The following is a 72,089-nucleotide window of genomic DNA, read 5'->3' as shown; positions in this document are numbered from 1 at the left end:
AGAGTGTTTATAGTTTCACATCTCCTTGGTCTCTCGAGAAATAAATAATTAAATACATGTTGTGTTCGAAAACAGAGTGTTCTCATCCTACTGCAGGTGCCGGAATGCAAACTAATTATTTTCAGATTGATGGAGATACCCGGAATGTCTTTGAAGATGGCTGAATGGCGAGAAGGGAGGATGCCTTATGTGTCTGGCCTATCTGGAACCAAGGCCATCCGAACAAAGAAGGTTCATCATGCCCCTGGCTGGAAAATCACCTCAATGGAAATTTCTGATGACGTATTATCAGTCGAATCCCATGTTTTTGTATGATGCGCAGGGACAGTAAAACCAGACTTCTGCTAGCTTTCGGAGGAGAAGGAGCATTCTAGAGCGAGCTCCAAGCTTAGCTTTTCAACCCATTTGACATGAGTACTTCTTAGGAAGTCAGCACGTGCTGACACCTTTGGGAAATGATGGAAGGGAATTAGGTAGGACCTCCATTAGAATAGTGTAGGGAAAGATATTTTATTTCTTCCTAATGAAAACGGACCTGGACTCTGCATCTATTCTTTGTTGCATTCTGATTTTGGAGTTTACTATTTTATGCCTTTTGTGCCGAATAACCTATATTCGTAGACTCGGCTCTGTATTGATCTTTTTGTATCTATATACTTTGATTCTTCGCTGTGTCTACATCCAATTGTTTTTGGCCTTATATAATAAATCTACAGAACTGAAGTTCGGAGTCTGTGGTCCTTTACGGCATGTTTATATTGAAAGTATAATCCTGAATTATTTTGCTCCCCTCAACCGCTTTTAGTAGGTAAATAAAAGACCACTGTGCCAAATCTAGTGAGGAATATAATGGGTGCAATTTGGCATAATCAGGCGTGAGCAGTGACCGCACTACACCGAGCTGCCCTGTCTCGGCACAATGCCCGACCTGGGACCGCATCCTACAAGACAACCCCTGCCACCCCCTCCGCCCGGCAGTAACCGGGTCCGGACCACCTGAAAGCACTGCCAGGATGCTACCACAAACAGTCTGGTTGCCCCCCTCACCGGAATAACTTGTTTAAGAAAAAAGAGGGGGGGTGGGCCGCAGAGAGCGCTGATTTCAACGCCTTGGGGCAAGGGCATCCAGCCCCAAAACAATGTCTAAGGCGGGGAGAGAAACTGCCCTAAAGGGCACAGACTCACCGCCGAAATCTCTGCCTCCCGGCCCGAAAACACGACGCTATGCGGAACCAGGGTCCGACCTGTACGTCGTATCCAGCAGACGGCGTGAAGTCTCGGCGCAAAAGGGCGGGAGAGGAAGATATACCTGGCTCCCTGCCCACTGGCGCGCCGTAAATCACGCTGAACGCGCCAGACCCCAAAGGGTCCAAACACTAGACTTGGCTGTGTGCCTAATGTGGCACTAAGGTGGCCGCCCTCCTATGGGGCCTCCTGTGTGGGCCGCAGGCAGCCTCACAGTCACCCCAACCGGCACATAATCTCAAATCAATTACAGTCACACCCTTCAAGTATATAGACGTGTCCATAAGTCACTGTCATCCAATCATGCTCTGCCTTCTCCATAAGTCACAATCATACTCGTCAGATCCAGTCCTCACCTTCACCCCCTACCATCAGGCAGAGCTAGCCTTACTATGCACAGACAACATCTATCAGATAGTACTGTAGAGTGGCATGGTGTGGAGACATACCAAATGATATGCCATAGAGATCTGTCAGAAGCAGGCCTGGAAGAATATTTTATTGTGTGGTAATTAAAACCATTAGAATTAACAGAAACATATACAGGGTTAAAAAGGTTCCAAATCAAGGTGAAATGCACAATTTTTTTTACAACTAGCAGGGTACCAGTACATATGATAGTCACATAAATTAGCTAAGGAGGTAAGCCTCTCAAACTTATGGCAATTGGCAAAACCGTGGACCAATCTGTATCTAATAAATACAATGTGCAACGTGCAATTAAAAAAACAGCTGGTTTTATCAGCCAATAGGAGGCCCAAAGACTCTGAAGTTCATGCCTAAACCAAAAGCTTAGTTAGGGTTAACAAACGTGTTGGAACGGGCAAAAGATATGTAAAAGGCTGGTTGACTCAGGCAAGGTGCAAAATGCAATATTGAAAAATAGCAGCAAGTTTTCATAAGACGAATCTGCTGTAAACAAAAAAAGCAAGACCTTTGTCCCTCACAAATTCACCTGAATGAAAATGACTGCATTACCGAGAAGCATATCATCAAAAGGAATCAAAAGATGCTCAAAGTTACTAGCTCAGTGAGCAGAGGAACATGAGGTACCACTATGAAATAAGAGAGGGAAGTAGGATTAAAGAGACAGATTCAGGGGAAATGACATTAAGGAACTCAAACAATTATTACAGGTGGTGGCTCAAAACCTCTACAGCAGGCACGTTTGGATGTAGAGGAAGTAAACATTTTGCTAACAATAGCAAACTTGCAATCCATTAATTATAAACAGTATCAATTAATACAAATTTTAAACTGCAGAAGATAATTGCACACTTATAAGGTAGCAAGATGTATGTACCTCTTAGAAAAGGCCCCCAAATGCACCCTACAAAGACAACCTACAGGGACGGGGGCTCGAATGATAACTATATTCAGTCCTCAAGTCATAGATCAGTGTATGTCTAGCACGACCCTTAGACTCTGGTATTTAATGAAGTCTAGCGAGCTTGAAACTTTAACTTAAACCTATTTAGCCTTTATTTAAATGATTTGCTGTCATTGTTGATGGAATCCCACACTATTGGGTCCTCATTTCGAGTGATGCTCTGGGGAGAGATTGCAATAATTATTGCACCAGTTGAAATCTATACCTTGGGATCAGAATTTAACAGTTGTGATGGTTATAGCCTGTTCCGACTTGAGCACTGCAAAATGGGGTATAACATGTGGATTTTTGTGCTTAATGCTATTTTCTGGGCAGTTTCGACACGTTAATTTCAGCAGGTCCTATTGACTTGCTGAAATTTAAATCCTGGAGTCGGACTCAATTCCTTCCGGGGTGCAGTAACCTCAGTGCTTAGTTTAAGCCGGTGTTTTCCGGAGCTCTGCACTTAATTGTCAACACCGGTGCTTGTGACAGTCTGCCACAAGATGGCGCTGTCTAGCTAATTTAGAGATGACCACAAGAACAGTTAATTATTAATTCAATATTAATTCTTATATCTTTGGGGGCCTGAAATAGTCCGAAGTATCACGCTTGTAGAAGTGTGATGGTTAGTAGTTGTGTTGTTACTATTATTGCAGCATGGCAGGGACTCCTGACGAGAGCCCTGGCACTTATTTCTTTACAAATTTAGCACTGATTAAACCCCCACAGACTTTTCATTGTGATCCCTGCCAGGCGCGCAACACCCATTGGACTCAAAGGGCTTCAGCCCCCCCCCCCTGTCGTGTGTGGCAGCCCGGGATGAGACAGCTTCCTGGGCTGCCACACACGGCCGCACCCGAGCACTTCACAGGTCTTTAAAAGACCATTTGCATGTTAATGAGGCCTTGCTGTTGTTTCACCCCTTCTAAGAGCCCCTGCAGCTCCACTCTGCCTATTGCTTGAAGATTCAGCCCCCCCCCCCGAAATTATTTCTTAGCCCCCCCCCCCCCCCCCCCCCCGAAATTTGGCTCTAGTTGCGCCTCTGATCCCTGCGCAGATGCAATTTACAAAGGCACTCGTGTAAGGACGCATTTTGAATGTTTCAGAAATTAGATTACTCTTGTATGGTTAAGATCTAGCCAACCTAATACTCAAAAGGACGGTCATCAAAAATATTTTGTGGACAGAATATCGTGTCAAAAATATTGAGGACCAAATTATCAGGAAGGCGAGTGCAAATAGGTAAGAATAGATTTACTATTCTTAACTCCACATATACGTACCTTGAAGATAAATATATCATCAAGGTACATATATGTGGAGTTATCTATAGTAAAACTTTACTTACCTATAGAAACTTCATGATATTTTTGTCCCACAATATTTTTGGTTCCCATATTCTGTGTAAACCCCCATGAGCTCAATCTAGGTTTGCTGAAAGAGAACAGCAAAACCTGGGCCCTTGGGAAAAAGTTAAATAGACTGACATTATGATAGTTGAGAAATAAAAAAAAGGTGAAGAACCACAGAAAGAACATATTTCTGATAATTTCGGAATTGCAGAGATTGCAGACAGTAGGCACACCCTTTATATCAACCCTGGAAGTGTTACATTGTCAAATAAAGCACTGCAAGAAAAAGCCTACAGTATGTTCTATGTTATCAAGAAACACACAGTGGTCCTCATGCATGAGGTTATTTTACGGTTAGTAAGGCTCAGATTTGTAAAATCAGTGCCTTTCCGACCGTAAAATGGCTTTTTTCAATTCTCGAAACACAAATAGCGATTCGGTAACAGATTAACAAATCTTACAGAATCACTAATTGTGTTTTGGAATTACATAAAGATTCGGTATTTGGATGGTGCCTGTAAATAGCATCCCTTTCAGATACCGAATCTTTAAGCCATGTAATCCGGTCTCAAAACATTAATATTTTACCACCTCTTCAAAGGAAGTGGTAAGCCATTCGCAAATTGGAGACCCCTTCCCCTCTGGCAATGTTCTCTAAAACGTTTTTATGAGCAGGCAGGGGTCTGTGAGACCACTATCTGTTCATAAAAAAGTTTTGGGTAAAATATCTTTCGTTTCTTTTTTTTTAAAATGCATCCGTTTTCCTTTATGGAAAAACGTGCTGCATTTTAAAAAAAAGATTGCTTTATTTAAAAACAATGACAGACATGGGGTTCTGCTGACCCCAGCAGGCCACAATGCCTATCATTGTGGCCAAAATTAGGGGGCTGCAATTTGTGACTTACATCATGCATATTAATGAGGTAAGTAGAATTGCGACCCACTACGAATCAGTATTTTGAGAACCAATCTATTAATACATGGGTCTGTTCTCAAAATATCAATGGATTCGTTAGTCAGTGCTCAAATTGCGACCAGATCTAACAAATCCATTTTTGTACATTCCATTTAAGGAATAACAAATTGCAAATTGTTATTTGTCACAATGTATGGTCCCTCATATGGAAACTTTGTTGTACATGAGGGCCAATATATTTTAACACAGGAGTAAAATGAGTGTTAAATTAATTGACAGCATTATCTTCTTGCAGAATGGGACAAATTCTCTGTAACCATGCACCTCCAAGTCTGTAAACAGGGACTGTTTATGCACTGAAACGGTTGTATGACGGAACAACGCAGGGAAATACTTTGCATGCCTTAACCGAGCATTTTTTAACCCACATTACTTTTACAATGCTTGTGCTTTTACAACGTATGCCATTACCATGCATTGTCTATATATATATATATATATATATATATATATATATATATATATATATATATATATATATATATTCACTGAAAAAAACATAGGTTTCAGGGGTGTTATAGTTAGCTGGACATTTCCCTCGTACTAAACCCTGGAAATTCCCCCGTTATAGTTAGTTCAGCTAACTATAACTCGCGCGCCCCCGCAATGCACTGCTGATGACATCACATATTACATCACTCATGACATGGTCAGTGACATCACTGATGACATCACTGATGACATCTCAAATGACATCACTGATGACGTCATCCAGTGAGTCTGTGTTTCTGTAGAGTTTTAATATGTTTAATATATATAGGGAAAGACCTATGGAAGAATGAGTGGGTGTATAAGTGTGTGAATGGATGATTTTCTAGGTGTGTGACTGACTCTATAAGTGAGTCATTAAATGTATCTTACTGCAGACTAGTGACTAAACTGTGTGAATGTCTGTATCTGTCTGTCTGTTGGTGTATAAGTGGCTGCATGGTTTTGTGAATAGCTATATGAGTGTCTATATGGGTTATTGATTGGTTGTCTGAGTATCTGTATGGGTGCCTGAGTGTTTGTGTGGGTAGGGTGTGTGTGACTGTGCATAGATGTGTGAGTGGGTGATTCTATGAGTGCATGGTTTTAAGAGTGCATCTGTGATGGACTATATGGTTGGGTGAGTGTATGTATGGGTGTGTTAGTGATTGAATGTATATCTCAGTGGTACATGTGTGAGTAGCTACATATGTGAAAGGCAGGGTATATGTGTGTAAGAGTATATAACTGGGTATATGTGAGAGTGTGTGATTGTGAGAGTGGCTGTATGGATGAGTGTGTGCTTGTATCAGTAATTGTATAAGAGCGTAAGAATGTGGTAGTATTTTTATGAGTAAGTGAACTTGTGTGTGTATAACTGTATAGGTGAGTAAATTGGAGTGTGATTAATTATTTGCATGATTGACTAGGTGTGTGAGTAGGTCTATGGATGATTGGCGGTGTCTGAGTGTCTATATAGGTGTATTAATGCATATGATAGTCCTGTACTGAGTGACTGTAAGTATGAGTGACTCTACAGGTGAGTGAGTGGAGGTGTGTGTAGACCTAAGAGTCAATGAGTGGGTATCTAGTTATTGGTATTGGAGTATGTATGGTTTTGAGAATGGCCGTCTGAAATTTTGAGTCGGTGTATCAAAGGTTATATTAGGGTGTGAGAAGATGCACTAATTTATTACATGGATGATGTCATCAGTGATGTCATTTGAGATGTCATTAATGATGTCATCAGTGATGTCACTGACCATGTCATGAGTGATGTAATATGTGACGTCATCAGCAGTGCATTGCGGGGGCGCGCGAGTTATAGTTAGCTGAACTAACTATAACAGGGCAATTTCTAGGGTTTTGTACGAGGGAAATGTCCAGCTAACTATAACACCCCTGAAACCTATGGTTTTTTCAGTGAATTTCTAAGGTTTTTTAAATGCCAATTCCTAACTATAACGTGCATGAAATGTATGGTTTTTTCAGGAAATTTCAAAGGTTTTTTAAATGCTAATTCCTATCTATAATTTATCTCTAAAGCTATGATGTTTAATGATTTTCATTGAATTTCTAAATTTTTCAATTTCAGTCTGTCAATTCCTTTAATTATGTTTTTTTTTAAATACTTTTTTATCACCTTTTTTTAACTTCTTTTTCAATTAATTCTTTTAAAAATTTAAAAATATTTGTTTTTATTGGGTATTTTTTTAAAAAATTGTTAATGTTTTAAACTATATTTTCAAAACTTAATTTTTTTTTAAAATGTTCAATTTTTTTGGGATACGCGTACCCAACGCGTTAGGAACCGCGCACCCTGCGTGCATTTCGCTGTTTAAAAAAAAAAAAGGGGGCCCCAGGGGGTCCTTCTGGGACCCCCTAAGCAACACTAGAGGGTCAGAGTATTTCTACCCTGCCCCCTTTACATCTTTCACACACTTATTTACCTTACTTAATCAGCCTCGCTTCTACCGAGGCACAAAATGGCTGCCTGGTTTAGAATGTAGACAGACACTTGACAGCCAATTAGCATTCAGCGCGTGATCGGGAGGGTGCGCGCTCATTTCGGGGAGGGTGCGCGTAGGGTGCGCATAGGGTGCGCGGATCCTCCGAGGCCATAGATATATCTATCTATTTTACTCTAATTGTCTCAGGAACTACTGAAAGGATTTACACCATTTATGCAAAAGGCAGGAGTCTGAACTGAGGACTACCTCTTTGCCAAATTTGGTGTAATTTCGTTCAGCAGTTCGGGCTGTAGCTGCGTCAACAGGTCCTATGGGAAATTGCATGGGGAAAACGCGTTTTGGGACCCCCCTTTTTTCTCAGCCCCCGCTTGACGAATCACCACGAAACTTTCAGGATAGGAGCGGACCGGAGCTGGCCAAAAGTTTGGAAAATTTCACGAAGATTCGTCAACCAGCGCCAGACTTATTGGGAATGGAATGTGCGGATTTCCTATGGAAAATAGGTCCTAACTATAACTACCTACTGGCGACCGCCAGTAGGTAATATATATATATATGCCAAACGTTCGGAAGCGGCAGACAGAATGTTTGAGCAATGTACTTTCAAAACAACACCAGAAGCTAGTAGTGAGAGTATGAATGGGAATACGGCACCAAACGACAAAAAGATGTTATGGGACAGACTCTGGAAGTCATTAAAAACTGAACAGAACAAGTGGTGGGAGGCAACTACATTGCAGAAATACGTAGAAGTTGGTAGAATACCAAGAGGATTACGTATTTTTATAACACCGACGTTCAATGACCCTGATCCAGAACTTGTTAATGAATGGGCGAACAACAACCATCAGTGCTCGGTCAATATTTTTAAAATGTTGGTAAAGTTTTCAAATAAAGACGTTGAAAGACTAAGTCTAATCATTGAGGATACAAAACAACAACTGAAAACCCTGTGTGGACAGGAAGAATTCCACAACGAAATGGAGAAAATAGACAGAAGTCTTGAAAAAATTGAAAATGATATAAAAATCAAAAAACAGAATAAATTCCAACGTGATTTGGTCGACTATCAGAAAGGTCAAGTGCTGACCTTCGGAAAGAAATATGATCAACTCCGCACTAAAACAGCAGTTCCAAATACTATGAACCAGCAAGTGGCTGGTAATGATTCGGAGGATCAATTGAGTACTGACAACCAAACCGGGGAAAGTATTACAAGTGGAAGTGAATCCTCAGCTTTAGCAGACAACATTCCAGTAAAAAACAGCATTTTAACAGAGTTCAGTCTGATGGCCAAAGGGAGAAATTCAGCCAACAGACAATATGGGGTCCACGGTCGAGGACGAGGAAACAGAGGCGGAAGAAAGACAAACTCAACAGCACTAACAGAATTCGAAAGCCCTGTGGGAAGCAGAACAAGGGGACAGATCAAGAAAAAATGAAGGAAGAGAAATAAGTCATCAACCTGTCAGAAAGGACATTAAGCCCCATGGAGGTAGATCTTTTAACATTAGGACTTACTTTTTGCCCTCACAATGACTTTAATTACACACAAAGTCGTATTGATTTATTTTATTTCACGCGGAAATTACGGATTAAAAAATGGTATGCTACTAAAATTACAGGTAACATAAATATGAATGGGGAATCCCCGAGTGGAATAACAATGTCTGATGTTGAAACACTGCATACTATGAATGTGTTAGCTGATGAGAGTCAAAATGATGATGATCCCTTTGCGAGTTTAATACATGATAATGTTCCTCTTAATCTAAGTGCCAAAACAGGTTTCAAGCCTAAATCGATCTTTCTTCCCCAAATTAAGAATGAGGCAATAGATGTGTTCGAGAAGGGAGTTACACAGGAACTATCCAAGTTAGCCAAAAATAAATATTATGGGTGGAAAAATATTTCTAAAAAACAGATGACCGCAATCTATAATCTAAAGAGAGACAACACCATTGTCATAAAGAAATCCGATAAAGGAGGGAATGTTGTCGTATTATCTAGACAGAAGTACATTGAAGAAGGGATAAGACAGTTAGCAGATAAGGAGAGTTACAACAGAAGTAATAGAATGGAATATGAAAATTCTGTTAAAACATTTCAAAAACGTTTGTCTGAATGGAAAGAAAAAGAGTTAATAGATCAAGGAGAATATGGTTTCCTTCTGTGTAAATTTCCTAAATTTCCTGCTTTATATCTACTCCCCAAGATCCATAAAAACATGCAGAATCCCCCTGGGAGGCCAATAGTCTCATCAAGAGGGAGCTGCATGGAGAACACATCTAGATATGTTGATTTTTTTCTGCAGCCATATGTCAAAGCATTACCCTCGTATGTAAAAGATACGGGGGACTTTCTGAGACGCTTGGATAAGTTTGAATGGAAAGAGGAATTCTCATTATTATCTTTGGATGTGATGAGTCTGTACACGTGCATCCCGCATGAACTGGGGCTCCAGGCATGCAGACATTACATCAATGAGAGATCCATCTCATACCTATTTCACACAGAAATGATCATTGAAATGATGTCTATCTGTCTTAAACAAAAAATGTTCATGTTTGACAACAAAATTTACAAACAGACCCTCGGTACTTCGATGGGGACCTGCTTTGCTCCTTGCTTTGCGGGTCTCTACCTGGGGTACTGGGAGGAACTGATAGTGAGGAAACTGGATTTCTTCACAGACAGAGTAGCACTTTGGGTTCGTTATATTGACGACATTTTCTGTGTTTGGAAGGGGAGTGAAGGTGAGGCAAGAGAGTTTGTAGAGGTACTTAACTCTAATGATTTCAATCTACAATTCACAAGTCAGTGGTCCAATAAAACTCTTGAATTCCTTGATTTAACACTTACAGCACATAACAACAAGTTGGAAAGTTCACTTTTTAGGAAAACTACGGCTGGGAACAGCGTACTGCACGCCAAGAGTTGTCATCCGCATTCCCTCATTGACAGTATTCCCCTTGGAGAACTTCTACGTGCTAAACGTAATTGTAGCACGTTTGAAAGTTATGAGAAGGAGGAAATTGTTATGACACAAAGATTCCTTGAGAGAGGCTATTCAAGATCAGTGATTAACCAGGCCAGAGCGGAAGTAAGGAAGAAAATGAGAGCCTCACTACTGGTAGAAAAAAACAATAGTGAAGAAGATCCAAAAATCAGATTTGTTACCACCTTTAGTAGACAGGCACTTGAGGTAAGAAAAAGTCTCACCAAATTCTGGCCAGTGTTACACACTGACAAAGACCTTGTGAGTGATGTAGGGATATTGCCCCAGATCACTTTCAGAAAAGCCAAATCCCTGAAGGACACACTATGTAGAGCAGTAGAACCAGTTGAAACAAGAAGTCTGGGAATTCAGGGGTTGTATCCATGCCGCAATTGTAAGGCATGTAAAAACAGCACACATAAGAAAGAATGCAAACTTTCACCGGATTGCAAACCCTTTCAGATAATGAAACATACATCTTGTAACACTGAATTTGCAGTGTATGCCTTATTCTGCCCATGTAAAAAAGCATATATTGGCAGTACCATCCATAAGGCAAAGAAAAGGGTATTGGAGCATTTGCGTGCAATGAAAAATGGTGACAAGCAATATCTCGTGGCAAGACATTTTCAAAGTCACCACGGGCAAAACAACTCTTTGCTAAATTTCTGTGTGTTAGACTCAATACGACTGAATGAAAGAGGTGGTAATAGAGTACAAGATCTTAGACGCCTTGAGTCCAAATTAATTATACAGTATAGGACCTTAGTTCCTAACAGACACAACTGTGATGAAGAAATGGAAGTCCACCTGGGTTAAGAGAGTACACTTTGTTGATTTTCTTTGAGGTACTGTCCGTGTTGCGTATATCCCTAGTAGATTTGGGAATAAGTCCCTTAACGTTGAGATTTAAGAAAGTTAATGAAATAAGTGTATTGTTTTTCATTCTGTCTTAGCCAAAGAATGTATTTTAAGTATTTATGAAGTTATTAATTTGAAAAGTGTCTGTTATTGTGGTTTAGTGTATTTTTTTTAGTGGAAATTAGCGTGTGATTATATTTACGTTTGTCTTTTCTTTTTACAAAGAACAGAGAAGTTATCATTGAAAAATGCAAATAAGCTAAAGTATCTGTGGATTGTTCCACGAAAGAAGGGAAGATTGACACTGTTGAATGGTAGGAATGTTCCAAATTAAGGAGTATGATATGAGGAGAATTGTGACCCACTTGGGTTTAATCCAATGTTGAGCGCATATTTGGTGACCGTGATTCTATCGAGTAACGATGCAGCAGTAGAATGATATCGTGTTAAAATTGTTAGAGTTGTCTTCATAGATTGAAACATTACATCTAACTTGTTGATTTAAGGAATATCGCAAATATGTTACGTTTTTGTTTCCTCACCATGAATCCAACAATGGTCATATACACTGGGACTATTATAAAATCATCCCGACAAGAAGATTAACACCATTTAAAGATGGCGGGATTCGCAAATTTTGCATTTCATTTGGGGTGGAGTAACTCCTTAATATGAAGTCTGTTTTCTATGTTGTTTTATTTACACACGATCACATGATTGTTTATTTAAACAACACTTTATTGTAACCACTACACTCGTGAACAAGGGAGCAAGTCCCTAAACGCGTTGAGTGGGCCGTTTTTTTGCAAAATAAATCTGTGCATTTAAAAGCCTGAAGAGTACGTGGTTGCTGCTACTTTCATATTACGAAGAATTCAGCTTTGGTGTGTATTGTTGAGGTTCGCTTCCTCGCCACGGACCGCCATCGAGAGAGGCAGGGAAAAGCCGATTCTCGGTGTGTTCAGCACCGATGTACAAGTTTTGATATATATATATATATATATATATACGAACAAAGTATCTGTGGGGGGAGATCCCCAACACCCCATAACTTACCATAAATGCGTGATAAAAGCATCCGTTGTAAAAACATAAAAGTTGTAAAAGCATGCGTGCTTAAAAATGCATGGTAAAGTCGCAACGTGGTAAAAACCTTGTTGTAAAGGCTGTTTCCCCACTAAAACTACCCAGGTCATTGGAGAAGGGCAGAACTGTGTGATAACATCTGCTTGATGTCCAAAGCGGTACCTTTAAATTATGGTGCACCTCGACGAAAGTGATAGAAATACCCTACACTATTAGAAAGTGGAAGATCAAATCCAAGAATCACTCGAGAATAACTTGACTACATGTTCTTTGCTCACAATCACTCTGCAGCATTACAACAGTAAACCCTAATATAGAGATGACTGACTGGAGAAGGCATGCACAGTGACGTAGTCAAAGCTTTGAAGATTCACCACAAGATGCACTGGTATACAGACATTAAACAACACAAGCTAGTCTTGAATCAAATCTTGGGGCAGCTCCAGATACGTCAGAATTGGCAGTGTATGGGTACTGTCATGGCATCTCTATTCCACCATTCTCAGGCTTAATATTATTCGGCTCACATGCGGATAACAAAATGTCAAAAATGAATACTGAAATGGACACTTTTAAAACAGTTGGCGATACAGGTCTTATGAACAGGCGTTACTTCCCTCAGAGGGTTTAAACCCCTCATTGGTTCCACCACCAACAACAGCAACCAAGACCACCATACCACCACAGGAAATCTTACAAGGGGAGAGGAGGTCTTCAGCAACCACAAACTGCATCCGCAGGAAAACCTACAGCAAAACAATGATTTCCTCCTTCTCTGTCGCCTACTCCAGTTGGAGGAAGTATAAGCAATTATGTCCAAGAGTTGCACCAAATAACCAAAGACAAATGGCCCTTGAATATTGTGGAGAATGAATATTCTTTACACTTCAGTTCCCCTCCTCCTTCAATAACACCAACCAAACCATCAAACTATTAGATAGATCTTTTGCAAAAGAAGGTCAACACATTGATACAGAAGAATGCGATGGAGGATGTTCCTCACTATCAAAAAGGATTGGGAGCTTACTTCTGGTACTATCTGGCTCAGAAGAAAGGACCTAAACAATAATTCAGAACTGTACTAGACTTCAGAAATCTCTACAGATTTATACAAAAAGAAAAGTTCAGAATGCTGGCTCTACACTAAATATATCCCCAGCTACAACAAGTAGACTGAATGTGTGCTAGAGACCTTCAAGATGCCTATTACCACATAGCGATTGTACAGAAATATTGAAGAATTTTACTAGTCATAGTAGGCTCCAAGCATCTTCAATTCACAGTTATACCATTTGGGCTAAAGGCGGCCCCCAGGACATTTTTTGAAATGTAGATATTTGTCAACTCTGATCTAAACGATTAGTTAATAAAGAGTCCATACTCAGAAACAACTCTAAAGCATTTCAAAATACATCTGGACATGTTACCACGACTAGGTCTTCAGGCCAACATAAACAAATCAATAGTATATCCGGTACTGGGTGCAATTCTGGATATCCAACTCGCAAAAGTGTATCCTTCAGAGGAGAGACTGTCATCTATCTGTCTGAAGAGAATCACTGTTACAAACTCACCATTCTTTAGCTCAACAGATATTGTCTCTACTGGGGTCAATGGTGCCTTGCATATTCATAGTTCCCCATGCCAGGCTTCATCTGAGAGCACTACAACAATGTCTGAAGGATCAGTGGAAGCAGTCCTCGAACGGCTGGGAACAGAAATTAACTCTGTCACAGTCTGCACTCTAGTCTCTTCCATGGTGTACCAAGTCGAAAAATCTAAAGGTGGGTATTCCCTTCCATCACAATCTCCCGACCCACACTCTTGACATGGATGCTTCCCTCCAGGATTGGGGTGTCTAGGGGCCATTTACAGACTCAAGGAGTATGGTCGGAGAAAGATGGATCTTACCATAATAATCTCCTAGAACTGTGAGCAGTCCACCTAGCTCTGAAGTCCTTCCTTCCTGCAATAAGCACAAACTCCCTGTTGGTTCAGATGGACAATACTACAGCGATGCATTACCTGAAAAAACACAGGGCGGAACACACTCGAGATCTCTGCCCCTCGAACAACAGACTACAAGCAAATGGCTCATAGAAAGGAACCTAACATTTACAGCAGTACACCTTTCAGATGTTCAAGATACAGAAGCAGATTCCATAAGTCGCATTATTCAAGACAACCATGACTGGGTTCTAAATGACGAAGTACTGGAGAAACTTTTTCAGGAACTGGGCTATCCCCAAATAGACTTGTTTGCGTACGCAGAAAACAAAAAATTGACATTTTGGCAGAGTTCAAGCAAATTCTTCAACTCCAGTGGAGAGATCTCTCCACTCTCTTGGTGTATCAGGGGGGTGCTGAAATTGTATTTGAAGAAAACTAGAGACATGAGATAATCGGATAGGCTTTTAATAAATTATGGACCAGTAAGAACTGGTTTGCCTTCTGCAGAACAATCCATATCAAAATGGATATTTTTTGTATAGTTTTTGCATATCAATTAGTGAAGAAACCCTTATCTGGTAGGCCAAAATCTCAATCGACTCGAGGTGAAGCGGCTTCTATAACCCTTCTTAGGAATGTCCACATTGCAGAGATTTGCAAAATAGCTAACTGGAGGCCTACTAATACTTTCACTAGGCATTATTGTCTAGATTCAGACTCCAGAGAAAATACTCAAGTAGGGCAGGCATTATTGAGGAATATTTTTGGGTAATTATTGGAAATGTCTCTATTTCTTGTCTGTTCACTAAGGGATGGCTTTGCTATTCTATTCATTGCTTATGGCTATTGATGAGGAACCCCTGGAAGAGAAGGAAAAGTAACTTACCTGTAATACTAGTTCTCTTCCAGGGATATCCTCGTTAAAGCCATAAGGAACCCTCCCTCCTCCCCAGACAAGAAATAGTACAGTCCTTAATAAGTTTTAACCCAGGTTACTCTATTGTTCCGTAACAGTGACCTAACCTAAGTGTCACCTGTGGGGCATGATGGGATACTGAGGTTACAGTGAGGTTCTTATAGACACAGCACCAGCTGCATTAGCTGAATGTGTTCCTTGCAGGTTATTGGCTAATTCTGCCCTTCATTTTTTTTTCCTTTTAAAGAACGTTTGTGAACAATAACTATGTTCACTTACACTTTATAGTGACCTATATAAAATTAAATGTTTCTTTTTTAAATGAAAATAAAAGTGGGGCTTCTTAACATGTTTATAGGTTGCAATTGTTGCTGTTTTATATTGATGTATATATACATACATGTATTTTATATATGCTCCGTGGCTGTCGTGTGTGGGCTATTCAGTGCTTATGACTTTGATGAGGATAACCCTGGAAGAAAACTAGGATTATAGACAAGTACCTTTTCCATCTCATATCTGGCAGGCTGGCAGACCATCCGCCAGACTGTGAATAACCCCCATAGTCTTCTAGCTGGTCCCACACCAGCCTCTGTCCATCATCACTGTTGCAGCACCTTTTCCCATGGATGAGGCGTCTTCCTACTGATGTCTAGCATTCCCAAGAATATCCAGGATTCCTCATGTAGTAATCATAAAGAACTTCCTGGCACTAAATAAAATGAACCTCAAAGAAAACGTACACTATGTAAATCAGGAGTACCTATTATATTTCCAAGAGTGCTGGGCCGTGCTTGTTTTCAGGATAACCACTGACAATGTGAATGAGTGTCATGTATTTCTCAGGTGGAGTGTGATGTGGCTGCGGCGGGGGACGTTGAGGATGAGTCGGGCCGAGGCGTTCTGGATGCGTTGGAGTCGTCTCAGAAGCTTGTTTGTAGTTCCTGAGTAGAGGGCGTTCCCGTAGTCGAGTCTGTTGGTGATGAGGGCCTGGGTAACGGTTTTTCTCGTGTCGAGGGGGATCCATTTGAAGATCCTGCGGAGCATACGGAGGGTGTTGAAGCAGGACGCGGAGACGGCGTTGACTTGCCTGGTCATGGAGAGAGTGGAGTCGAGGATGACCCCCAGGTTGCGTGTGTGGTCCGTGGGTTCCGGGGCTGTGCCTAGTGACGTGGGCCACCAAGAGTCGTCCCAGGCTGATGGGGTGGGTCCGAGAATGAGGACCTCCGTCTTGTCTGAGTTCAGCTTCAGTCTGCTGTCCTTCATCTAGTCGGCTACGGCCTTCATTACTCTGTGGCGGTTAGCTTTGGCGGTGTGGGGATCTTCGGTGAGGGATATGATCAGCTGGGTGTCGTCGGCGTAGGAGATGATGTTGAGGTTGTGTTGTCGTGCGACGTGGGCGAGGGGGGCCATGTAGATATTGAACAGCGTCGGGCTGAGGGAGGATCCCTGTGGGACGCCGCAGATGATCTTGTTGGTGTTGGAGCGGAAGGGTGGGAGGCGGACGCTCTGGGTTCTGCCGGAGAGGAAGGATGTGGTCCAGGCCAGGGCCTTCTCTTGGATACCGGCGTCGTGGAGGCGTGCTGATAGGGTGCGGTGGCAGACCGTGTCAAAGGCTGCTGATAGGTCCAGGAGGATGAGGGCGGCTGTTTCTCCTTTGTCCATCAGGGTCCGGATGTCGTCAGTGGCGGCGATGAGGGCGGTCTCGGTGCTGTGGTTGCTGCGAAAACCCGATTGGGAAGGGTCCAGGATGTTGTTAACTTCGAGGTAGCGGGTCAGCTGTTTGTTGACAATCTTCTCGGTCACTTTTGCCGGGAAAGGGAGCAGGGATATGGGCCGGAAGTTCTGGAGGTCCTTGGGGTCCGCATTGGGCTTCTTCAGAAGGGCGTTGATCTCGGCGTGCTTCCAGCTTTCTGGGAAGGTTGCTGTCTCGAAGGAACAGTTGATTGTTTTCCGGAGGTGGGGCGCGATGGATGCGCTGGCTTTGTTGAAGACGTGGTGAGGGCAGGGGTCCGATGGGGATCTGGAGTGGATGGAGTTCCTGGTTTTGATGGTGTCTTCGTCGCTGACGCTGGACCAGACGGTCAGGCGACTGGTGCGAGTGGTAGTCGCAGGGGTGGTGGACTCGGTGGTGGGTGTGGGGGGGTCAGAGTTGAAGCTGTCGTGGATGTCGGTGATCTTGCGGTGGAAGAAGGTGGCCAGGGAGTCGCACAGGTCTTGAGATGGCGGGATGTTGTTGGTGTTGGAGCTGGGGTTGGAGAGTTCTTTCACGATGCTGAAGAGCTCTTTGGTGTTGTGTGCGTTGTTGTCTAGGCAGTCCTTGAAGGCGGTCTTCTTGGCGGTCCTGATGAGTTGGTGGTGTCTGCGGGTGGCGCTCTTGAGGGCTGTGTGGTTGTCTGGTGTTCGGTCGTGGAGCCATTTCTTCTCCAGCTTCCGACAGGTGTGCTTGGAGATCCGGAGGTCCTCGGTGAACCAGGCGGCTTTCTTGTTGGTGTGGTTGGTTGTAGAGGTCTTGAGAGGGGCGAGGGTGTTGGCGCAGTCGTTGATCCACTGTGTGAGGTTGGTCGCGGCGGTGTCTGGGTCGGTGGGGTCGGTGGGTGGTCTCAGGGCGAGGGCGGTAGTCAGTTGGTCCTCGGTAACCTTGCCCCAGCAGCGGCGTGGTAGCTGTTGGGTGCGGTGGTGTGTGGTGGGTTTTCTGAAGGTGAAGTGGACGCATCTGTGGTCGGTCCAGTGTGGTTCGGTGGTGTGGTTGAAGGAGACGTGGGGACTTGCGGAGAAGATGGGGTCGAGCGTGTGTCCAGCGGTGTGAGTAGGTGTCGTTACGAGCTGTTTGAGTCCGAGGTTGGCGAGGTTGGCAATCAGGGCAGTGGAGTTGGCGTCGTTGTTGTTCTCGAGGTGGAAGTTCAGGTCCCCGAGGAGGATGTAGTCCGTGGAAGCGAGGGCGTGGGTGCTGATGAGGTTGGCGATGGTGTCACTGAACTGTGGGCGGGGTCCGGGAGGTCTGTAGATGAGAGTTCCTCTGAGGGTGGTGTTGGGGTCGGTGTGGATCTGGAAGTGCATGTGCTCGGCGGTGGTGAGGGTGTCATCGGTGTTCGTTGAGATTTTGATGGAGTCTTTGTGGATGATGGCGATTCCTCCTCCCAATCCGTTGGTGCGGTCTCTGCGGGAGAAATTGTAGCCCTGTGGGATGGCTATGGCGATGTCTGGTGCTGAGGTGGCGTTCAGCCAGGTCTCCGTCAGGAAGGCGACGTCGGGGGCGGTGGAGTCTAGGAGGTCCCAGAGTTCGATGGCGTGCTTGCGAGCGGAGCGGGTGTTGAGGAGGATGCAGCGGAGGTGGTTGAGTTCTCCGGCTGGTGGTGTGGAGGGTTGGATGCTGGTGAATCTGCAGTTCCGGCAGGTGAATGGCCCCTGGGTGCGTTTCGGGGTGGCCCGGTAGCAGGGGTGGTCTCATCTGGTGTTGAGTGCGTGGAGGGTGCTTGCGTCGTAGTGCAGTCTGGCGTTGCGGGGTCCAGGGGTTCTGGCACTGGGTGCGGTCCAGGCGTGGACGGGCTTGCCTTAGGCGCGCCTACGGCACGCCAGCGGCGCGGCCGCTTCGCGGCCTCCATATGAGGGCAGAGGGAGGGAGGAGCAGCTGGGAGGTGGGAGCGGGGCGGCCAATGGGAGTGAAGGGGGCGGGGCCGCAGGGGCTCAGCGGCGGGGGAAAACCCGGGGAAAAAACGGCAGGAAAAGACGGCGGGAGGGGACAACAGAGCACAGAGGTACAGAAAGCAAAACACAGGGGCACAGAATGAAAAAACAAAGTGGCACAGAAAGCCAAGCGCAGGGGTACAGAATAAAAAAGGGAGCGAGCAGTCAGGCGGCAAAAGCGGCAACGGAGGTTCAACCCACAGTGGGCTGCGTGGCGGATGGGGGGAGCGACCTGCCTGGTGACAGGGTCAAAGGTCGCTCTCTACCACCGCTTCGCGGCCTCCATATGAGGGCAGAGGGAGGGAGGAGGAGCTGGGAGGTGGGAGCGGGGCGGCCAATGGGAGTGAAGGGGCGGGGCCGCAGGGGCTCAGCGGCTGGGAAAACCCGGGGAAAAAACGGCGGGGGGAAAGACGGCGGGAGGGGGCAACAGAGCACAGGGGTACAGAAAGCAAAACACAGGGGCACAGAATGAAAAAAACAAAGTGGCACAGAAAGCCAAGCGCAGGGGTACAGAATAAAAAAGGGAGCGAGCAGTCAGGCGGCAAAAGCGGCAACTGAGGTTCAACCCACAGGGGGGCTGCGTGGCGGATGGGGGGAGCGACCTGCCTGGTGACAGGGTCAAAGGTCACTCTGGTGAAAGTCTTATTTCTCAGTGGTCAGCGAAGTAGTTATAACTTCCGTTGTGGAAACAAGAGAGAGAGAGAGATAGAGAGAGGGAGAGGGAGAGGGAGAGAGAGAGGGAGAGAGAGAGCGAGCGAGAGAGAGAGAGAGAGAGAGAGAGAGAGAGAGAGAGAGAGAGAGAGAGAGAGAGAGAGAGAGAGAGAGATGTTCGGCAAATGGAACAAGTAATAAATTCAGATATGGGATTCGGTCACTAGGAACCAGAGATTTAACACATTCCTATTCTCCATTCTCCCCTTTGATGGGTACCCTAGATTTCTCTCGTGGGATTATGAAGGGCGAATGTGCATACTGGTTGGAGGGTGTAAGCAGAATGTTACAAGATCTATTGTAGGGGGTAGTATCAAGGTGTTTAACCAATGTAAACAAGATTTTAAAGTATGCCAAACTGACTGAATGCACTACTTCCAGCTACGACACTGGCCCTATTCTCAGAGAACAAACTGGCACGGATTATGCCCGTAACAGGGTGGGAAAACCTTTTTCCTACCTATGCTGACCCTAAAGGTCTCATATTTAGTATCCATGGCATCCTCACAGAATTGGGATCGACACGGAATGGGCCTATATGAGAAAATTTAACCAAATCCTGGGATACTCCATCTCTGGCACAATGGCAAAAACTCTGGTCCCACAGCCATCCCCCTTGTAAAAGCGTGCAGGGTAGGGAATTGATGTATACTCGTGTGATATGGCAGATTAGTTCCTTTCAGGTTTAAGCAAATGTGTAGAACAGCGGATGGGCTATGCTGGAGGGGATGTGGCCAGGAAGGAGAAGTTCCACATGTCTAGTGGACATGCCCACAGCTAGCAATTTTTCAAAGTGATCCTCAGCCACACTAAGAGCGTAGTAGGATATCCATTACAGCCTAACCGCATGACTAGGCCAGCTGAAATCATAAACATGCTGAAAACATACTGGAGATTAATAACTAAAATGCTTTTGGCTGTGTAATAGCTCCTAGCACTGAAATGGAAGTCCCCGGTCCTTACAATGCAAGACTGGGCAGGTAGGCTATGGATGTTGCTGTCCATGGAAAAGCTGACTTGGGACTTATTGAGATGGAACATACATAGGCCAGTCAGTGGCATGATATTGGAGAATACCTAGTAGACAAGAGGTCCGTTAATGGCTGTCCTAGATCACTTGGACTAACTAGTAGATGGGAGAAGGTGTATGCGTGTTGTGAGCCCAGTGTTTTAACAGCGAAAAATGATGTGTTATCGTAACCGTGGTGGAAAGTACACAGGGAAAGTTGACCTGTTTGTGCAATCTCCGGGAAGGAGGTGGGACCGTAGGGTGTTTTCTCTTCCTTCTTTTCTTTTTAACAGTTGTTTTTATTGAAAATAAAGCACATCAGTCACATATATAGACACCATCAACACATTGACATGTACAAATATTTTACAAACGTTAGCAATTAAAATGTTGGCGTCACTCAGCCGCCGTTATGCCTTCTGTCTCGTCGGTGTTCTGACACTGGTCCCCCCTATAAACATTCCACTTTCCCCATTTCATATCCCACTTCCGAGGGCAACCTCTAGACTTAAAAACCTCTTTTTTTGCAATCATGCATTTATCTAGGTCTCTCGCCCAAGTTCCGGAAGTTGGAGTGCCCGCTGCCCCCGATTTGGTAACTGTGTTCCGTTTTACCAATGTGTATCCCAGGGCAACCCACTGCTGCTCGATCTCGGTGAGGTCAGTCGCCTCCCAAATGTTGAGGAGCCCAAGCTGTGGTGCAAAGTGATGTCCATGTGCAGTGCTTGTTGCATGAGCTGTGTGGCCCTCTCCCATAGGGCCTGAATATGTGGGCAGTCCCATATGATGTGATAGAAGGTTGCCTCCCCTTTGCAGTGACGGAGACATAGGGAGTCTTGTCGCCTTCTGATCTTTGCAAGGGTGAGACCTGTAATGTAAGCTCTATGTAGGACCTTCAATTGGACAAGGTGGAGTCTGTGAGGGATAGTCGCTTCCCTAGGGGACATCATCGCTGACTGCCAGCCCTCGTCCTCGAGCTGCCCAGATCCTTTTGCCATTTATGTCTGAGGGATTGAAACAGGTCCGGCAAGTTATTACAGAGCTTCGTGTATGTAAGCGACACTGCTTTTTTTGGCAGAGGTTCAGAGAGGAGACGGTCCTCGAGGGGAGACGATTCTGGTAGTTCCTTGGCCCCATGGAGGGCTGTCGTGAGAGCATGTCGGCTCTGGAGATAGAGAAAGACCTCTCCCTGTGCGAGTTGATATTCCTTTTCTAGGTCTGTGAAGTTCAGTATTTTACCCTTTTTCCATAGGTGACCTATTGTCGAGATGTATTTTATAAAGTTTTATATAGCGCGAACATGATCCCGAAGGTAATCAGAGCACTTCACAATTAAGGATGGTCAGGGTTAGGCAGGCATCATATACATATCAAAGGAAACAGTTACAAAGGGTGCAACACAGCAATACAATAGTTGAAGAAAAAAAGAAATTATATATATCACGAAGAAATCCCAATGCCACGACAGACATAACAGGCGTAACACACGGGCACAGACTCCGGAAGCTGGTGTGAAAAAGGATGATAGTTTATTCACACATCAGGAAAAGGTCCAACATGACGAGTTTCGGCTGCCGAACATGCAGCCTTGATCACATAGCGCTCTTTGAGGACATGTGCAGAATATATACAGGTGAGTGTGATTGGATGCAGTAGTCTGCTTACTATGTCCATTGCAGTGAATAGGCATTTTACTACATCTTACGCCAAAAGTCATGCATGAAATTTTATTACAAGAGAGAAAGCATGTGTCAAATGACATGGTAGGGCAAACAAACAGAGAAAACAGACTTTGCCAAGATACTGACAACATCAAATAGCGACGAGTGAATTAAAAACGAAATGCATATTTCGAAAACAGAACACCTAAACTTGTATCCTTGCTCGTTAACTTCACAGAAAGATAATACCATCTGACAGGCGCTAGTGAAAAATGATACGATGAAGGAAAAAATCTTCTATCCCATGCTGGCGTGTGGCATGCCTATTCTTGTGCTCGTGAGTCTGAGCAACAGGGGCCCTTGGATAACCCCGCCAGTAAATCAGTAAATGAAAGACTTAGCTACGAGTCTAAAAGAAGGAAATCGGGGTCAAAAAGATATGTGCGCCATAGATGTGCGATTGTCTAAGGAAAGCTGTCTGGTGTGAGAGCCCCTATGCAGTGGCGGCTCCTCCATTGGGGCGTTTGGGCGCCCCCCAGTGCTTTCTCGCAGTGCGAGAAGGCAGAAACATAAATGGTAATAACTACCATTTATGTTTCTGCTTCTCGCACTACGAGAAAGAAGAAGTGCCTGGCTGGGGGTGGGCGGTCCTGCTCGAAGGCAGGGGGGGAGTGGCCTGCCCACTGTTGTGCATACTGACTGTTAGGTCGGCCCTGGGGCTGACCAAACAGTCAGTATGCGTGACAGTGGGCAAGCCACTCCCCCCTGCCCTCGAGCAGGACCGCCCACTCTCCCATTTTCTCTATGTAGGCTGCTGCATGCAGCAGCCTACATAGAGAAAATGGTCTGGGTGGGGCGCTCTCAGAGTCGCCTCACCAGTTGTGATTGGAGGAGGAAGGGGAGGGAGGCTGCCTTACCTGATGACGCGAGGAGAGCAGCAGCCGGTGGGCCCGGAATTAGAAAAACCAGGAGTCAGGACTGGACGTCGGGACCCATCCAGAAGATGGCGCGGGACAGTAAGTTTTATTTTTTATTTTTTTCCCCATTAAACCCCTTCCGCCTCCATCCCCCCCCCCCCCCCCCGCGCAGCGCGATGACCCAATTTCAAATTACACCCTGCCCGTAATGCTGGCCGTGACTCAGTAACGGGCAGCTTGTTTTTTAAATAAGAAAAATATTGTGGTGGTGCAGTGGACTAAGTACTTCCAGCGAAGGAATCTGCGTTTGATTACGTTGTCACTAGTTCAAATTCTGACGGACACCCTCATTTTTTCTGAGGTAAATAAAATGCGTACCGTTGTGTAGCATTTCTCCCGAATTCTGCGTGGCATTAGTTTGAAAGCACACAGTGATAGGCCATGTTTCCGAGACTGACTCATTGGCAGCACCTTAGCATCAGTACCTTCACATTGGAGCAGCTGTTTACATTTGCTGCAAAACTAAAAGCGAGAAAGTGACAGTAAAAGATGAATTGCGAGATACAATTTTGCCTGACATTTTGATCTAGTGGTGACCATTATAAATCGATTTTAAATAACGTTAGCATGGGCACTATTCAGCGTCAGTGGCACTGAAGAGGTATGCTAACGACACTGGGGAAAAGTTCATTTTTTTGGTTGTTAACTTTGTGTTATTTAGGTTGACAAGGATTTATGCAGCAGTGACTTTAGCATGTTGAGCTAAGAAATTTGAAGTATTGTGATTATAAAAATTATGCTAGGTAATAGAAATACCGTCCACATTTATAGTATCCTAAATTATGTTACTGACCATAGGTGACCGCAGGGATTAACTTTCATAGAATTAAAAAGGCAATGTATGGATTTAAAGCGCACCAGTGCAATGATTAGTCGGGGAATTTGGAAAACATAGGTATTGTGCTCATATGCTAATTGGCGCATTGTACATACTCTAATATGATACCAAAGTGTACTATATGGTAGTGGTTTGTTCCACTGATTCTCATTCTCTGGTTTGGGTGTATTATAGTGCTGTGATCACATAGCTCTCTTTGACTGTGGTTACATGCTGAGTTTCCACATTTACTGCTGTTTCCTGTGCTTTCCAAACTCTGCTTTGCCCGTTTTACCCATATTGTCCTCAGGCTATTATTCTCAGGATTTCACACATTATCGTGTTGTGTCAGGTGTTATATTGGACATGTGGCAGTGTTTGTTCGTGGCTGTGGCCCTCTAGTTAATCACTGGAGTCTGTCAGTCCGCTTCAATGACTGATAACATGGAGAGGTTTGATCTTGTACACTTATTACAGTTTGGTGTGACAGTTTACGCCCTACTACTTTAAAAGTACACCAACCGCCACTGCCCCTATGTTGTGTGCTACGATGCATCGAGCTAGATGCATGATGTCCACAAACCAGCTTTGAATCGGACAAAGGTAAGCAGCTACTGCGATTAAGGCTCAAAGTGGGGACACACATGGTGAGAGGGGTCGACAAAAAGTCCTTAAGGGAGAAAGGAGGAGATGTGCGTTAGCAAGTGCACAGTGAGTAACGTGGTGGTATTGAAACCAAAGTTAAAAATCTCCTCCAATTCGAGAAAATTGTGGTTTAAAAACAAGTATGTATGCCATGTTACAGGTAACATGTGCATGCAAGTCAAAAAGAACCCTAATAACCATTAAGTGTTGATCTAGTCAGACTGACTATAGGATGTGGTGACAAAGACGTGCGTGTGTTGCATTTAATACATATGTACAGTGCAAGTAAACAACAACAAACAAAAAAATACTAACTGCTTCAATCCGGAGCGTAGGGTTGAGCATGAAAAAATGCTCAAACAATCATAAAATACATACAAGGCAGTTAGTGGAAGTTACCATGAATGTAACATAATTGGAAAACAGAGCTACAGGTAAACACATACAGCTGAGGTATTTACAGAAAGTGATAGAGGTCCTCACTGGTGTTGAGGCCTGCCGGTGCCTTAGTGTTGAATTGCAGAATGTATTTGCTTTCTGTTTGTCGTAGCAGTTTTTCCCTATTGCCACCTCTTCTGAGTGTAGGGATGCAGTCGATCACTGAGTACCTCAAGTGTTCCAGGTTGTTATGATGTGTTTCCTTAGAGTGTCTCGCCACCGGGTATGTGGGGTCACTATTCACGATGGCTCTTAGGTGTTGTAGGATGCGCATGTGTACAGCTAACTTGGTACTCCCTATGTAGCGAAGCCCACAGTCACATTCCAAAATGTAAATGGCATATTCTGTTCTGCATGTAAGGTGTTGTTTAATGATGAGAGGTGTTTTCCTGAAGGTGGAATCGAGTTGTGTGATGTTTTTTCCAAATTTACAGGCCCTACAACTATTGCATTTAAAAAATCCCTTTCTGTCAGAAAGCCAGTTTGCTGTGGTCTTGATTTCAGGACTATTTTTGACGAGGGCGTCATGCATAGATCTGGCACGTTTATATGTGATGTCTGGGTAAGGAGCAACTAGTGGGCCCAAAGTTGGGTCGGATCTGATGATGCCCCAGTTTCTGTTGATAACTGATCTGATAGCCCTCACTTCAGTGTTATGGGTGATAATCAGTCTTGTGCTGACTGTCTGTGTATTCTCGCTAGTGAGGATACTGCTGTTATCTGGTTCGGGGGTGCCTACTGTGGACGGATGCCCTGTGAGGAGAGCTTCACAGGGTTGTGCGTTAACTCTCTTCATAGCTTTGTTGATGTTAGCTAAGGAGTATCCTTGTGTTCTGAATCTATTGGCTGCCTCCTTTCGACATATCGACAAATCAGTGGATGAGCTACAAATCCTCCTTATTCTGAGCATTTTTCCATACGGGATGCTTGTTATTAAATGCCTGGGATGAAAACTGGAGGTGTGCAAGACTGAGTTGCCAGCTGTGGGCTTTCTGTGAAGTTTGGAGTGCAACGCACCGTTGGCTATGTATAGGGTAACATCTAGAAATTCGATAAATGTGTGGCTAATGTTAGCATTGAATTCAAGATTCAAGGTGTTGTTGTTAATCTGTGTGATAAACGTGTTTGCACTCTCAGTACTGCCTTTCCAGGCTAAAAACACGTCATCGATGTACCTTAGCCAAGTGATGATGTTGTCCTGCCAAGCTGTGATGTGTTCTCCCTTGAGGACCTGTTCCTCCCACCAACCTACATAGAGACATGCATAGCTGGGTGAGAAACAGGCCCCCATGGCTACTCCCCTGAGCTGCTGTTATACCGTTTTGTTGAACAAGAAGTAGTTGTGTGTGAGGCACCAATGAATGAGCTTGAGGAGCATTGCATTGTGGTTGTGGCAATGTATAGGCTTTTTGTCTAGGAAGTGTTTGCAGGCGTCCAACCCATCATTGTGGTGAATGCTAGTATACAAAGAAGTGATATCTAGTGAAATTAAAAGATAGTCATTATGCCATGGGATGTCTTTGATTTTATACAGAAAGTCACTAGTATCTTTGATGTAGGAAGGCTGGCTAGAGACAAGATCTTGGAGAAAAAAGTCCACATACTTTGATATGTTTTCACACATACTTTTTCGTGCAGATATGATCGGTCGCCCTGGAATCGGGAAGGAGTTTTTATGCACCTTGGGAAGGAAATAGAGGAAGGGCAAGACAGGTGATTCTGTGCTAAGGATAGCAGTTTCATCCTTACTCAGTAGTCCTTGCGTTCTATAATCATTTAGAAGCTTCCTTAATTCTTTGTTGGTGACGGCTACCTCTTTGTGATTTGTGATTTTGTAGCCGCCTCTGTCCAAAAGATGTCTGTTGGCCTCCTCAAGATACATCTGTTTTGGCCAGAGCATAATATTTCCCCCTTTATCTGACTTGTTGATGATTACTTCATTATCATTTTGAAGTTTAGTCATGAGTCTCTGATATTTAATGTTTTGTTTGTTGAGTCTGGACGATTTCCTAGCTGTTTCTAGGGGAAGAGCTTTCAGTTCATCAATAATTACATAATTGTATACATCAATGGCATCTTTGGGCATCACAGGCGTAAATACAGAGGGCGGCCTGAAAGGACTAGGTATTCTTGTATGGATTGTAATTCCTTCATTGTGGCAAAGTTGTTGTGTGCTTACAGGGGCGTCGGGAGTACCTAGTTCAGTCATTGTGCGGATGACTGCAAAGTCCGAGACTGAAAGGGAAACATTCATTGGTGTGTTACCAGATACAATCTCTTGATCAGTCCGATTATTTTGTTTCAGTTTAAAGAATTTCAAAAGTTTTAATTTTCTGATAAACTTAAATACATCAAGGCGAGTGCTGCTGTAGTTGAAACTGCTCTCGGGGCAGAAAGTGAGGCCCAGCGAGAGAAGTTGTTTTTCTGCCTCAGTCAGATTGATGGTGCTCAGGTTGACGATGGTTTTGGTGTTCGCGCTTACTTGCGCCTCCAGTTTCCTCATCTCCTGGTGTTTGATTTCGGTCTTTCTGCATTTCCTTCTTTTGCGCAGCCTGCGTTTCGTTCGGCGCCTTGTTTCTTTGGAAGTCTCGGCCACAGGGTTTGTCTCCGGTCGAAGACTAAAAAATTCATCTCGTCCCCCAGACCGATGTCAGACTTGCAAGCATCCTTTCTTCCACGCCATCTCCCTCCATCTTCTGAGTCAGTGCCTGACTCCGCTAGTGAGCTTAGGTCCGACATTGAGGTTGATTCTGCTCCCTCTACGTTGGTTGTTGGTTGGACTTGTGCTTGTTGAATTGGTTGTTAAGTCTCTGTTTCCTTATGGTGTCATATTTTCGAGCAAAAATGAAGATTTGGCCACATGCGTAGTCTTGCTTGTCCCGGGGAAACGTGAAAATTTTTCGCACTTTTATAGTGTCCTCATGCTTTTTGAGGCGTGTGTCAATTTCTTCTTTGCCCTTGGTGATCTCATCTTTTTGTTCCATTTGATCAAGCTCTTGGTTAATCAGTTTTATTTCTTTTTGTGTTTTTACCCGATCGATTTCTGCATATTTAATCAGAATTATTACTAGTCACATGGATGCATCTAGGTTGCTGATCGCCCATTCCTTCAGCATGTCTGGGTTGGGATTTTCTAAACTCGGCACCAGCATGATTCTTAAGCCGCTTGGGACGCACCCTGCATCTTAATACTTTTGTAGTGACTTGGCCTCCCACAATTTGGTGATTTCTGTTCGCATTAATTTTTCTAGTGTTTAAGTTTTGTTTTGTAGTTGTCGTTACTTGCGCCAACATTCATTTCTGCACATCTTGTTAGATTGGAAACTGTAGGCAGGTTCTCAAAAAGCGCTTCAGAAGCTGCTTCCGTCTCTCACAGCGCTTCGTTGGACATGATGTGGGAATATAATACTGGATGTTATACCTGCCAAGCGAATATAAGCGTAAATGCTAACACACTTTAAGCAGGCACTTGGTGCTCCTCTTCTCGTACCTGATATAAGCCTTGAACGTAGCTGGTACTCCCCAACTGATGACGGGATACTGGATGGGTCCTCCGACTCACTCTGCACCTCCGTCCCGGTTGGATCACAGCGAGCGCTTCTCTGGCTTTCTGGGGGCCGTGATTTAGCACTTTTCTCCTCCTGGAGCACTATATATAGTGGGACTCGGAACGGAAGAAAAGATTAGGTCAGGGGATATAAAACAAGTACAAAAGATGAGGGTATAAGTCCAGTATCTTCAAGCAAATGATAAGAGCCTAATTAGGTTAAGAACTTGCACATAAGGAACCGTTTTACTTCTATTTTGAAGGCAACCGTGGTGGTGAGCCTGCGAATTTCAGGAGGGAGAGAGTTCCAGATCCGTGGAGCGGAGCCGGTGAAAGCTCTTTGATGAGTTCTCTTTTTGCGAAATATCTGTGGTTTAAGAAGGAAGGTGTTAGCACTTCTTGAGGGTCTACCACCTCCAGATAGTTCTAGCTTTTGGCATAGGCACTTGGGGGTTTTGAAATGGAGAGCTTTGTGCATCAGGCAGGCGATCTTTAGCTGTATTCTTGCTTCAAAAGGCAGCCAATTTAGAGATTTTAGGACTGGGGAAATGTGCACAGATCTTTTTGTGCCCGTGGTCAGTCTGGCCGCCGCATTCAATACAGCGTTAAGGTGTGCCAAGGTATATTTCGGAGGCCAGATAGTGTAGCACTGCCCTAGTCTAGCCTCGGCAAAACCAGCGCTTGAACCACCTGCTTTAAGTGAGCTTGTGGGAGGAAAGGTTTGAGATTCCTGAGTAGTCTCATCTGGTGATTCGCACCCATACAAACCTTACTAATGTGGTTCTTAAAATGTAAGTGTTTGTCCAGGGTGATTCCGAGCGATTTGGCTGAATCAATAATGACGGGGGCAGTTGAAGGCAGTGAGATGGTTCAACCAGAGGTCTACCTTAGGGGCATGATTCAGAGGAGAAATGAGCAAGAATTCAGTTTTAGAAGTGTTGAGTAGGAGGTGGTTCTCCGTTAGCCAGTTTTGAGTGTTCATGAGGGTAGTGTTGAGTGATGTGAGATTGTCAGGGGAGGAGATTTTCAGGTAAAGTTGCGTGTCGTCTGCGTACATGTGGAAGAGAATGTTCATTGAGTTTAGTGCATTTGCAAGTGGTTCCAGGAATAGGTTGAATAGTATGGGGGATAAGGCGGACCCTTGTGGGACACCCATGGATACAGGCGTGGGCTTGGATAGGGAGTGGTTCACCTTTATTCTTTGAGATCTGTGGTGGAGGAAGGACGAGAACCATTGCAGCACTAGACCAGAGAAGCCCATCCTGTGTTCCAGAACTGATAATAGGTTGTCGTGATTTACAGTGTCAAATGCAGAGGAAAGGTCAAGGAGGATCAGGAGGCAGGATTCATTGTGGTCGAGCATTTTTAAAATGTCATCGAAAACATGAATGAGAGACGATTCAGTGCTGTGTCCGCTCCGAAAACCAGATTTGTGATGGTCTAGGAGTTGGAAGTTTTCAATGTGAGCATAAAGTTGGGATTAGACACATTTTTCAAGGAGTTTGGCCAGAGTAGTGATGTTGGAGATAGGGCGTAAGTTGTTGAAGTCTGCACTATCAGCATTAGGTTTTTTTAAAATAGGGGAAACCTGAGCCGCTTTTAGGCAGTCAGGGTTCATACCTTGAGATAGTGAAGCATTGACAATATTTGTCCAGAGTGATGACTTCTTTTATTTCCTTGAAGACGGCGGGTTGTAGAGGGTCATTAAAGCGATTCGATGGGTTAATATTCTGAAGAATTTTGTTAATGTCTCTTTCGCTAAAAGGGGTGCAGGTGTCCAAAGAGACTTTATTTTTGGTGCTCAGACTAGCTGGTATGGGCTGTTCAGAGGGGGATGGAGGGTGCGCAGGCCAATACGATGGTAATGCGGCCTTTTTAGATTCCAGTTCGATATTGATGAGTCTCGATTTCTCAGAGAAAAATGTAGCCAAAGCGTCGCAAGAGAGTGGGTGCGTCACATGATTGTTATTTAACAATTTCAAAAAGTTTTTGGGGGACGATTAGAGGCTTGGTTGAGTTGAGACCTGAGGTAGTCGGTCTTGGCGCTCTTAATTTGTTTGTTACAGGTGCTTCTTACTGTTCTGAGGACTTTTAGTTGATCAGAGGAAGGATTGGATTTCCAAGATCGTTCAGTTGCCCTTAGGTCGTTCGGAGTTTAGGTTGTCATTAAACCATGGTGTGGATATTTTTGTTGATGCATTTTTTTGTTGGATTGGTGCAATGGAGTCTATGATACTTGAGATAGTAGTGTTGTAAAAGTCAGCAAGTAAGTGAACCGTCCTCTGGCTTGACAACTTGGGCGGAAAGGGCAAGTTTACATTGGGTTGCTAGTTCCGCTGTATTGATATGTCTAAGGTCCCTTTTCTATACCTTTAGCTTTTTCGATTGAGGCTTCTCGCTGACACCACCCGGTTAATGTAAAAGATGATGATGTGATGGTCCGAACAGTCGCAAGGGGAGATGTTATCCAGTGATATTGTGTTTCCTTTGGAGATGATGAGATCCAGGATTTCTCCTTTATTATGCGTTGGCCTGTCACAATATTGGGTCAGCTCGTGATCATCTAAGAAGGATTTCAGGCATGTAACAGCTTGGTCATTGGGATTAGACCAATGAGGGTTGAAGTCACTGAGGAAGATTTGGGGAACTGCGGAATCGGCATTACCGGAGATGATTTCCAGTAATTGTTCGATGAAGGAGAGATTGTCCCCCGGGGATGATAGAAAGTATGTAGTTTGCATATCGGGATGTGGTTACTTAAAATGTTAAGACAGAGGTATTCACTGGAGGAGGGCGCAGAGGTCTCGGAGTGAGAGAACGAGAGAGTGCTCCGATGAATACAAGCTAGACCACCGCCCTGCTTTTTCACTCTGTCGAGACGAATTATGTCATGGGGAGGAGGCACTAGGAGGTCTAGGATAAGAGAGGAGGCAGAATTCAACCAAGTTTCGGTAAGGATGATGATGTCTATCTCCTGGTATTGAATGAGGTCGAAGATATCCGAGGCGTGTTTATTGGCTAATCTGCAATTGAAAAGTGTGCATTTGAGACGTCCCTGTGGGTGTGAGGGAGGCGTCTGTGTGATGTTCACTCTTTTGAGGTTGTCGTTATTTATAACTCTGAGGTTGGGTAGGGGTTCTCTGTTCAGGTTAGGGTGAATGGCTTGAATTCGACCGAGAGGGGTCTTGTTGGTGACTAAGTTAAGGGAGTAAAAGGAAAGTAGCCTTGATGTCTTTATATGCAAGATCGGTCTTCGTCCTTCTAGGCCGGGAGTCTGTGTTAGGGAGAGATAAGGTATTAGATGTGGGGAGGAGAGGATATTGGACAGGGCGGGATATCACACTAGAGGGGCCTACGGGCAAATTTCAGGGGGAGAGGAGAGAGCTGATCGGGGGGAGATGTTCGATTGTCAGGGCTTTCAAGACCTGAAGTTCGGCAGTAAGAAGGTGCAGCTGGAGAGATAGATCATCAAGGCGCGCCACTAGGTCTAAAGGTTGGTTGAGGGTTACTGGATGTGTAGGGGGATCAGTTAGAGGGGTGAATCCACGAGGAGAGCCAGAGAGGCCTAAGGTGGTACTACTAAGATCCCGGGGGGGGGGGGGGGGGGGGGGAGGTGGTCATTGCGAATCTGTAATGATTCTGAAATCTTGAAAAGAGGGGCAGGGAAATGTGTAAGGACAGACGGGCTAGTTGCCTGTATGTCCGGGGTGGTCAAATGAGGGTAGGAAGGGTTTGACTGTTCAGGATCTGAGGAGGACATATACCAGGTCTCAAGCCTGTCGGGTGAGGTGGTTGTAGAAATGAAGGAGGGGGAATTGCCTGTCTGGAGTAAGGATGAGAGGGCGTGGGGAGTCTCTCAGTTCGAGAGTCACCTTGTATCAGACAAGTGATTGGCTGGGAGAGTGGGTTTGGTTGATCAGGAACCAAGGAGGACCGTTGCCCAGTCTCCAGCCTAGCAGGAGGCAAAGTTAAAGGGATGAAGGAAGGGGCATCTTCTGTTAATACAAAAGACGGTAGGGCGTGAGGGAGCCTCTCAGCTCGAGAGTCATCCTGAATCAGACTGACGGTCGACGAGGGGATTGGGCCCATAGGTCCGCCAACTGGATTGGGAGGTGTTCTAGTGGGTTAATATAATCTAACCAGGGACATGGAGGCTGTGGGATCAACTAAAGGAGGTGAGGGGTTTAGAGAGAGAGGGGTACTCTCAGCTGTTAAAGTGGGAGTACTGGTTAGGTCCAGCGAAGGTGTAGTGGATGAGTCGGGCCTGTTGAGTTGGTGTTCACCGCTTTTCTGAGTGTGGGGTAAATAGTGGCCATCTTGGCTAGATTGATAGAGGCTTGGATTAAGATGATACCATTATTGTAGAGGGTGATAGTGATGGTGGCTTTGAGGGTGGACGAGGGAGATTTTGTGAGTTTGAGACCATGAGGTGTTTTCTTTGAACCTGTTATTCAAAGCATGGAGTAGAACACAGATTGCCAGCAAGCCTGTTTTCTGGTATAGAAGATGAGGTCATTAACAAGAGAGCCTTTTTTGTACAGAAGTAGGGGTCTGAGATTAAGGTTTCGGGTCTAGCTTTGAGAATGCGATGTTTTAATTTTTTTGCCGCATTTTTGGAGAGGTTAGTTGGATAGTTGATGATGAATGCATTGGTAACAGTGGGGTCGGGACTTATCTCCATTGTGAGAAAGAGTCCTAGTGGGGATGGGAGCTCAATTAGGAGTATAAGGAGGTGAGAGAATGCGGCATCAATCCTGGGCCTCACTATGGAAAGGTGAGAGGGCACGTTGAGAGGCGCCGAGATCTTGCTGTGCAGTGCCAGTGACTGGGGCCTCCTAGTTCACTGCCGACATAGCATCTTATAGTTTGTCTCTGCTCTGTAGACTGGCACTGGACGGCAGACGGAGGAATGGGTGGCCCGTCTAGGTTGGGGCAGACGGGGAGCAGAAGGAGGCTAACTCTGCTACCTGGGCCCAAAGCTGTACACCTAAGACTGAAGGCCCCCGATTGATGTTAACTTAGGGACTGGCTTTGGGGTCCCAAGGATCCTGCATCTGTTGTGGGTTTGACAAAGGATCACCATAGTGATGAAATAGGTTGTGTAATGGTGCGCTCCTCCTGAAATGCCGGCACTGCAACAGGATCACTGTTTACAAATAAGACAATGCCTGAGAGCACCCGACCGACGCCAATTTAAAGTCAGACAGTCGGGACCGAGGGCTTTGGCAAACGTTGTGGGCTTGATAGAGGATAACCAAAGCAAAAAAACAAAATCGGTTGTGTAATGGAACGCCCCTCATAAAATGCAGGCACTGCAACAAGATCCCTGTTTGCAGGCCTGGATAACAATGCTCGATATAACTAGAGAGGAAAAGGTGATTATGATGTCTTCATACCGCCGCCATTTTAAAGTCAGGCACTGATCAGCTTGCAAGACATTGGGAAGCTGTAGTTGTCCCCTTAATTGAGCTCTCCTCAAAGGGTGAATGCACTGCCTCCATAACGCTTGCATATAACCTCACATGCCGTGCGCTTCACATCAAGTCCAGTAAAATGTTTCTCACATTACTTATGGAGCCACCATTTTAGGTACAGGCATATTTCAGCCCACAATATCTTAACAATCAGGAGCTGGCAAAAAGAGGTGTAAATACCTAAACGAAGGTGAGTCCAGTCGAGGTGACGAGGATCAGACATTTAAGGGAATAAGTAGGGTCATTAAAGAGCCTTTATTAACCTCTGTGTAAGTAGTGGACGAAATCCGCTATTTTGTAAGATCGGATTTAGCCGATTTTAGATTTCACAATGAATGATCTCTCTGGGGTTACAGAGCTACCTCAAACGCCTTGGAAGAAGCTGGCTGGTGGGCGGGTCGTCATTCTCTGCTCTTTAATGCCCGCCACTGATGTGTTCATGTGGCTCACATCCTGCACCAGAGGTCTCCCCGGGACCTTCGGTTACCTCCGGTGATGTGGGGGAAATAGGGCTCCGTTCGGGTCATCAGCCACTGGGGTCTTGAACCCAGCTTCGATGCCTACGTCAATGTGTGCGATCCCAGCCCGAAGGCTCGCCCCCTGCAGTGGTGCTTTCAATGGGACATTCAATCCCCAATGGTCACGTGTAAGAGCCTGGGCGCGGGTTGGGTCGTCGCCTCCTGGGTCTTGGGCTATGTAGCGATGACTCTGATGATGTGCATGAGCCTAGCCCTAGGTCGGGTCGTCCTCCCGTGGTCAGGGCGCCGATGCGCTGAGTTCAATCAATCCGTCTCCTGCCGCAGAGTTCTCCTGGGGACCCTCGATCAGCATTTAAGTGATGTGGGCGAGCGGTCAAACGACAGGTCGTCATCGTCGCAGACTCAGTTCAAGCTGCCAGGAATCATGTAGATCATCTCCAGTGAGTTTCTGAATGTGGCTATTGCTACCCCTTACCGCAGTTTCTATGTTATATTACTGGATTCCCTAATTCCTGGTTTACAATGCGTTGCAATGTCGGGCCAAGTGCGGACTAAACAGGGATATTTTGTTACGTTTTGATCCCCAGCCGGCGGAGCTCATACCTTGAGCTCCTCACCAGTCGCCATCTTGGGCTTAGTTCAAGATGCCAATAGTTTCCCATCTGTCAAAGCTGGGTTGGTTGTAGAGGGTGCCCAGCCTTTGGGCCAACCATAGTGGGGTAGCCGTGGTCAACACATCAAGCCAGCCAAGTCTCCGATTTGCTCGACGCCAGACATTCACCGTGAGGGTCGTAGGGCCCAGAGAGCGGCCTTTCCCGGCCTTCGAGTAGAGGGCCCAAAGTAGCCCGCACGCCCAATTTGATAACTGTCAAAAAGAAAGGCTGGGTCTGTCGGGGGCGGTACAACCAGTGGTTCACCACCACCAGCTGCGAGGACCAATAATAAAGACGCATATCCGGGAGCGCTATCCCTCCGTCGTACCAACCCTTGGTAAGTTTAGTCAAAGCAATACGGGGCGCCTTCCCATCCCACAGCAGAGTCCGGATCTCACTCTCGATATTATTGAAATATGAATCGGGAACCCTGTATGGGCAGGTCTGAAGTATATACAGGAAGCGGGGAAGAGCTAACATCTTATAAAGAGCGGCGCGGCCAAACAGAGAAAGGTTCTCTTCCTTCTTTGGTCTTTCCTTGTTTGTGTAAATGTGTGCTAAGCTCACTCATGTCTAGCTACAGAGGTTTGGTAAGCTCAATGTTTGAGTGTTTCGGAGTTTGGAAATGTAATACAATATTGTTGGAAAAAAATAAAAAATTCAACTCAGGTCATCTAACGATGCAGGTAATGGTGGGAGGCCTCAGTGCAGGCATTTGCCTCTCCTGAGGCTTGGTGGAAGTACATGGCGATCCAAAGCATTTTGATGCAAAAATCAACCACAAGAAAGCACCCATAGGGGCTTCATGCAAATACCCCAAGAGTCCTTAGGGCGAGGCCCTGGGACAAAAACGTACTGCGCTTTGTTATTCCCAAGGGCAGTTGGAAGCCTGAGAAATTGGGGGGCATGCCTGATAACGCTCCTCTCTGTACAGGGGCTCTTTTCCTAGGCTGTGGGGTCCAGATGTGGAGTGAGCCCCCAAAAGGTTCAGCAGTGAAATGGACGTTGTGTATTCCTGGCCCTCATTTGCTAATCAGGCAGGCAGCCAGCTTAGGTCAGATGCTGCCTGCCCCTGGATCCCCCCAAATGAACTTGTAACACAACACATCAAACTGGTCAGTGCTCTGTGAACCATATTCCACTAAGAGTAGTTATTAGAAGATATTCGTGTGTTAGTAGTACGTTCCAGCGGCCGCCATTGTAACCAGATATAGGGTCAACATGATCTGCTGGCTACAAAGTGATGCAGTAGTAACATAAAACTGTGAGGACTACAGAACCGGGCATGCTGGGGGCTGACCTTCCTTGCGACCCGGAAGTTGTTTTTAAGGTTGCGCCACGCGTGTACAGGAGGTTCCTGCAGAAGTGTGCATAGTTCCTGGTGTTTCTGTTTTCCACGGTTTGTTCGAGGGTAAGTTGAACATATAGGAGCGAACCTTCACTTAATTAAGACGAACAGATTTACTTTCGGGGCCGTGGAGAAGCGTCCCACGGAGGACGCTGAAGTGTGACTCGGAGCCTGCCAGTCCTGCTTTAAAAGTGACGGCTGTTGCGAGCTCCATTGGGTAGGGATAGTCTTTAAATATGAGAGGCACCTTGAGAGCAGGTATCGCGGGAGGCGGGTAGCATCACGTGTAAATAACAGGTCACTGCTGACGTCGATTCATGACATCCACTTTTCTGCTCGTTACGCCATTCTGCCTCCTAGCAAGTGAAGCTGCTCATGAATATTGAACAGCAGCTCCAATTTAGTTTAAGCCCCGCATTTGTGAGAGCGCACATAGTGCCGGCTGTGTTTTGTAGCGCTGATGTGGCAGCGCTCAGAGGCGCTTGTGTTCAGGGAGCTGCGCTGTAATCTGAGACTTCTGTGACACACTCCCCCATTATTCGTGGTTAGAAAAAGGAACAGACTACCATTCTTACTGGCATTTCATTGTGCCCGAGCCTTTTTCGTCTCCTTTCGTGGTGAATTAAGTAGCCGGCTCGTGTTCGTTGTCTGCAAAAAGCGAAGTACTGACCCTCAAGCTGCCCAGGGCATGCCCATGCTTCTCAATGCTGCTGTCAGGAACAGAATCCCTCGCTGTGACAACCGTCTGTCTTCAGAGGGGGTTCCCTCCTTTGGGCCAATGATGAGTGTACTAATGCGAGGAAATTAAAAACACTGGAATGGGAATAATTTATTGCCCTTGACCAGTTTCCTCCACTCATGTGCTTGTTATACATTTTTCAGACATATGTTCTTTGCTGGTTTCGTTTTGTGCCCTATACCCCTACTGTGCCCGTTTGAGGGCCCCTGTCCTTTTTGTAATGCCAGCATTTGCCAATTTGCTGTTACCTTTGAAAGGTACTAAAAATACAGCATCAGCCATTTTACCCGAGTAATTATAGGTTAATGCACATATTGCGTCATTTATTTAACTCTGGAGAATTTTCCCCTTGTTTGTTTTACTAATGGGAGTTCCGCAAATTTGTAAACTCCGGGTAATTATGTAATATTTTTCTGTGCGGCTAAAATCATAGCTGTATTGGTTAGCGGTTGATGAGTCTCATTGAGCTAAGGGGATCCTAGATTCACGGTACAACGCTACATATGGCCGGCCATACTCTTGCCTTCTTAAAATGTTGGGCTGTTTTAGAGAAAACATCTTAGCATTGCTCACCCTCTAGCTGAATTTCTTTGTAGTTTAATTATGTTTTCGTTTTTAGCAATACATAGGAGCTAATGGGGAAAAGAATAGGGCTCCCTCCACCCAAATACAACCTCTAATTGCAAACCCCCATTCATATAGTGCAAACACAGCGTATTTTATCAGTGGAATCCCTCTATATCTTCAGCGTAGAGAGAGTTCTAATCTGTTATAAAGATTTAGACCCTAACCTACAGGCAGCGTGTAATGTCTAAGAAGAACATACTCATCTTATTGTAAAAGGAGACTTCTCTCACTGCATTCAGTGCCTCAGTGTAGTCCTAATAGGTAGGCTTGGGTGTGTGGTAGTAAGAGGGGGGGACTCTGACAATCCTCCAACTCGTCATTGTCTCTATTTCTTTGTATGCTAGTCCACCTGTCCAGTCGGTCCTCCCATTTGCAAGACAGTAGTAACCTGACAAAAGGAAAGTTTAAGAATGTGTCACAAGTGGTCAATAGTCATGCATTCTGTGTCTCACCTGCCATGTGGCTAAAAACGCTTTGTCATGTGTTTGACCTAGTTTCTATGGCTGGGCAACACATTTCACTTCGTTAATGATAGCTGCAGCTTCATCAGGGCCTGCGAACTCATGATAACATAATATCGCCACTTTCTTGACTTCTTTGACATGCCTCTAACCCAGGAACTGCATGCCAGTCGAAGTTAGTTTAATTCATGGCAGTGGATATATTTCTCTTAAAGGATGAAGTTTCTGCAATTGCAAAAACTCCATCCTGGTGCACGGAATCCTCCGTGGTAAAACTTGTATTCTCTGCTTATAGACTGTATGAATGGGGTTTTGCAATGAAATATTGTGTTTTCAGTGAGCCAAAGTAAAATCTACATTCTTTTTGTCTTGGTTCCAAAATCCACTAATTTGTTTTTTAGGACAAATAGGTGGCAGGGAGAACCTTTCACATGCACCAAGTCATGAGGGAACTGGCATTCAAGTTTTGAAAGTTTTATTTACTTTATATATTCCGATTACAGAGGTCTTCTCTTTGAGGGGGCCTTAATTGACCCAAGAGGGGGGGGGGGGGGGGGTGGCACCTGGCTCTGGCTAAGAGAACCATCAGGCAGATAAGTGCTTTGTTTTAAGTGAAAAGAAATCTTGAGCAGCAGTTATCCACTCTGTAATGCCCTGCGTATTTAATTTAATCTTCATTACCCTTAGTCCATATTGTCCGTCAGTACAAAGTGAGGTAATGTTACATCATGACAGGAACAAGCAGGAGGATCCGTACCTGCTAGCCCCCCTCCCAACCACCTGGGTGCCAGAAAGGGGGCTGGCAATCCTGGTTTCTCCTGTATTTGTTTCCTGTGTGACTGCTGCGAGGATGTGTGAGGTCCTGCTGAGCTTGGGCTGAGTTGAGGCGCCACATATTTTTCTTTGCTAGGCCTGTGGGGTGCGAGCCTCCTCTGTAGGAGCAGCATGCCTGAGAAAAGATTGAGGGGCATCCATTTCTCGGAAGGATGGCTATTGTCTCTGCTTTTCTTGGTGTGAGGGGTGCCACCATCAATTTTTTGCTCTGTGTTGGTTGAGGGAGTTCCTGCTTGGCTTTGCGCATGCGCCATGAGGTTTGAGGTCCGCGATTGCGAGTTGCCTTGAATCTTATTTGACCATCCTTTTTTGGAATGTCCAGACCAGCACGCCTTCACATACTATATAAGAGAACACAGGCAAGCATTTTCCCAGTATTTATTGTGCAAAGGAGTGATACTCAGAAGCTGAATATTCTCTTCTCATCCTGGGCAAACATTCCTCTAAAAGGCCTCATATTTCCTCATCGCCATCTACCGCTTCTCATTCTTCATGCGGCACCCATGCTCCCAAATGCAGCTGGCATTGCACAGAGGAAAATTGTGCTCAAAACGTTGGTCTCATTTAAAGGTGATTCTTTGGTTTCTTCCATTAAGAAGACCGTAGAGACAGTTTCTGATTCAACAGCATCAATTTTTGGGGAGGAGACTTCTACTTCTACGGATTTAAAGGGCTAATACCTATCTAAGGATATGATGGCATTCTGGTTGGGGCACATTAGAGCGAATTTGAACTTTTCTCCTCTTGAAAAACCATGTTCCTCTGATGATTCCATCCTGAGGCAATTTCAGAAATCTTCTAGTTTGTCATGAATGTGGTTAAACAAGAGTAGAAAGATCCTGATAAGATTAATTTGCTGGGGTTCATGAGTAAGGTCTATTCTCTGTAAAACATAGGCTCTATTTTACAGGATACTGTGCATGTGGATACGGGTGTGGCAAGTCTGCTTGGCTGCCCATCTATGGCAGAAGAAAACATGCCTAAAGAGCCATCTGATGAAAAGGTAGACTTTGAACCGAAGAAGGTTTTTTAAGGAACTGGTGTAGTCATGAGGGACTGTGTTCTGGAGCTTATATAGCCAAATCCCTGATCATGGATTTCCAAAATGTATTTTCAGCTTTTAAAAATGAATCCAATTGTCTGCCTTTGCTAGAAGAGGTGGAGCACCATAAAGAATTTTTATCTGCTATTTCTTTTGATGTGGTCAAATAAGCAGGTCTCAAAAGGGAAGCTGCCAATGCGGAAATGAGTTATCTGTATCTTAGAAATTGCAACAGTGATGCTGCTCACAGGGCAGCTGCTCTTAAAATGCCCTGTGCATGTTCCAGTCTGTTTGGTGGTGAATTAGAGAACGAGCTCCATCTAATGTTCAAGGAAAGGAAACCATCATCCTTCCAATGTCGGTCTTCAAAGTTACAATTCTTCAAGGTCTTCTTTTCATCAACCATCTAGAAGACAGCAGAATTAAAATAAACCTGTTAAATCTCGTTTAAGAAACAGAAGTAGGCTATAGAAGTGAAGAATCCTCATTCCTTACTATGTAGAGACAATCCACTCCGTCGGAGTTTGAATTCAGCAATTCTTTCACAATGGAAACTGATAACGACGGATCGTTGGGTTCTTCGAGTTGTCAGAAGAGATTGTTGGATACAGTTCCTCTCAGATCCAACTTGTACTGGGACAAAATGTACTCCTCTACCTCAAGACTCAGTCAAAAAGATGGCTTTGTGGGGAGTCTTGACTCTTTTTAGAGGAAAGGAGTCATAATTCCAGTCCCCAAGGGGGAAATAGGACAAGGATCGGGCTCAATAGTATTTCTTGTTCCAAATCCTCAGGGGATTATCGTCTGGTCATAGATTTGGAGAATCTCAACAAATTCATTAAGAACATCAAGTTCAAAATGGAGACGCTCTAAAGTATGTTTCCTCTGATAGGAGCTGATCATTTTCTCATAACCTTGGATCTCATGGATGCTTACCTGCACATTCCAATTGCAAAGAGTCATCACAAGTATTCAAGGTTTGCGATAGAGGCTAGACCTAGTTAGTTCAATGTTCTCCCCTTTGGGCTGAATTTGGACCGAGGGTTTTTACAACAGTGATGGATGTAGTGGTGGCGCCCCTTCATGTCCCAGGGATTTCTGTCTTTGTCTAACTGGACAACTGGCTACTACATTCAGCAAACCTGGAGCAGATACAATTCTTTTGGGAACAGATAAAGACAATCATCGACAGTCTTGGTCCCCTAGTGAACATTCCCAAGTGCCAACGCTCTCCCTCCAGGCATCTGGTGTTCATTGGGTCTCGTTCAGAATGGATCACGGGAGAGTTTTTTTTTTCTTCCAGGAAAAAGGAGGCTGCATCTTCAGTTATCGATTCTTGACTTTCTATCCAGAGATCAAGCCCCTGCAAAGCTGTGGTTGGAAGTGCAGGGGCACATTGCAGTCACGGTCTATAGAGTTCCCTGGGTGAGACTCTGTTTGCGTCCTCTTCTGTGGCATCTGAACAGTCATTGGACTCCTGCAATGGACTCATTAGACAAGTTGGATCCTCTTTCTCCGGAGGTCTGCCGCAGTCTTCTTTGGTGATTGAATGGCCAAAATCTTACCAAAAGAATGAAGACATACATGGATTCCCCAGAAGTGCTAACTACGGATGCAAGTAGTCTAGGTTGGGGTGCAGCACTGCTGTACAAGACCTGTTAGTGCAGGTGTTTTTTTCTGGAGAGCCGCAAACCATCAAATCTGATGGAGCTAATGGCAATCTTCCGAGCCTTGACATTTTATATCATCTTTTGGGGAAGAATGTTCCCATCAAGACTGACAACATGGTGGCAGTATCCTATATAAATCATCGAGGGAGCTTTTCTTTCCAACTCTCAACCAAATTGAGGTCCAGTTGAGCACTTGGGCAGGATAGAGCTTGTCAAACCTGTTGGCTGTTCACATCAGAGGATGGACAGTGTGTTAGCGGATGATCTCAGCAGGAAGTTCCCATCTTCACAGGAATTAACACTATCCAGGATAACATTTGAAAGGATATGCTGATGTTTCGGTAGACCTTATCTGGATCTGTTTGCAGCAAAGACCAAAACTCTGCTTTGCATATTCTGCTCTAGGTTTCCGGAGAAAGCAGCCTGGGGAGTGGACGCATTGGTGTTGAAATGGCCAGATCATCTGCTCTGTGTTGTTCCTCTCTTCCTGTTAATACAGGTGATTCTATTAAAGTTTGAGGAGAAGAGAGATCACATCATTAAAAAGTTTGAAGACCTCCATTATAGTGCTATTGCAGTGATACCAGAACATCTTCTGGTATAACTGTCACATTGTGAACCAGAAATATGCATGACCCAAGTACATTATGAAGCAGTGGATAAAGTGGGTAGCAGATTGTAATTACTGCAGATCTCTCGGAGTGGGGCCGGGTGCCATGACCTCTGCAGGTGAGTGACACAGAATCCCTGAGATCAAGGAATGCTGAAAAGGTTTGACTGAAGTTGTGCGTGAATTTAAGGAAAGGATCCTTTTTTATTGAGCCATTTGGTGAGTGCTAAGACTTGGGGTATATTACCTGTCTATATAATCAATGAAGTCTATATAGCAACACCATAGTTTTAAGTGTGTCTTACTAGGGTTGTTCTAGGGATGAAATTCTCTTGTAACCAGTATACCCAGAGATAGGCAACACTGGGGGTGAAAGTATTACCCATGGAAGTCCCTTGAACTTTGCTGGTAAATGGTGCCTTCATATTAAAAGAAATTCTCACTTAATGCAAGTTTGGCACACACTACTATAAAATGCATAGGGGTGATGTTATTCCACTTCGACTTGTTTAAAACGGACTCTACGAAGGGTAAGGTTTGTTTTGGGGAAATACTAATGTATAAAGCCTTGATGTCTAATCTCATCAACAACTCAGTATCTGGGTTAAATGGTAAGTCCTGTAGTAATATTAGCACATCTTTGGTGCCTTTTAGGTGTGAGGTGGTTTAGCTCACAAATGAGCCGCAAAACTGGAAGAGTCTGTGCCTTTCATGTCTACCAGAAGAAGGTCTATACTGTTTTGAATGTTGGGTAGTGTGTATACATTTGGAATACATGGATTGTTTGAACTAAAATCTCAGCTTCCTGTTAGGTGATCTCATCTGCACATCCAACCTCTTCTGCAATGTTAATAATGGTGCTTCAAAGCCTGTTAGAAGGGTCAGTCTGGAGGTCCTCCTAGTTGGTTCTGTCTGACAATATTCTTAAGCATGCCACGTTGTATATTTCTCCATCTTGGACTGTGGCAGTAGAGCAAGTGCACTAGTTGGCCACACATAGGACTTATTTGGACCTACCGATAAAGAGGCTTGGAGGCATCCACCCTTGAAAAGAATACGAAATTTAATCCAGCAGGGCGAGGTCAAAGTTTGGGTGAAGTCTGAGTGTGGTTCTGAGTGAATTCAATCTGCAAAATTCTCTTGATTTAAAAAAAAAAAAAAATCTTAGGAGAAGTGAAAGAAAATGCACTTAAATCTGTTAACCATAGTCAACAACATTTGGCATGAAACTGGACGAACCTGTACACTTTTCCGATTTGGCAAAAATATAATTCCTTATCAGCAGAGCTCATTCTTGTAGGCAATATGTATTGCTCTTGAAACTCATCTTCTTGTAGTCCATTGGGAAGCCCTCCCCTGCCAAGCAGTGTTCTGGTGAACTTTTGCAAAACAATTAACAACTTTTCGGAACCCTAATAACGAGCAGTCAATATTAGAATGATGTCTTTGAGATGTGGGGAGAGTGTTGTATACGGAGCATACCATAAGAGAGCCGGTGTACGAGGATTTCACTTGTTTGCTGGCTTTTACATAATCATGCCTGATCTCCTTTCTCTATCGCCAGATTGTACAGCAGATTTACAGAATGTGATTCCTGCTGGTCTGCATCTTCACAGACGGTCATCGCAGCTTCCCGGAAGGGTCTCTTAAACCAGAGTGTACAGTGCAAGTCCAAGAGGGCTGTACTCTTACCAAATTTTTAGGATAACCTCTGACTATGATGAGGAGTTGTTGGTATGTAAATTTGTCTTGTGTAGATTTCCTAAATATATTGCATGGATCTAGCCCTCTAGGATGTCCCCTCCCCTATTTTACACCTTTGCGGAGTAATGAGACAGTTGAGCTTTTGCTGTGGTAATAGGCTCTTGTTACTCCTGTCCTATCTTAACAGGGAATTTGTAACCCACCCTGAGTTGGAGTAGGTGTGCCCTGCCAATGTGACTCAGGCCATTGATCACTTCAGTTCCTGCACAAGGCAGCCCCCTTTTCATGTCTTGGGCATTTATTGACAGCAGGTCGCCACAAGTCCAAGAAAGAGGTTATACCCACCTTCAAACCCAGTTACATTGGCACAGACTTTCCTTTTTATTATCGTAGCTTAAAGTCACCTAGTTCAGCGTAGAGCAGGATAGTCCGTACCTGCTGGGATCTTTCATATTTGTCTCGGTTTCTTTCGTAATGGTAGGAGTTCTTCAGGAAGCTTATTTCGCAGAGGACTTCTCAGAACCCCAGCCCACTGATCCCGGTTTTTCACCAGCCCATTCTGCCACTCAAGCTCCCACTTCAAACTGGGGATGTGACAGCAGAATTACTAAAACAAAAGTTTTCGCAAGGTCTCCAAAATGTTTATTATGTCCGTATTAATTTATTTGCTGGCAAGTTGCTACTTTTGACTAGAAAGATGCTCTAGTGACTAAAGGCAGAAATACAAGAAGTGATCAAAATGCTTCTTTTCCTCCTTGCATAGCACTGGTACAATTCCTTTGTATATTTGTATGTGGGTGTGTAAGGTTTTCAGACTTGCTCCCCCATTTTCCTCCTTTCCTGCTACCCATCTCCCTCGAAGGAGGGAAGGTTTCTTCCAGTGCACCATAGTTTGTATGGGGGATGAATATTGACCAAGGCTTGTATTCCCATTCCTTTGGGTAAAGCAGACCAGGAGGAACATTCTAGGTGTCCGCATCTTCATTCTATTCCTTCTAAAGACTTCTCCAAGAAGTGAGGCTGGCGCAGAGCCTATTGGCCTTTCAAATCGGGCATTGTCTGTGCCTTTTTAGAGTTCCATAGCCCAGTTTAGAAATGCTCTTCATTAACCACCTCTGTCCTCTGCCCAGTCTAATCTGGCTCTGAAAACTCATGATTGCCAGTTTCTACTGTCTGAATATGTCAGACAATTTTTTTTGTCAACTGCTTAATGACCTTCTCAGGTCTACATTTAATTGAGAATTAAATCTATATATTGTCACCATACTGATGAGGCTACATACCACGGTTTCGGATTGCATCCCCAAGGTGTCTACACTGTGTACACATTTAATGAAAAGTGCCAGCATTTTTCCCCATGTCACACCCCACGTGATGCATTGAAATTCATGGCTACCTGCGTTAATGAGGCAACTGATTTTGCATCTTTCTCCATATTAACTTCTAGACCCCACATATGGAGCAATATATGGTACTTGTCATGGGTATAACAGGCCTCTGGGCTTAACATGATGTGAACTAACATACAACTACCATGGCCACATCTTCAGCCATACAAAGCTAAGAATGTTCTTAGGCAGACTGCAAGCGAAATACATCTAGTCAGCTTTATAAATTGAGTGATGGCCAGCTTCTCCAATCCTTTGCCCAAAATGGGAACTTGGAGATGGGTCTGTGGTTGTCTTTTTCTGACACATGAACCTGCTCTGTGAAGAGGTGCAAAGGCCTGTCTAAGCAACAGTGACAGGTAAGAATGATAGTCCCTTTTAAGTTCGCCCAAGTCATAAGAGCAAGGAAAACTGATAGAGAGTAGTCTGAGTTATTTTATAACATGTGTATGTGTTTAGAGACTGACCTCGACCCCAGGTGTTTAAACGTCCATGCACGTAGGGACTGTAGAAGCAGTTTGTTCCTGCATGCCTAGGAAATGGGAAAGAACGGATTTTCGTAGAAATTGTACAGTTGGCCCCAAACGATGAGGGAAAAGCTTAGTAAAAAAGTATGGGACTTGTTTCTAGTGTCCATTTTCTACCCTTGCGCACACGGCCTTCGTGCATACATATGCCTCCAATAAATAAATAAATTGTAGGTTTATAATGAAGTAGGCTGAAGGAAACATTTACCATCAAACTGTCTTCACTGTTGTCATGTGAAGAACATTTTGAGCATCAAGTGTTCTGTTAGCATGGGGTGGTGGTGGTAAAAGAGACATCACTGTCTGTTAGATGGGAAAACCTGTTTGACAGATTAGAATCTCATAGAATGGGACTACAGTGCACTCGAGAGATCAATGTGGAGGTACTGCAGCCATGGTCATGCTGGTTATGGGTGAATCTAGTCCGTGATATGGTTCGTTTTGTAAGCTGTTGACACTGTTGGCATTAGCAAAGCTATATCCTTTGCTGTCTCTGCCCTTGTATTGACTTTGTGGCGACTGTGGAACGATGCCTTTACATGAATGTGCTTTCCACCACTGAAAGAGTGATAATACGAAGGTCGGAGCCCAAGATGAAACCTTTATCCACAGTTCTCTTCACTTTTTAATTTACTGCTATGTCATTGATGTTGACGTTTGTGGGAAATTTTCCATAAAACACTTCCTAATGTGTGTGATGCATTATTGAGCTATCCAAGTTTTAAGTTGTTTTTGTTCTAAACAAACACACTAAACATATGAAAACATTTGCTAATTGGGAAAGATTATAATTGTGTGCAGGATTGATATGCCTTTGTGTGTTTTTTTTCTTCAGAACAGCCTGAAGATCCATGTATATGGTGTACGACTGGCCTTACCGAGTATGAACATATTAAGGAAGTGACATGTAGAGGACTGCTCCAGTTGGACGTAGAACTCTCCAGTATGTTATAAGGGCTGCCTTTGGCTCCTCCGCACATGTATGTATTGTACAAATGGTTCTTCATCTAATCCAACCCAAGCATTTCTCCCTTTTGGAATTTTCTTAGTTTGAGGAGTCCTGCCCTGTCATTTGGTCTGAGATATTAGATAGTAAGGCATTGCTAACACACATTCAGGCTTGACGATCTTGATTTTACAATTTTCTGCTGGGACGAACTCTTTCTTTCAGATCCTGCATATTTTAGGTTTGTGTGAGAAAAAATAAAAGCTTGTATTTTGTTTTCAAATCTCATATGATATTATATGATTATAGTTTCCCCGAGGCTGGTAGTTTTTAGGTTTTAAATGTTGAAACTATCTAGGCCACAACAGATCACAACATTAAAAAACTCATACTACAGATACATAATTTGGCCATCAACAGACAGGGACAGCATTTATGCTGACTAGATCATTACTGATCACACTTAGGCTAGATGCAAAACCCTCTTAAATTTATATTTTTCAATTTTGAGTTTTTTTATAACAATTTTTATTTGTAAAGACCATGCCAACATATGCATAGTTGTAACGTTTCCTTACTAGCTAAACTATAGGACAAAATTGCAGTGTATGCAAATACTGTGTTGTAGGATTTTGCACAAGTCCTAGTCTAAACTTGCAGGGCCCATTACGTTTGCAAGAGACTAACTGTCCAAAAATCAAATAATTGTAAAAGTAGAGGAACAGAAAAAAGGCTATTTTGGCAGTGTGTTTTGAAACAGTGTATGGGCCATATGGTCATGATCTAAAGTAAGCTGCTTATTTGCATTGATATGTTTTTTTTAGCCCTGAGACTTCCTCAACGCCTTGCAGAAGGCTCCGGCACACATCATACAAATGTGGCATAGCAGCCAAGGTTGCAAAATCTTTCCGGCATGGCAGTTGGTAAAGGTGTTATGCAATCCCCACCAACTTACGGAAACCACTGTAAGATGCTATTAAATTTGGGGGCTCCATTCCTCATCCATTATTTGAACTGTAATTCTATTAGAAATTGTGAGCCGTGATGTGTGGCCTTTGTTTTCTTGTTTTCCCCTATTTTTCCTTTCAAGTCCATTTCTGAGCTTTCCTCATTTTTATTTTTGCCATGGTATGAAATGCACAATTTGCTCCTCTCGGTGCTTCTTATTTAAAAAATGTCCAATCATAGGTTTTGATAAGAACTGAACTTAATGGGGAAAAAACACATTCCTTAATCTTAAAATAGGGAGAATTAATTCAAATGAGCGGACGCCTCAGCTTTTGCACTCTTTTGATTACCAGTTATCTTCCATCTTGCTTTCAGTTCAGCACCACTGGACAAAATTGCTACTGCTTCAAAATCATGAAGCCCCAGCCCCGGTAGAAGCAGACTACTTATTTCATTTATCTGCACTGAGTGACACACTGTTGTAGGATTCCTGGAAATAATTCTGGAAATATTTTTTTGTGATATAGCATGAAATATGTTGCAATAGGAATGCACACATCAGCAAATTGTCGATGCCTTTTATACATTGCTTTTTCTACCTCCTATCGCTCCACGTTTGTTGAGTTGGTTATTTTAGTAAAATCTGTTTTCATTTGCCAATCTAATTTTAGGAGCTATTGAGAAGCTATTTCCTGTTCTATTAATGAGGATCGTTTATCCTTAGGAATCTCTACATAAAGAATACATTTTATCTGTGTGCTTTTGCAGGCCTAGAAATCGGAAGACTATCACATTTTTCAACACCTAGTAAGTGAATGAATTTTTGGTCATCTAATACGAAGAGAAATGGAGGTGAATACCTAAAACACAATAACCGACCGTCTGGATAATTTTCCAGATCTTCTTTATTCGAGTTTGCCTAAAACATAAAAACTGACCGTCTAGATGATTCTCCAAATCTTCTTTAAGTGCTTAAGGACTCCAGCTACACCTTTCTGATGATGCTCAAAATGTCAGAAACCCGTCTGGAAATTAGTTCTTGTCATGTCTTTTGGCAACCAGGAAGAGGAAAAGGAAGAATGTGATACCATCGTTTCTCACAGCTTTTGCCAAAACATTTCATAGTAACTCTCTGTTTTACACATTTACATTTGACTTTGCATTAATTTATACCAAAACTTTATGTTCTCGTTATTACTTAAATTCTCATTTCTTTAGCATTTTGTTAAATTCATACTTGTGAGAAGGCTTCCATTAGTTGTTGATGAAGCTGCCAAAATGTTCTTAAAGATAAGGATGTTTTTTAGGCCAGGACTACCCTTTTTTCTTGTACCTGATTACTGCATGGAAAGGCTGAGGATAACTACTGGTGCCATCTCCTGCTAGAAGCATAACGTTTGACAAAGGCTGCATCTGGAGAGCAGCCTGAGAAGTACATTTGAAAGACCAGCACCCCAAGCTTTATCTGAAGTTTGAGAGAGTAGATTCACATCCCCTGTCTGGAAAATGTATAAGAAGTTGGATCAAAACCACACACTTTGGTGTATTCCCATGTTCGCCTTGACGAAGAAAGGGCTCCACAGAGTACTTGAAGAGCTACTGTGTCTGCCTGATCACCAGTCTCCCTGTTTTGTAATCTTGTTGTTTCTACTTACAAAATGAAGGATGTAGTTAATTCTAGTCTTGTTTCTGAGGGTTGAGTTCTTCAATATGGTCTCTTATCATAGAAGAAGATGTTCTGTATCTCTGGTGAGAATTGAGCGGACTTCTCACCTTGAAAGCATTTGGGCAATGCATGGCAAGTGTGTTGCCGTTTTTAGGTCCACCCGTGTTTGGCTGGGCTGACTTGCCGTGAGACATCCTGGTGGTGCGCCTGGTTCTCAGTCCGTGGTGTCCCTGCAGAATGTTGAGCCAGGTTTTAGCTGACAGTTGTTTGGTATTGGTTAGACAATGGTGTAGTTTAGTTCAGACTGCTTAGAATCCATATAATTTCCCTTTAGTGTAGTTATGTGCGAGGCCAGATATTTCCTTGGAAAGTTTACTTTTATTCATATATTCCTAATCATTTATGGGGAGATAGTCATTCCTGTTCTTCCTCTGTTTCTAGTCCTAGGACAATACTATCTAAGATTTTAAAAGGCAGCTGGTCCGCGTGCTTGGAGCATCGCAGCTGCATTCTCAACTCATTCCTTGTTTCAAAAGGTTTTCAGTTTTCTTCCTGCTTCTGCTTCCCTGATTGCAGTTCTGTTCTTGATCTGCCTGTAAACTTCGAGGTTTTTTCCTACTGTTTTTTTCTTTTAAGAGCTGAAGTTTTCTTTAGAGTGCCATCTGTTCCACTCTTCATCCCGTTACCATTCAGAAGTAGAAATAGAGGCTACAGGCTTCAACTTCAGACTAAAAGGCACCAACAGGAATGTTTTAGAAGATCCAATCTGATACTTCCAGAGGTGAGGGTGCATCACCTAAGTCCCCACTGCCCTTTGGAGGAGTTGACAGTCGGCTTGACGCGTGCCTGTCTTCTGAGAGGGAAGGAGTGTGGCTGTCTCTGCAGGAGGAGAGACTGTTAAGAAGGAGAGGCCCATGTGTTCTTAGTGATAGGATGTCCAAAGGAAGCTGACTACCCAAAGAGAGTGTGTTAAGAGAGACCTGTGTCATGATAGGTCCCTCCCACCCTTCTGTTCTGTTTATCACGTAAATTGTACTCCCAATTTGTACCTGATACTTGTGACCCAGCAGTCGACCGTGGATATGATCATCAAGTGGTGCAGCCACTAACGAGAAGCAAAGAGACTAAACCACTGTTTAACAGAGAACCTAATCTGCATAGAGGCTGCCACTGCCTAGCACCATTGCTGTGAGATGATTAGGCCTGGAGGTCACAACCACGGTTTACCTGCATCATGCAGGTAAACCGTGGGGCACCACCTGCTACCAGAGCTGAGAGACACAAAGGCATGGCTTGCCACATTCAATTAAGACTGTTGAATTAATACTAAGGGACGATAAACTAATGTACTCGGCTGCATATTAACAATGAGAACTGCATCTCAGCCTAATCCTGTTTAACATGCATGGGTAGGGACAGTAATGGTGGGAGTCTTAACCTAACTAGATAGAAAGATGGTTACTGGCAAGGAAAAGGCTGAAAGTGCCTCATTGGTGGAACTCTGGAGCCTGCTAGCCTGCTGTTGTATGTATGGAACTATACAGTATTTCATTTTGCTATGAGATTAAAAAGTACTGTATCAAAAGGATAAGCTCTGGGCTGAACATTACCTTATTGCATCTGCCATTTAATTGTTGTGTTTGGAACTCTTGCCTCTTTGAGGAACCTGTGATGCTCGCCCTCCCTACCCTCCGTCGGGTGCGGAAATTGTTGTACTTGGTCCAGTGTGCGGCGCCACAGTGGGATGAGCACCACGAAACCAGTGGCAAACGACCTCCACCCCCACTGTTGGGGACTAGTAGCCCCCGATAGTCCTATGGCCGTCTTGAACGGGCCTGACAAGCTAGGTATACCGAAGGTCTTTATTATTTTATTTACATATGTTAGACCAGTACTACTTGACCCACTGAACATGCATTGGATGTAATTTAAAATATAGCTTTGAATTATAGGAGGTACAAGCAATAATATGTACAACCATGTTTTAAGTGCCTAAGGGCTTTAGGTACGGCTCACTGATGATAGTCAAAATGTCAAACACATTGGGAATTGCTGATTGGGATATGTAACCGGGTAGTAACATTTTTTTTTTTCATACATTCTTTTTATTGGTATAGCTCATCGTTTTTGGCCAGTTTGCGATCATTGTGTGGTCAGATACATGCCTCCCTTGTAATGACAAAATAGTATGTAAGAAATCTAATGGGTCAAAGAATATAGGTTCAGTAGCTTGCAAACTGTTGCTGCTAGCATTTCAGTCATATGTTTAGTGTTTAAAGATTGTATTTACCTGCCAGACCTTGCTGTGTGCCTCCTAAAGAAACTATATCCAAATTTCTTGTTTTGGTTTCAATGTACCTTTCCATGGTGCTTCCATTTATGGACAGAATAACATTTTCTATGATGTTGCCCTATGATTGTAGCTATTATTGCATTCAGTGAAAGTATGTCAAAGGTTACCACCAGCCATTCGTGTGGCAAGCCCCTGCATACTGGAAAGTATCATGGCAGTAGTGCGAATGAGACAGAACTGCGTGTGGATAGGGAGTGCCGATACATAGCGATGACACCAGGTGAAGAAAAACATGGGCTCTGATAGACTGGCATCACATGAGTGACGTCACGTGAGGCAGAAGACGCCGACGACCATGTAAGGGGCAGTGAGCGGGCCCTTTTCTAAGTTATTCAGGGGCTAGCATTACTAATAGCTGAATGGACAGCAGTAAGTAACAACATCCATTGAATGCAATAATAACTCTCATTTTTAAAACTCTACCATTGTCTGCTTAGTATTGAATCTTCCTGAGTAACTCGCACTGTTTGTCCTTCAGAAAGTATGTTTAAGACCTGTATGCGCACCACAATGTTTCCAGAGACCACACATGTGCATATGTCAAGCATGCATGAGTACACCTATTTCTACAGCAATGAAGGTTATGACATCCTTCAGCCACCCGAGCCATAAGAATGAGAAAGTGTGATGGAGCCTATAATGTGCATGTTGTTTCAAGCACAAAATGCACTAAAATAGAGTTGTGCAGTGAATCCAAGAGGATTATGGCAACACGCTGTTCGAATCTGCATTTAAGAATGTCTTCTTAATCATTTGCTCAGTGCCCACAGATACCCCATCGAGACACCCCAGCTTCGTGTTTTTTGAGGCGCATGAGGGAATGAATGCATGCTACGTTACTGGTAATATCAGGAAGAGTGTTCCATTAATGAACATAAAAAGGGATCTTGTTCTGATTAAAACCTAATGACCCTGAGTGGCATTTAAGTAACTGGTTGAAACTTGTAGACCACAGGTAGAGAGACCAGAGAGCTAAATACTCCACTCATGTCTAATATTTGTTTTTATCTTTACCAAAGGACACCGGAAATAAAATACTAGACAGTGGACATTGCTTTAGGCAGTTGTAACCGATTAACCTTATAGGTCACCTGTGAAATTAATTTTCAAAGAGCTCCCTCTAACAGGTTGAGTCGATTCGAAAACTTTATTCGGTATGCATAAAACAACCATATAGGTATACATACATCGAGACTAAAAGCGGATAACATCTAATGTGCAACATGTGTCCAAAATTGATAATATACAATAAAACTAAGTGCATTACATATAGAAGGATGAAGTATAAAATAGCACATGGTCTGTGACATGGGGCCAAAATTAATTACATTGAAAACTCATAAAATATTATAAAAAAGGCAACACAAATTCATAAAATACTTCAGACTGTCATTACTATATCGATACACTAATTCTTTTGCGTACATTAAAAGCATTTATAATAAAAAGTTCCACGTTAAGACAAACTCTAGCGTCGTTGAGTTCAGACAAATATTTTATTGCAGCAAGGTATGAACCACTACCATAAGCAAGCAAAAGTGGTTTTAAATAAAACATTTCTAAAACACACAATACAGCATAAAGTGCGCGGTGCTCTGTCTATCACATGGGAAGGGGATCGTGGCCGAAGGGCACATTTTCATGTTAGGGAAAGCCTCTAGATGGTGGACAATTCCCAATCTAAATCTAACTAATAGAAAAGATGCATAAGATTGGGAATATATATTAAATAATCTTGACAGCCCACGTTAGAGGTGAGTGATGGATAACATTTTACAATTGGTTTCCTGCGTTCGCAAACAAGCAGAGTTTCCCTCCTGTGGTTCATAAAAATTTCTTTAATGGACGACTTCCTTATTAATGATACCTGGAGGGGGATTAATCCGTAGTGAGATCTTAAATAATTTGCTGTACTGTGAGCTAATATAACTTAGCCAAGGGATCTTCATGGCATTATCCAAAGTAAAACAATCTGAAATAATTGATTTAGTAAAACTAGTTTCCTCCTTAGACCATATGGAGTGCCAGAGCAGTAATGGGCGGGATGCAACTATATCTGTGAGATACTGTAACCCACTTTCTTGTGTATGATCTCTGAAGAAGCCAAAAGGGGTAAACTGAGGAGGCGTTTAAGGAAACCATTTTTTTTCGGTCTGCAATGTAGAGCTATCATGATTACCCCAAATAACAGCTCCATATGTTGCAATCGATAAAAACTCTTGCCCTATATATTGTAGTCGTCTCCTTAACATGCCTGGATCCCAGCTTTGTGGAAAACCTATAAATAACATGGGTGCTTCTAACCATTTTGCTCCTGAAATTAGTAATTTCTCTGGTCCACGACCCGTTATCTGAAAAGGTAATGCCCAGGTAGCAGAAATGAAAAGGTAATGCCCAGGTAGCAGAAAGTATCAACTGGGGTAACGGGCAATTTATCCATGTAGAATATTCCGCTTTGTTTGTCCCGTGGCCCTTAGGCCATAGTATAAGTTTTGCTTTTGTTAATAATTAATTTCCTTGCAGTGATAAAATAGCTAAAAGCATCCATTAAGCGTTGCAGTCCAACTGGAGTTCTAGCAAACAGAACTAGGTCATCCGCATACAAAAGCACAGGTATGGGGCGCCGAGCCACTTGGGGGGCATCGGCAGGCACTGCTTGTAGGGTCTCATCTACCCCATTAATGAACAAAGAAAACAACAAAGGCGCTAATACGCAGCCTTGCCGAATTCCTTTCTTAACTGCAAAGGTATTGGTGCAATCCCCCCTGGGGCCATAACGGACTTTACTCATTAAATCCATAAAGTCTGGCCAGGAAATAGATGATAGGCCTGGGTGCCCTCATAGCAAGCAAAGTGGACCAGAGAATAGTATGATCTACTAAATCAAAGGCGCTGCTCAGGTTAGCAAAGCAGAGGTATAATCTGCCGCCTTTGGCGTGGGTGTACTTGCCTTTTAGTAGATCAAGGTTCACACATTGCTCTATGGTACCCCGGCCTTTCCTGAAGCCAAACTGAGCAGGTGAAAGTATAGAGTAATCCCATGCCCATTCTTCCAGTCTTTTTAGCAAGACTTTACTCATCACGTTCACTGATGACTCAAAGAGTGATCTAGGCCTGTAACTTTTAGGGTCTGATTTGTAGCCCTTCTTAGAAATGGGGATTATAATAGATGTGCCCCATGTTGGCGGGATCTTTGTTTCCGCAGCCATATTAAAAACCCTTGTTAAAATTGGCACCCATAACTCAACATTATATTTAAAAACATCCACGGGAACCGCGCCCGGTTCCGTGGCTTTACCACATTTGCTTTCTTTCAAAGCCCACAACATTTCTTGCAACGTAAGTTTTAAAGATGCAGGTGACTATAACAATTGTTCCTTATTTTGAATGGTTACAGTTGGTGCCATGTCTGGGCTAAATATCCCAGTAAAGTGGGCAACCCATGCGTCACAAGCAATGTGTGACAGCCATTCTGGGAACGAATCATCCTTTAAAAAAGGGGAATTAACAGTATCCCAGAAGCTTACTGTCCCCTGCGTCCGCTGCTTGGGACAGTTTCAACCATGCCTCGTTTTGTAGTTCTTTTTTCCTACCCGATAGTACATCTTTGTATTTAAATCTCAGGGATTTAATCAACAGCTTGTCCCTGGGTCGTTTACAGAGAGCCAATTTCAGGTCCCTAGGGACAGTGGAACATGCATGGTCAAACCAGCCTTTACGTTTTAGGTAGTCCAGATTTAATAGGGCGAATCAGAAGGGCATCAATTATAGTAACAATGCCAGTATAATTACAAAATATCTGATATGGGGGAACCACGTCTTCCAAGCAACACATAATACAATTTTGGCCCTTAATACAGATATCTTGGAAAAACCGGGTCTGATCTACTCCATTCCACTTGATACGAATCTTGTTGGGTCTAAATAGGACGATGTCAGTGACACGGCTAGGATTAATAGCAGTAGGCCTGTCCCAGAAAAAAACTGAAAAAGTTACACAATTATGGTCACTCATACTCGTACAAACAACCCTTGGTGGGTTGCACCACTTACATGCGTTAGATGAAATTAAAATATGATCAATTACAGATGTACAGTTTCTCCCAATAAAGGTTGGGATGTGGTTCCCATCACTATCTGGGGCGTTTTCCTAATAATTGTAGATCGAACTTAGTAATCATAGAATTTAATAAATTACCATATTCATTATGAGGTAACTGTGAGTAACCAAGCCCAGTTTTGTCTGTCATCCCACATACCCGTATAGCAGAATGAGGGCATGTGTGAATGTTAAAATCTCCGACCCATAGTATTATAAAGCTGTTTGTAATCGACTGGACAAGGGTCTCCAAGCCTTAGAGTGCTAGGGCTACACTCCCCCGGGTATTATTAAAAATATTATTTTAGAAGTTGACCAGAACCATTTCCTGGCCTCCCCTAAATGTCAACCACAGGATTAATGAGTAGGGGCCAATTTAAATTCTCCTCTTTAATCTAACAGGGAGTTTGTTTGCTATTAAAACCATAAGCCCCCCTTTGGCTCTACCTGCTATGGATGGCTCGGCCTCCAACCAATGTGTCGTGAAACCCTCAAAATAAACCGGCTCAATACACCAAAGTTTCTTGAAGGCACAAAATATCCAAGTCCCCTATAAACTCCATCCATTCTGGGGTATCCTGTTTTTTGTCTAAACCCCCTATATTCCATTTGTGAAAGAAGGTAGTAGTGTTCCCATGTCGCAATTGTATACCCACCAACCATCCCTAGACCACTGCTACTTGGTAGTGCTAAATGGGTTGGAGCAGTTACTATGTGTGTAAGATCTACTACGCCCTTACAAGGAGACGATGGGGAGGGCGGGGGGGGGTAAGATGACAGCGGTTTGTTTAGGTCGATTGACATATGTCCCCATCACCTGATATCTATTACAAACCATCAGTGACTGGAGTGGGGGGTATGCTAGAACAGGGTAGGTAACTAGTGGGTCTGGTCTAATTGTGTTGGGTATAGAGGTCAGAAAGTGCCTGTAAAAGTAGCTCAAAGGCTGAAGTGACATGTTATGATCCAATTAGGCATGACATACCTCCCCCATAAGGGCACCCTTAGCACACCTAGGTTCCCTAAAACTAATTATAATACAGTATCCATGATTTTACCTCAAGGGGCTAATCCAGTGTACTCTTCTTACAAACAAAATGTGTTGAGCATCCCTCGTGAGGAAGTGGCAGTTCCTATTCAGCCAATAAATGACCTTGTTCTATAAAGAGTCATAGGATTTGGTTTGGCCCAGGCATAGTGAGGGGGCGTTAACTATAACTGCAACGTAGGGGACACATTCTGGGGGTAAATTACTAGTGATCTTAATATCTACCGCATTGGTTTCTGTAGTATTGACAGTACTATTCTCTGCTAATAGCATAGCTTGTTCTCTTCCACCATGTACTGGTTGCATGGTAGCAGCATTAGTTAACCATGATAGGGTCTGTGTTTGAGATATAGGTGCCAGTAATCCTGTGTGATACCTGACAGTAGCTTCAGGTAAGGTGCCTGTATTCCCTGATTTAATTGTATTAGCACTTATACTCATTACATTATCCCTTAGTAAGTTCGTTATTAGTGTTGTCAATGGAGCTAATGTCCTATCGGGTCCATCCTCAATTTGTCCCGGGGCATGCTAGAGTAGCATGTCTTAATCTGTTTAACTACGTTAGATAATGTTTCAAGTATTGGTGCTATCAGAACTTCTAATCTAGTGGAAATCTCTGCCAGTAATGAGGCCCATTGTGAATTCCCCAAATCGCATGATATGCTTCCAGCCTCTATGCTAGTAGGGGCCATAATCTTGGGGGTGTTTGATGTTCTAAGGTCTCCAGGCATAACGGGTGTTTTTTGCATTTCCTTTTCGGGGTAAGGGGATTACAGAGAGTAATGCTGGTACTAAGAGGTTGTGTAGACCCATTAGTTAAGGAGGCAGCCAAGCTATCTGTGACTCTAGGGCCAATAACTTCTGTGGTTGGGCTCTTATTAATGGGGGGGGGGGGGTATAGCTGTGACATCCCTAGGAGACACAGTAGTCTCACTCCCAGACCCTCCCCTATAGAGAGGTGTCGTTCAACGATATCTCTCTCCTGGGAAATCACACTGACTGCCCTCACCAGAAAGAAATCAATAGTTGACCGGCCACTGTCTGGGAGCTATCGGGGCATTACCTGCCTTGCGTTTGCCCATGGCTACCTAAATATGAAGCACCTATTTCAAACTGTAAAGAAAATAAGCGGTCTGAATATTGAAAAATAATAGCCAAGAAAGTCCATATAGAAAGACCAGCAATTAATTGCACAAAGGTAAATGTGTCCCACATATACTAGTAGTGATACACAGCTAAATTGCCACAATCGCCATACTGCCATAATCCTAAAAAAAAAAAACCTATGTGCAGTACATTTGGGGGCAGACGGGAAAAACCTTTCAACGAATGGTTTCCAAAATATCAGTGGGGGGTCGGCACGGCCTTATCCGGTCAGTGATGGGCAAGGACTGGCCCGCCCTTGGCCCGCGCAATGGGGCTCCTGTGCTATAAGCGCCTCCTGGCGCGAAATTGATCACGTGGCTTCAGCCGTTTCCTCTGGGCTGCCTGGGAGTTGGAGCCCAATGAGAGCTGCAGGAAGAAGGGAGTCGTCCAGATGTATTAACTTTCCAGAAGAGGACGCAGTAGTGCAGCATACCACAAAGTTATTGTGGGTGAGAATCATTTTAAAAAGAACATATTTTTTGAGGGATACAATCATCTGTGAGGAGCAGGGACCTTCATAATTATATTTGGTCACTACAAAGGCAATAATCGCACGTTTTGAATTAAAATCTAGAGTGGACTATCAATTGATTGGGATTTGCTACTGTTGAAAGTGGATTCAGCCTACCAACACCAAGCTTCTATTGCACCCTGTCGGTTTTCATATTTTCCGCAAATTAGATTTACAGAATGCATGGTTGAAGCAAGTGGCAGTTGGGTCTGACTAGACGCGAGCATGGTTAAATGGAACGGAATGAGCATCACACTGGCAAGTGATAAGACCACGATAAACCTATGTATCGGAGCCAATCGTCTGTGAAAAGAAATGTACCTAGTGGTAGCACAACAGTAATCAATCACTAAACAGCACACTATTGTACTCACACCTTGCAGGCTACTATGCAGTATGACTCACCCCTAAAACATTACAACAAGCAACCAAACGCTCCAGTCTGTAAGAATCCTAGAACCGTAAAGGGCGCCAAGATTGCCGAAGTACTTCATGGCCATGCAGATGATGGGAATGTGCTATACCAACGTGTACTCAACATAAGAACTCCTGTGAGGGAAGCAGTGTGCAGAACTATCACATTTATTAATGTAGAGTAACTTTAATACTTTAATAACTTGTGTTGAATTGTGGATTTATGTAATGCACCTCGTATAATGATCCACATGATAGCTTTCTTATTTTCTTAATGAGCTGTACATGTCTGCATCCTTCAGTGTTTTCCTCTTTTGCTTTCCCCGTTGTCTTTTTTCGCTTTAGCGCCTAGAGAAAAAGCATATAGCTAATTTGCTTTATGGAAAATGAACTCTACCATTTCATTGTGGCCACCTCAGCCCAACATTGTTTTTTTTAATACGTGTATGAAGTTGTGAGAAAATTGATACAGGGTCTTTAGTGATATCTTTTTCTGATTGGGGAGTTATCATATAAAGCATTTGAAGATATATTTTCGAATTCTCTGGTCATTGCACAATTGTTTATTCTTATACAAGTCAAGCCAACAAGAAATTGCCACTGTAGCGTCAGCATCAAGAAAGTCTTTTACAGGAGAACAAGACCTAAAACATTTGTCTTTCTCTAGTGTACACAATATATATTTATTTAGATTAGATATATATAAAAATAGAAGAAAAAAATGATGTGGCCCAACTTCAGTGATGGTACTCAGGCCCAGCCCTTTATCCGAACCGCACATTAAATTAATAGAGCTGGGAAAGTAAATTCACTTATTCTGTCAAAGTTAGGTCTGAACATTTAAAAGGTTACACCATAGCACAATATCCAGTAAATGACCAGCACTATCGATTGAGCCCTCAGTGTACTATGTGAACTTGGAGGTATCCAATAATCTTTAAAAAAAACTCTTGCTAACATACAGTATTCGTAGCTCTAGTGGCAAATTCACCTGAAATTTGCAGTTTTTCCCATGATGAAATGCTTTCTGGTAAAACTTGTTTTTGCAGGCAATAACAAATTTCATCACACTAGTAAATGATATTTTGTATGAAAGATGGTGATAATTTATATACAAAGGTTCAGTGGATTATTCTCTCACCCACACAAACACCGTGTCTATTACATGAACAAAGTAGTATTATCAGTGATAACCAATAAGCTGGTGGTCGAGAGCACGAGTACAGTTTGCATGTCTAAACACACTGCACCATATAGAGAATGTGCACATTATTTAAAAAACAAAATGCATGTAAGTCATATACCAATCTAGACAGAATATTGAAACGGAACACCAGCCGTGTATCTTCTGCAGTTGATGTTGGGCGGCAATATAAAAAATTCTTATATTTGGATTAAGTAGTGGCCATCTGATTCTACCACAAACAAACATGCACAAGCTGCACTTTCGTCTTGCTCTGTAGGCTTGTATGTCAGAATATTGCATGCAGTAATCTCATCGGACATAAATATAATTAAAAAATCTATTGTCTCTTTGGGTGTAGGTCTTCTAGTAACTCCATAGGTGTAATGTTTGTGTAGATAATATTTAGGAGCTGATATTATGTCAGATAATATTCTGTTACCACATCTTCTCTAGGGCAGCATTTTAACAGGACTGCTACACAAAGTGTATAGTAACCTTCTGCCAATGTATCTTGAATTTACATACTTCTCCTTGTTGATACATTTGCTTTATAGTCTTTTTTGGATTTCTAAAATTAATTTGGTGTCTTTGCTCCATAGAGTTCATGCATTTGTGTCTGCGGTGAGTGATGGCGAGCAGTGCCCCCAGCCCATCGGTTGCTCTCATCGGTGGTGGAATTTCAGGCCTGGTCTGCGCGGCAAGACTGTGCCAGCTTGGAGTGACCAATGCTGTGGTGTTTGATACTGGGAAACGGGCACCTGGCGGCAGATGCAGCAGCAGATACATCAGCATTGATGGCACACCTCAAATCTTCGATCATGCAGTGCAGTTCTTCACTGTGAGTGATCCAAGGTTTTGCAAGATTTTGTCTTTTTTGCATTCTAAGAAAGCAGTGCAAGTATGGCCTGGACCCATTGTCACACTGAAACCAGGGCATAAGCCAGAAGAGGTGAAAGGGTTGCAAGCGTTCATTGGCACGCGTGGCATCCAGACTGTCCCTGAATGCCTTGCAAGCCTTGTTCAATTCAGGGGAAATCAATGGGTAAACAACGTTCACTGGGACCCTGTCATCAAAAAGTGGAAGGTGGATGATCATGGATGGTTTGATTATTTGGTTATTGCCCACAATGGCAAATGTGCAGACAGGCTAATGGCAAGTGCAGGTGTGCCAGAAATTCATAAACTTCTGAAGGTTAAATTCGGGCCAGAACTGGACCCTAGATCTAAGGTTATGCAGCTTTGCTCCCTTTGGGTCCTGCTTGTGGCTTTCCCCAATAAACTGCGCCTTAGTTTTGAAGGAGCATTTGTGGATCACCCAGATATATCATGGGTAGGGAATAACACTGCTAAGTACAAATCTGAAAATCCAACAGAATGTTGGACAGTAATCAGTACCAAGAACTTTGGTGCCATCCATAAAGTTCCCCAGGAATTTATTCCTCCTACCAAAGAGAAAGAGGTTATCCACTTGCTACTTTGTGGTTTTGGGGACGTAACTGGTGTAAATATAAAGTCCGCAAAGCCATGTTTCACTAAAGTACAGTTGTGGGGTGCTGCAAACCCACTGAATGTGCTTCGAGGCGAAGAGTGTGCATTCCAAGCAAGCCACAATGTTGGAATCTGTGGAGACTGGTTGGTGAGCCCCTGTGTGGAGGGGGCAGCATTGAGTGGCCTGGCCTTGGCAGAAGTGATTAACAAGCATTGGAAAGGAGAGAGAAGAGACATTGGACTGGGAAATCCTTTAATTCCCTCTGGGGCTCGTGCACTAGGGGCATTTCCAACTAACCAAAGTCTGCTTTTTCGACCTAAAATGCAGAGCTGATGCAAATAAAGTTGTACACTGTGCACAAAACTAAGACTGTAGTCCAGTGCCAATATGTTTTGTCTGAATCTTATCACCCAGTGTTTGCTACCAACTTCAAACTGATTGGCCTTTCAGGTGGCTTCAAGCACAATGTTAAACTATCTCATAAAGCGACATGGCTAACTTTCAAGACGTGGCACGTTTCTGATTTAACCCTGTTTGATAGGTAAAGGATGAATGTCCTCTGCCTGTCCTATTACTCATTTGTAGTGCTATACACTTGCTTGCAGCTTAGCTACTTTACAGCTGGCATCCAGGTTGTTTTCAAGGGTTCAAAATTGGCAAATGGGTAAACACACAAGGCCACCCCTCTGAATGCACCATATTCTCTGCATAATGATGCTTCTAAGGGAGGGTGCGTGAGGCGGGTAAAAACCTTCAGAGAAGGTAGGGCGTAGTTAAACACAGTTGGCTGTCATTAGCCAGCTTGCAATGCTACTTGTAATTGCTATATATACTTTACCCGGAGGCAAAACAATGTGTTGGAGCATCAGCAATCGACTTCGAAAATATCCTCATTACAAGAAAGTAAAATCTTTTTCAGAATTTCTTAATTGGGAGTAAAATGCTCAAGCCACTGCTTCTAAACTGCTGGTTCTCCTCAAACAATATTCCACCATATATTGCTTGACGGGGAAATATCCATCAGCAAATCCGTCCAGTGCTGCCCTTTGCACGCTATTTCTTAAGTTTCAGGCTGCACCTCCCTGACGATTCTAACGCAACAGCAATATTACGTTGTGGCTCATAGTGTGGTGAATAAAGATGTGGCCAAACACTTTGGGCTGGAATGTGCATTGTGGTGCAGTGTCGGAGTGAGTTGCTTATGGTAAGTCGCCTCTTAGTGTGGCACAGCTGAAGTTTGGTTCTTATTCCTGCGTGTGTCTGCTGTCTTGATGATGCCCATGATGTTATGAGTGCCATACAGAACATGCATAAAGGACAATCCGGGAAGGTACTTGTGGTAGGCGTCCTATACTCATATCCTGTAACCTGACTAATCCAGAGAACAGCCCCTGTTTGTACCAACTGGGTCCTTCCTGATTCCTCACTGCGGCCCTTAACTTATGAGACTTATTCCTAGAACTGGACTATTTCATCAGGTGAAGGTCCGACTAAGTTGCATATTGCAGTCCCAAGTTAAAGAATTATGAAATGCCTGTTGGAAGTGTGCATCTGCAGCAGATTAGAACTATTTGTTCAAATGTTTAAAGATTTTTGGGCATTATGTTTTAAAGTTAACCCTGTTTTACAACTTATCTTATTGTGTCCTGAGGCATGGTCAGTGAAACATAAGTGTCGCAATGATGACGTCATTATCAGGCTTTCAATCTGGTTAAAAGGATATTGTTTCTAGATGAGAGCAAAGATAACTGTGGTAGACCAAGTTACAATGGCACCTCAGGTCCTGCATAGTTGTTTCCCGGTGTGAAATCAGGCTCTATCAGCTACACTAGAGCGGATTAGGGTTTTGGGTTTAGCATGAGGTGTCCGATTCCCTCAGGTCAATGATGTACTCTACCAAGGGCTAGGTAAATGATAGAAATTCAAGGCTTTGATGTATCGAGTCAGTAGACCAAGCATGTTGTGTGCAGTCTAGTTTTAGATGCATGAAGGATCTGTAAAAGGCGTGTTAAATATGTACAAATGGGATACCCAAATGGAGGATGGCCTTGGCATAATCTCCTAGTTTGATCTGCAGCAGAGCTTGTGCTTTTGATGGAGACTATATTGATCAAGAAAGTTTAGTCATGTTGAAAGTTTGCTTTGGGTTTTGTTGGGCTTCAACATAGTACATTAGTATGTTGCTGAGTACATATCAAGGTGCTCCTGGCTCCATCAGAACTTTGTGAAAATAAGAGGGATGGCCTCCACCTTGGAAAAGCAATGTGCTCAATTTAAGGACCAGGCATTTAATTTAACTTTCACCTTATCTGTGAGTAAAGACTGTTCAAAACCACTCATTCTTCAGTCAAAAAAATTATAAAGCTCCGTCTATTGTTTGATAGATAGAGGAAGGCGTGCAATTTATATGCTTGAAAAGTGCATCCGTGTATGTAATTCTGGATGTATGCATTGTTATTTATAAAGCACCAGTCTTTGAAGAATATAAGGAGTATTGTGCAAAAGCTCCTCTTAGAGCTAGGCAATAAGACAACGGGTTAAGTTAGAATTGATGAAGGATTTGATTTTTGAAGGCTAGGTTCACTCATTTGAATGTTGTTATTCGAGAAGGGGAGTTGAATGATAAGGAAGGAAGGAAGGAAAGGAAGGAAAAAAAAAAATGCAGCAATAACTAAAAAAAAAAAAAAAAAGGGAGAAAAAAAAAATAAATAACAATCAACAAATAACAAAAAAAAAAAAAGAGGGTGGAGAAGAAATTTCTTTGTGTATTTTCCTACTTTCCTAACCACCTTCCGCTTATATAAACGGTTACTCCTAACTTTCTCTTTTGATTGTAGCTCAGTTCAGGGGTGGGTGTGAAACATGGGAGCTTGAGTTGGGGGTGCCATCTGCTGGATTCGATCCGGTTAGATACACCACGGGTTCTCCAGGGGGGGGTGGAGGGGGTGTGGGGTTGGGGGTTGGGAGGGTCACGGGGTAAAATGATTAAAAATTTCCTCTTGTGCCATCTTAGCGTTCTATTATTTCTTGCTTTGGATATGAAAATTTTAGATATGTTGTTGTCTGCCATAAAGTTAGCTCAGATAAATGTGGGCACCTACGCGAGGTTTTGTATTCTTAGGGTCAGCTATCTAACATCATGGCTTTGGCTAACTTAAAGATATTATCGTGGAATGTGAATGGTCTGCGTACTAAACCCAGGGCTAGGAAACTATTGCAATATCTTAGAGACTCAGAGGCACAGGTCATTTTATTACAGGAGACGCATTTGACTCAGGATGAAATGGACGCAGTAGTCAAAAGTAATAAATGGATCGACTTTGCAATTTCTACTTCGCAGTCTTTGACTTGTAGAGGAGTATCGATCATTTTTAAAAAGTATCTCAGAGCTAGGGTATTGGATTTCAAAGTCGATCCTGCAGGCAGGTGGGTAATCGCAGCACTCTCCATCTTGGGTACCCAGATAACTCTGGTGGGTTATTACGGTCCCAATCAGGACGACCCGTCTTCATTAGAGATAATTTTATCTCACCTCTTGACTTTTCCAGAACCTGTAGTTTTTGCGGGTGAGTTTAATATTGTCCTGAACCCCTCCCTGGATAAATCTTGCAATAGTCGATCGCTAACTTCATCTAAATCAAGGTCTGTTTTGTTAAACGCTATGAAGCAGTTTGGATATGTAGATATTTGGAGGTTAAGGGCAGGGGAAAAACAGGGTGTCTCCTACAGAAATCACAAATATAACCATCAATCTAGAATTGATTTCATACTAATTAGCCATTCTTTAGTAGATCTTGTTAAAGATATTAAATACCTTCCAATCCACCTGTCAGACCATTCGGCTATAGCTTTGGATCTTACATCACTATTGAGGGCGCCGGCGAGGAGTTGGTCCTTCGATCGCTCCTTACTCTCCCATTCAGAAGACGCTCTCTATTTAAAATCTGAGGTGAGCCTCTTTTTAAGGGTAAATATTGACTCGGCAGAAATTGGAATTGTATGGGACTCTCTGAAAGCATTTCTGAGAGGGCTTATTACAAATAAAGCGGCTTTCAGGAGGAAGGAATATAGGGAGGCCGTTATGTCAGCCGAAGCAAATATTGTTAAGATTCAGACCCAACTAGATGAAGAGGATAATTATAATACAGCAGCGGTCCGTTCTTCTCTGTCTGAGAGTTTACTCTCTTCAAAGGGCCATCTAGCTTCGATTTTAAATCAGCGGGTTCAAGAAAGGTGGGAGGCCAGCAAGCTTGCACACTTTCAATATGGAGAAGGAGCGGGGAAACTATTGGCCTGGAAAACCAAAACTGACCAAGTACGGAATAACATCGAGGTGATTAGAGTCAATGGTTCCCCGCTCTCCCGCGATGATGACATTAGATCTGCCTTTAGAGACTTTTTTCAAAATATTTATTGTGAAGACAAGAATATTAGTTTAAATACCATCAATGACTGGCTTAGCAAGATCACCCTTCCAGCACTTTCTGCTGAGCAGAGCGAAGCATTAGAAGGTGAAATCTCGGAGGAGGAAGTCATCAAGGCCCTACATGATGCCAAAAAGGGGAAGGCGTCTGGTATAGATGGCCTCCCGGCCGAATTATATAAGGTGCTTGAGCGGGAACTTGCCTCTTTCCTGGTTCTACTATTTAATAACATCCTATTGGCTGGCGGGTCCCCCCCTAAGTCCTGGGACAGTGCGTCTATCACTGTAATTTTAAAACCGGGAAAACCATCAACAGCATGTAGCTCATATAGGCCTATTTCCATTCTGAATACAGATTATAAACTATTTGCTTCAATCTTGGCAAATAGACTAGCTCTTGTTGCACCCAAAATACTACATCCCGATCAGAAAGGGTTTGTCAAGGGGCGCCAGTTACATGAACTGACATATGACCTAATTGGGGCAATAGATCTTGCAGTTCTGGAGCCATCCCCCTTGGCGGTCCTTACCCTGGATGCTGCCAAGGCCTTCGACAGAGTGAATTGGTCGTATCTGTCGGAGGCCCTGGCGAAGTTTGGAGTGGGACCAGTGTTTCGACGGACAATTGCCCTTTTATATCGGAACCCAACTGCTCGCGTATTGGTGAACGGAGGTTTGTCCGATCCCTTTAACATCTCGAGAGGCACAAGGCAGGGTTGCCCTCTCTCTCCGCTCCTATTTGACCTGTATGTCGAACCGTTTGCACAAACTCTGAGGGATAATGTTAACATCAAGGAGTTTGCGTGTAGGGGCTGGGAGAGAAAAGTGGCCCTCTATGCGGATGACATCATTATCTATACCTCCGATGCTCATATGGCTCTTCCAGAAATATTCAAGCTAGCCTCTGCTTTCGGAGAAGTATCAGGATATGAGATCAATACCACAAAAACTGAGATGATGACTTGGAGTATGGATCAGTGCCCGAGCATTGCCGGTATTCAGCCAGGAAAGAAGTTAAGATATCTGGGCCTTGACATTGTTGAGGATTTAGACCAGATTGTCAAGACCAACTTTTTAAAGATAGTCAAGGACTGTCGTAAGTTACTTCAGTCCTGGTCTTGTCTCCCTCTGTCGTTACTGGGGCGGTCTAATCTGGTCAAAATTACGGTGCTGCCAAAGCTTTCCTTTCTATTTAGTACTATTCCCCTGCACTTTGATCCAATTCCTATTAAAACATTCCAGGCCGAGATTAATACATTTATTTGGAATAAACATCTTCCAAGAATCTCGTGGAAAAAGATAAGGAGGCGTAGGGAAAAGGGGGGCTTTGCTGCTCCGGACATCCAGTTGTATGCATGGGCGTTCCAGCTTTCCCATGCCAGAATGCTGTTAAAAAAGCCATCAGAGTCTGGTGTAGGAATATTATATGCGACCCTGCTAGATGGAGAGGGGGTTAGTCAGTCTGGATTCCTCTTGAAATTTGGAGATCCGAAATACTTCAAAAAGATTAAGCTGAAGATCCTACTGGGGATGGCAAGGACTTGGGCCCAGGTTCTAAAAGCCACCAAAATAGGGTATTATAGCAGTAGGACTCCCTTATGGGATCTCCCCGATCCCCCGACCTGGTTGTGTGATCTGCTTGCACTACCCATTAGGGAGGCAGGGTTGGAGTGTTGGGGAGACCTATTTGTTGAGGGTGAATTGCTTTCTTGGGACTGCCTGAGGGTGAAGATTGGTTCTGGCCTATCTAGGCTAAAATATCTGCAAATGGCCAGTTGGTATAGATCTTATATAACACAGCCCTCTCAGAGAAGCAAGCCCCCATTAGGCGGCTATAGTACTTTCATAAATCTGTTGATCGACAAACCCCCGGCCAGGAAAGAGATCTCTTTATGGTACAATTTGATTTTGGAGGAGTTAGACGGGGAATTCCAGCTACCTGAGGAGCTTTGGGGGTCAGATATAAGCAATACTAGTCTGCAAGAGGTATGGGGGAAATCATGTAGAATGCTGTGGGATGTCGTGAAGCCTGCATGGTTGCGCAGGAACCACCTCTATACTATCCACAGAGCGTACTACTCTCCCCTTCGCCTGTCCAAATTTACTCAAGGGAACACGGTTAAGTGTGCTAGATGTGGTCTCTTGGCTGCCTCGGACATCCACATGTTCTACGAGTGTCCATCTTTGTTGCAGTTCTGGGAAGCTATTTGTAAGATTCTGTCAACGTCTGTCGATTTCAACATAGTATTGGATTCTCAGTTAGTGATCTTTGGAATCCTAGAGGGGGTTTCCAATATGGCGAAAAAGCTAGTCTTCTATGCAATATTGCTTGCTAGAAGGGAGATATGCAAGAAGTGGAAGGACTGTTCACCTCCCTCAGTTATAGAATGGTTTGTTTCCACCCTGCAAGTCTCCAAGCTTGATTTGGTCAGAATAGGGAATCCTGAGAAAAGGTCTTTTTGGCACCTCCTAAGATGGGATAATACAACATTGTATACAATATCCTTGACACAAAAAGTGTTTGAGGGATGGCAGATGTTTTCTGGTTACAGTCCAAGTAGGTAATGTAGGAACAAGGAAACCCCTGTCTGTGTGGGATGAGATATTCTTCAAAGATCTATGCCCTCTGCTCATTTCCGATTTCTCAGAGTGAAGTGGGAGTCTGATGTGAGAGAGGATGTTGAGCAGATGGACTTCCACGTCTCCTTTGGTGCCAGTCACCTCTAACTACATCTGCCATGGTAGCTGTAGGCAAACATTATGAGCTTCGTCAAGGGCTTGGAACCAGAAACAAAGAAAACAACCATGTTAGCGCGTTAGATCTGGTTCCTTTGTGTTCACACTTTACATCAATATGCTCTGTTGTTGCTTTGCTGCACAGCCATTAGTCATGTAGGGCATTACAGCGAAGTCATCCCAGAGTTTCAAGAACCATCTCCTATTTTGTCTTCTGCTTGTGTATTATTTGTGCCAAGATCGTTCTGCACATGCTGTAATTAGTAGTCCTCGATCATCTTCATGCTCAGTAGAACTATGGGAACTGGCCAGAGAGTGTGTAATCAAGAAAAGGATATAGCGGAACATTGTTTTTTGTTTTTTTTTGTTTTACACTTTTACTTTAGCCCCAAAGAATGAAGGCCTGTGCAACCCATCATTCAAGAGAATTTTGTTAAGGTGTGCATATCCTATCTCGCCGGATTTCTTCGGTGAACACTCTGAGCAAGAGGACCCCTGAACCCACAGTGGCCGAGGAAGAACAGGCCTTCGCTGTGTCGGACTCCAATTCAGAGTTGGAGACAGACCTCGATGTCGACGATGTGCTGCAGGGACAGGGTGACATGAGTACAGAAGACCCCTGGCCCTGTCCACCCATTCCTAAATGCTAAAAAGTTCTACCCGAGTCCTGCACATATGCAATCTTATCGAGGAGCTACTATTGACGTTCTCAAAGCTCTAGCCTCTCCCAATGCAGCCATAATTCACAAGATTCAGTCCTTGGTACTACAGTTTCAACCCAAGCTGTCCTAGTCCTTACAGACATGACAGCAATGGACTATGTACAAAAACAAGGAGGGACACACTCTCCAACTGTCACGCCTCTCACAAAACATTTGGAACTGGCAATTCATCACATCATCTATCTCCTAGCAGGACACCTTCAAGGAGTAGACAATAAGATTGCCGACCTCCTCAGCTGACCGAGGCAGCAAGTTCACGAGTGGGAACTTCATCCCCAAGTTCTTCTTCCCTACTTTCAACACTGGGGATTTCCACAAATAGATTTGTTTGCCATAGTAGTCAATGCAAAATGTCCAAACTTCGCATCCAGGTTCCCACACCCTCTATCCAAAGGCAATGCCCTATCAATGAATTGGTCAGGGATATTAATGTTAACTAGACTTGTATAGCGCACAGCTGACTAAGCTTTTCCACCTCTCCCACTACTTCCTTTGCTAGTTTAGAATCTCAGGCAAATATCCCTTACACTGATCCTAGTAGCCCTCACATGGGCTTGTCTCACCTTGGTACACCACCCTGTTAAACTTTCAGTGGTACTACATCTCACCTCCAGTCTCCTCACTCAGAGCCATGGAGAAATAAGACATCCAAATCACAGGGAGCTCAACCTAGTGATTTGGCTCCAGAAGTCCTAGAGTTTGGTTATTTAAATCTACTATTACAATGTATGACTATTTTAAAACAAGCAAGAAAGCCTACTACCAGAGCTTACTATGCAGCAAAATGGAGAAGATTTATTATCTATTGTAATAACAAGATCAATCCTCTAGATGCTTCTATACTAAATATTATCTGTTACCTGTTGCATTTACAGCAAGCAGGGTTGGCTTACACATCTATTAGTTTACACCTTGCAGCAGTGGCTGCCTATTTTCAAAACGGACAGCATGTATCTCTTTTCAAAATCCTACTAATCAAAACTTTCATGGAAGGTTTGCAAAGAGTAATACCACCAAGAGTTCCACCCGCACCAGTGTGGAATCGTAATATTGTCCTTACAAGACTTATGGGTCCACCCTTTGAACCCTTACATAAATTTCCTCTACAGTTTCTCTCATGGAAAGTTGCTTTCCTCATTGCTATCACTTCATTGAGTAGAGTTGGTGAGCTACAGGCTTTAACCCATCAAGAACCTTTCTCTCAACTCCATAAAAATAGAGTTGTTTTTCGTACCAATCCAAAATTCCTTCCAAAAGTAGTTTCTGCTTTTCGTATTAACTAATCAGTTGAGGTACCTGTGTTTTTGGCACAACCTGATTCAGTGCCAGAAAGTGCTCTCCACACGCTAGAAGTTAGAAGGGCTTTATTATATTACATGGAAAGGACCAAAGATTTTCGCAAAACCAAACGACTATTTGTTGCAGTTGCGCCACCTCACAAAGGCAACTCCATCTCTAAATCGGGCATTTCAAGATGGATTGTTAAATGCATTCAAATATGTTCTGCTAAAGCCAAAAGAACTTTAACCATACCCCCTAGAGTGCATTCTACACGCAAGATAGAGGTTACTATGGCCTTCTTAGGTAACATTCCTCTAGCTGGCATTTGTAAAGCAGCTTCATGGTCTACACCACACACATTTACTAAACACTACTGTGTAGATGTTAGCAAGACAGCAAGCTAATGTATGCCAGGCAGTGCTTAAGACACTATTCCAAACAACTACACCTACAGGTTAGCCACCGCTTGGGGAGCATACTGCTTTATAGTCTATGCAAAGCATGTGTATCTACAGCACACATGTCTCGAGCTGATAATGTTACCCTGTAAGCATCTGTTCTTGGCATGTAGAGCTGTAGATTCACATGCGCCCACCTGCCTCCCCGGACACCTATAGTTGTTGCAGTTCTTCCTACTTACATACTGTTGGAAAACGAGGCAGCATCTGTGAGGCCTGCACAAATAACATGACTACATTTGTCCTTCACTGGAACCAAACACCCAATTGTGGTGCCTGACTCTCAGAGGGTAGCGTTGCAGAGCAGTCTGAGGCTTACTCAAGGGAGGTGGTGTGTGCTAGTAATCGCCATTTGCAAGTGCACAAAAATATCACTCAATAATTGATTGTCCAGTCTGCACTTTGCTTTATAAAAGTAAGA

At 43.6% G+C, this 72,089-nt stretch overlaps 1 protein-coding gene across 3 annotated transcripts; it reads left to right on the top strand.

Annotated features, from left to right (window-relative positions):
• Nucleotides 1-23,180: 23,180 nt before the first annotated feature.
• Nucleotides 23,181-62,415, top strand: LOC146797384 (uncharacterized). 3 transcript variants are annotated; one of them, XM_085624382.1, is made up of 4 exons: nt 36,571-36,703; nt 44,188-44,357; nt 47,078-47,222; nt 61,159-62,415. In XM_085624382.1, exon 4 carries the CDS (start codon nt 61,188-61,190, stop codon nt 62,379-62,381), a length of 1,194 nt encoding a protein of 397 aa, XP_085480508.1. In that variant the 5' UTR covers nt 36,571-36,703; nt 44,188-44,357; nt 47,078-47,222; nt 61,159-61,187; the 3' UTR covers nt 62,382-62,415. The 3 variants fall into 3 exon arrangements, with proteins under 3 accessions (XP_085480510.1, XP_085480508.1, XP_085480509.1); XM_085624384.1 differs by lacking the exons at nt 36,571-36,703; nt 44,188-44,357 and adding an exon at nt 23,181-23,278; XM_085624383.1 differs by lacking the exon at nt 44,188-44,357.
• Nucleotides 62,416-72,089: the final 9,674 nt, after the last annotated feature.

This window comes from Triturus cristatus, chromosome 9 (genome assembly GCF_964204655.1).
Source record: "Triturus cristatus chromosome 9, aTriCri1.1, whole genome shotgun sequence".
In the NCBI taxonomy this organism is placed as follows: domain Eukaryota; kingdom Metazoa; phylum Chordata; class Amphibia; order Caudata; family Salamandridae; genus Triturus; species Triturus cristatus.
The sequence above is the reverse complement of the archived record's forward strand: the minus strand, read 5'-3'. Positions and strand labels throughout refer to the sequence as shown.

Coding starts and splice junctions, on each gene's coding strand:
- LOC146797384 (XM_085624384.1), top strand. CDS start 61,188: ATGGCGAGCAGTGCCCCCAGCCCATCGGTTGCTCTCATCGGTGGTGGA.